Source organism: Peromyscus maniculatus, chromosome 4 (assembly GCF_049852395.1).
Source record: "Peromyscus maniculatus bairdii isolate BWxNUB_F1_BW_parent chromosome 4, HU_Pman_BW_mat_3.1, whole genome shotgun sequence".
Classification (NCBI taxonomy): Eukaryota; Metazoa; Chordata; class Mammalia; order Rodentia; family Cricetidae; genus Peromyscus; species Peromyscus maniculatus.
In genome coordinates, this window is record NC_134855.1 from 39,537,409 (window position 1) to 39,590,473 (window position 53,065).

General features: G+C 39.3%; 1 long non-coding RNA gene across 1 annotated transcript; it reads right to left on the reverse strand.

Moving 5' to 3' along the window:
- Nucleotides 1–912: 912 nt before the first annotated feature.
- LOC121829046 (uncharacterized) lies at nucleotides 913–52,533 on the reverse strand. Its single transcript, XR_006071824.2, has 4 exons — nucleotides 52,437–52,533; nucleotides 4,810–4,871; nucleotides 3,019–3,115; nucleotides 913–1,722 (listed from the first exon to the last, which is right to left on the reverse strand). It is a non-coding gene; the product is annotated as an uncharacterized LOC121829046 (long non-coding RNA).
- Between the last annotated feature and the right edge of the window lie 532 nt (nucleotides 52,534–53,065).

The window sequence follows — 53,065 nt, forward strand, 5'->3', positions numbered from 1 at the left end:
CAGGGGGAGGTCTCAGCCTTACATTATCTTCCCTCGGTGTTGGCGAATCAACTCTGAAAACAGATCTCATTAGACAAATAGTCTCTCCATTTGCAGTTGTTAAATAGCACTAAGTGTCAACGAGAAAGGGGCATCCTGTGTGGGTGTATTCATACAATTTCCAGCAATCGGCTTAAAAGGCAGGCTAGCTCACTGGGAATCCAAAGAAGCCAGAAGGGTGACAGAGCTTGCTTGAGAAAGCTCTCCCTAACCAGGGGCTGGGAAAGAAATGTAAGTAGCAGCGGGCTTCCCCTTCCTGCCTAAAGCAACACACACACACACACACACACACACACACAGCCTCACTGCTGTTTGGTATTCTTTTCCATGAGGATTTACTACAGGCATTTTGAAAGCCTTTCCTTGGGCATCTAGAAGACAGTAAATGAGATTTATTATTTCTGGATTAGAACCTTTGATAACTTTCAAAGCAGGTTTTCCTCTGCCCTTCATCTTTAAAGTTTCCAGGCCCCAACTTTGTTTCCTTTCACAATAAACACTAAGGGGTAATACTTCTCTATACAAAGGGTTAGAACATTACCTACAATGCTAACAAGGGTTCTGTTGTGATGGCCAGAGATGTGGCAAGAACCAGTGAACCGACAACCCCAAGGAAGGAATCCTAGTCCCTTTCTTTATAAAGAGGCAACGATGACTCCGCTTTCTCCAAGCTGTCCATCAGAGCTGCCCATCATCTTCTCTACCACACAGTGAACTTGAACAACTATCTCATAGAGGCAACTAATTTTTCAAGGAAAGAGCTGGTAAAAGCATACACGGTGTCAGGAGTGCATCAGAGAATAATCCTTGATGCCTATCAGTATAGCTTCTTCAATAAGGGAGTTGTGCAGATGTAACCAATAAAAACACAGGAAGCTCAATGAAATTTGAATTTTTCTTTTTTATTATTTTTTAGGATAAGTGTGACCCACACCAATTGACAACTCTATTTTTAACATCACATGGACTATAACCATTCCACTCTTAAGAGAGTCTTCCCCTAGGGTCTGGGGAAATAGGTGTGCAATCTGGAATTTTGATTTTGCCTCCCGTTCACCAGACAGCCCGGACCTCTCCGATACAGATGTGCTTAAACAAAGCTCTGTGTTGTTTCCGTAAGAGTTTAAATCATCTCCTACACAGGAAGGTGAGCTTTGAGAGCCTACCTCTCTCCTTCCTTTCAGAGTTCTGAGCATCTTTCTTGTCTCTTTCCTGCTGCCTCAGGTGGTTGGGAGGGACACACCGGAGGAGCCTTCTTGACTCTCACTTCTGACCCCCCCGCTGGAAAGCAAAGCTGAGGCCGAGGGACTGGGTCTGTGAAGAACAGAAAGCCAAGGAGAAGGCCCAAGGTCCTATCCAGTTTGTGAGTGCGGGCTTGAGGGCCGGGTAGGCCTTCCTGAGGCCTGAGCTGGAGGCCTTCTTTAGGCCGGCTGCCCTTCTTTGGGTGAAGCTCAGAGGCTAAGGACCTGGGCTGGAGCGGAGGTGCCCGGGGCCCTTGCAGCCTGGTCGCTGCCAGGCTTCTCTGCACGGCGATTCTTCCCTTCATTTGTTGCATTGTTTGCATTAATATGAATATCTTGTTCTGTTTGTTTTGTCTCCTGGGAGCCAATAAAGCTGTGAGTTTTTTCTTTACACCAAATGCAGCTCTACGGGCGATCAATCAATGGGTAGTCTTCGGATAATCTGTGAGAGTGAGAAATCTAATAAAGCTAGCGACTAAAAAAGGAAAAACCAGATCTATTTTTCTCTTGGGTTAACTACGTCAGGATCAGTGCGCTCCACTTCCGCTGCTTGAGGTGGGTTAAACTTTAAATGTCGAGGTGGGAGGGAGGAGAACAGAGGGGGACTAAGGAAAGAGGGCCTCGGGACTATCAGGGATTCTGAGGTTGGTGGGTTATTGCGGGAGGGAAAGTCCGTTCTTTCTAAAGTCACAGAAAATGAGAGAGATGTCGGGGTCTAATAAAATACACTCCTCCAGCGAGAGTCTCTGGCAGCTTCCCAAAGCGAAAGGAAATGTACATTGATAATGAAGTCAACTAAACAATGAGAAGTCAAGTGTCCCTGCCCCTCGCCCTGGTTCACCAAACTCAACACACCAGATCGTTCTCTGGGAGGTGCTCCGCTGTCCTTGGCAAGACAGGAAAGCTCAGAATCGGCCTGGGCCGCCACCGTGATCCTCACAGCACAATGCAACCCAAATCATTTATAAACAGACCAAAATAACTATTCGAATTATCTAATATTAACAGCTGAACGGATGAGCCCAAGATTATGTGACGAATTGTTAAATCGCAGAAGCATTGTTTTGGATTGCTAATTAAAAAAAAAAAATAAGCAAACCCCATGACTCTAGATATGACAACTGAAAATACCCACAAATTATTTAATAAATGAAGCATCTAACAACTTTAACACTTCCTGGTCGCCTTGTTAATAAATGTAATTTGAGGTAGATTTTAAAAATCTTCCATCTAAACAGTGAATTCATTATGCGCCATTCAGCTCTCTGGATGCCTATGGACTTCTTGGAATTAGGTGTTAAACAGACAAAGTGAACCAAACTGCCTTTAAAAGCACAGCATGACCATGTAATTCTTTTTCCAGTTTGTGGTAAAAAATGATGAAACTTCTTTCCAAGTAGCTATCACCCAGATTTAGTGTGAAAAGTAGTGTAATTGTAATTCACGCCATCAGGGTCTATCGCTGATAGACGATCAGCTGTTCTGTGGTGGGAGAGGCTTTCTTTTCAAATAGGAAAGCTGCCAAGTGCTCCGCGATACCTCCAGCTAGCTTATCGGATTGAGTTCAGAGCCAAAACAGCAGCTGCACACATATGCAAATTGGCAATTAATAGTATAACATTCTGCAAAAAAAAAAAAAAATGTTTAAAAAAATTTTAAAGAAAATAGAAAGAGCTACCTGCACATTAACCTTCCCTGTAACTGGGACTTCTAAGATGAATGACTAAGGATTAATTACCCTCTGGAGAGGGCTGGCTCTTTATTGCCTTCTCTTCTGTAGATCAAGTCTTTGTTGTCTCTCCGAGTTTTGCCTGCTTCGTGGAACACAATGGGCTCTGAAACAAGAAGTTTAAAAATAACTTTAAAAAAGACCTTATGCATTCGATTCCAGGAAAGACATGAAGTCGTTCCCACTGACCGTTCCTTCCATACGCAGCGATCACAAAGCAAGGGCTTTCGCATCCTTGTGAAGTGACATTTTGTTCCTGGTGTTAGCTCCTTCCACCCCAGCTTGCAGTGGGGACACACTTCACATCCCGGGGTGCTGCTTGCCTCCCTTGATTTCTGTCTGTCTCTTCCCCCCACTGACAGCAGTGCCATTCCTATGCTTCACACAGCAGTTTGCAGCAATCCAGCAAGGTTTATGGGTTATGTTGCCCAGCGTGTATAAACACAACACTCAATGTTTCTTAAAAAACCAATTTGTTAAATTTTGTATCGCCCCTGTTTCCACACCCCAATGCCTCTCTCTCTCTCTCTCTCTCTCTCTCTCTCTCTCTCTCTCTCTCACACACACACACACACACACACACACACACACACAACATTGTTTTTCCCTGAAAAAATGATACTGTAGTCGTGACTAGAATGAGGTCTGCAACCTAAGCCCCTTCAAAGGGCCTGCCATTCCTCACAGCAGGCTTTCCCCCTGAACACGGAAAGTCTTCCCTCCATGCTCCAATCTTCATTCTGAGTCTCTCTTCTAGGGTGAGAAAGGAGTGGCTAACCAGTGTATCTGTGAATTTCCCCCCACTACTAGCAGTTGAACCCAGGGGTTCAGTCACGTGAGTCAAGCACTGTACCCCAGAACCACATCCCCCACAGCTTGTGGATTCTAACACTTCTGTGGCTGAAGATCTCCTTGTTTGTGGGATGTTCTGGGTCCTTGGCATTTCCAAGTTCTAGGAGTTCAGAACTCGGGTCAAAATCCTGATTGCCCTTAGTATTAAAGGAGAGAAAGTTTTATCTCTCTTATTTCCCTGGCTGTTAAGAGGTGGGGCTGTGTCCTCCCCGACTGTAACATGCAGAGCAGACTTGAAATCATCCTTTCTCTGATGAGCACCTGTGCTTCTGCACACCGTTTTGTCGCAGATGAACGGTGTCTCTGCTCTACAAATACCTCTCTTCTTACATTCTATGGACACTTCTAGTCTGAGACAAATTTTGGGTTACTGATATTCCAATCAAAAGGATACCGCACACTTTCATTGCTAAGACAGACTTTGAGCTTAGATGTTAACATTTTTATAGGAAATACTCATGTAAAATGTCAATGTATCTGTTTACATTTTCTAGAAAAATATTTGGGATGCTGAGATATTAAGCACTGAAGGCAATGTGGGACATAGACCTGTTTTCCCCTCTGAAGAAACCATCTCTGAACCAGTCCAATGCAGTGTTTTAGATATGATTACCTTTCTCTGATCTCAGCAGAAGTATTCTATGTCCAGAAGACTAAAATGTATAGGAAGAAAATGATCTTACCGAGCTTAACTTCTAGCATAAGTATTGTTTTTCTTAACTTGTGATCCAATTTGAAGGCATTGTTAGGCTTTTCAGTTTTCTTATGATTAAATGAAGAAAGGTTTAAAAAGCGAGAAAGTCATTGAAAAGTTGCTTTTGAATAAAACAGAAAAATGGGATTGCCAACTTTCTCTATAACTTCATTAGCATGGCAGTATATACATTTGCATGTAAAATGTAGTTAACAAAAATTACACAGAGGTAAATTTAGTCCCCTTGTGCCTACCTCCATGGTGAAATCAGACCATTTGGCATAGTGTGAAGTCTTCCAAGAAGCCTGGTTTCCACCTGGAAAATAAATTACTAAATTTGAATGTGTTACTTATATTATGGTGAGTTGTCTATCTGTTACATTTTATTTTAGTTCATATACTAGAAGTTGTATTTAGAATGTTCTAAAATTGTCATCTGTCAAGGTAGAGAATTATAATAATATAATTATATACAGAAAAAGTGTCTGACTTTAGATTGTTTTGATGCTGTTGCAATTATCATATACTTTTTAAAATTCAGAATGTTTATCATAAATTCATAGGTTTAATTATCAGACTTTGGCAGTAATTTAGATTAGCCATAGCAAAGTTATTCCCTCCCGTCCTCTTCTGGGTGCTGAGGACTGAACTCAGGGCTTCGCACAGGCTGTGTGCTTACCATTGACCTATATCCCTCCCCAGTGTCCTTCACATTTACAGATATATAGAAAATACCTTTACATGCAGAGTGTAGCAGTATCTACCTGTATCCATTGCTTTGTTCTCAAATAATACTTAAAATATTTCAACTGAAATCATTCAGATCACTATTGCATTCTCAATTCACCAGTATATCTTGGTGTTGTAAATGATTTAAAAAAAAAAATTGACTCCAAGTTATAAAGACCTCTTTGAGGATGGATATGGTAGCACACATCCATGATGTCTGTACTGGAGAGACAAAGGCAAGAGGAACCAAAGTTCCAGGCCAGCCTGGGCTACATGGTGAGGCCCTGCCTCAAAAAAGTAGGTCATTTTGAGTAGTGAAAGTCTATGTTGTTTACCCTCAAGCATCATAATGACATTATTGGTGAGATGTCACAACTGGTGAAGACGACACTCAGTGAATTTCTCAAGAAAGAAAGATACCATCACTTTCCGATGACGAAGAGGGAGGAGGTATAGTGGGGGACCATGGCTTAGTAAACAGCCATTGCCACGGCTCACGGAAAGAAGATGTACAAGTTCTTCATCATCTCAAAGGATAGTGAGTTAATCTCCTGCTACAAGCCAGTTTCTCTTCTGAACTATATATTCTGCAAGTAGAATTAACCAGAACAGGTGTGGTGTTGGCATTCTGTACTCCTATGCAGAAACTATATAACCCACTACACTGTGCCAAATATGTTCAATTATTATACTACCTTCACAATAGTTATAATTCTTCTGTTTGTCATTTCAAAGCTTCTGACGGGCTCTGTGAATGCAGGTGAATATATCATGGATACGACCTTCTGTGTGAGTGAAAGGGAGAAAAAAAAATCCTGATTCCTATTTAAAGGTGCTACAGTTGAACAATATGGTGTTAAAAATATTTTCTTCTGCACAAGGCATTTGTTTTAAGGAATATATCTGCAGGATTCATGACACAACTAGACAGTAAAGTAAATGAAGATCCGTTACTTAATATGATAAAGGAGGATTAGCTTAGAAAATCACACCCCTAGGAAACTTAATAGTGGACTATTAGACTAAGAGGCAACAGTAGAAAAAAAATAATGTCTTAGTTAAACCCTTTTTCTGTGGTAGACACTTCCCCTACATTTCCTAATTCCATTTTAATAGCCACCTTAGGTTTAAATCACATGGCTATCGAGGAATGAGTCCCTGTGCCTCCAGGGACCATGGACAGCCTTATCACGTGCTGCAGTTCCACTGTGGTCACTGAAGTACAGAGATTGGAGGAGGTTTGAAAACTCTTTTCCTATTCCACAAATTTTACAGCACAGTCGAGGTCCATTTGATTAGGAAATATTCCCACGACTAGAAACAGCACTGCTTTGGCACATGCATGAAGACGAGCGATCTACACATCCATCCTCAAATTTAGCAATTCGAAGCAGTTAGCTATGCGGACAGTTTTGTATGCATTGCTAAATGCAGACACAAAAACTGCATTTGCAAAAAGAGGAAACCCAGTTAAACTAGGTTGCAAATTTGGCCCTAATTTAGCGTAGCATTTGTGATACATATAGGTTAGAGTGACATTTATATAATGGTGTGAAATATGAGAAAGCTCCAATGCTAGACACAAAGACTTTGACGATTGCTTTTGCCTACTTTGGTTAGTTTCAGAAACAGGAGGGAGAATTTGGTTTTTCAAGTGATGGGAAGCCTTTAAGGATGTTGGAACACTGTTCAGTCCCCTGGGGTTCTGCCTGCTGTACAATTTTAAATGTCTTTTAGTTAAAAAATTGGCCAACAAGGGAAACATCGAGATGAAATCTCTTCTTACTTAGCTGGAAAGTGAGAAACTATAGGGGGCTAGACAATCTAATTGTGATAGATATGTGGTCAGCTCCGGGGGTCAAAAAGCCTACAAGGCTTCTACGTAACAGTAGTTAATACATCTACCCAACTGGAGAAGCTACATGCATATTATAATTCATTTGGGAGAGTCTGTCCTTATGCTTGGTTGTAGACAAGATATATAGCCAGAAGTGAGACTAGATAAATACACCACATTTCACACAGACGCTGCCATCCCGGTACCTGACGCGCTCCATCTCCCCGCTGGAGGCCACTGGAGGGCAGTATTTTCTCCTCTGGGAACAGCACCTGGTCTTTGGACCAGCTCCCAAGAGATGGATGAGTGGGCCCTTGTCCTTAGACTGTTTGGGCTTTACCACTCCTGTTTACATGTCATGGAAGTTATTGCTGATACTACATCGCCAGCCAAACCACTTGTGTCTAAGACCAGACTCCAATAGAAGATCCTGTACAATAGTTACTATTTAAGAGACTTTTAAAGCTATTAATTAATCATCTGAGCACTATGTAAAATTGATTTTGTTAATTTAAGTGGGACATGAAAGAAGATGTCTAACCAAGAGTGAGTAATGTTTGCTAGAGGCTTGGCATTTGACAACTTCAATATTTCATTAAGTTTACAGAGTCAATCCTTGTATTATATTTAACATGTATATATGCTTTAAACTATTAAGTCGGCATTTTCTAGAAATAACATTATGAGAAATTTCCTCGAAGATATTCCTCATTCTTTATCATGCACTTTGCTTCCTATCCCTAGCATCATAATGTAGGAAAATATTTGGATTTTTTTTTTTTTATTTTAAAGAAAAAAAAATCCGGCACTTTAGCACATATCTGTAATCCCAGCACTTGGAAGTGGAAGCAGGAGGATCAGGAATTCAGGGTCATCCTTTCTACATAGCATGTTCAAGCCCAACCTGGACTACATGAGCCACTGCCTCAGAGATTAAATAAATAGGTAAATAATCTGTTGTTTGGGGTTAAATTATAAAATTGTACTTGTAGGTTTTGTTTAAAAATGAAACTAGAATTATGACTATAATCTGGTAGGTATGGGGTATAGGATAATTAATTTAACCTCTACTTAAAGGCATATAGTGATAACTGAATTGTTTTCATTTTCATTATAACAGCCATTTGTATAATTTCTTAATTGAAAATACCATTTATTTTGTATTTGTAGCTTTTTCCAAACCAAAGATTGCTAATTTTTTGTAAAATCAACATACAGTTTTTAATCTGATGTTTTATTTTGTTTCATTTTTTAAAATAAAGTGCCTAGATGCTTGGCTGGTACTTTGCCAACATACGGCAAAGCATCCAGTCACTTGAGGAAAAAACATACATCTCAATGTCTATGCCACATGGTTTAAATTTTTTAATTTTTAACATTTTTATTATAAAAGTAATACATATTCATTGTGGAAATTATAGAAATAATGACAGTTATAAAATATACCAAAACATTACCTGATACCTCATAAATATGTACAATATTTACATGTAAGTTAAAAATAAAGAAATAAAATAATAATCACACATTATCTTGTTTTAACTATGGTTAATAAAGTTCATCCATGTTGCACATTATCTTTCTTTCCATGGTGTGCTTGTGTGTGTGTTTTGAGGATCGACCTAGGACCCAAACAAGCTAGGCAAGTGGCCTGCCATCAGTACCATACACACACAGCCCACCTAATTTTCCTGTGCTGTAAACAGTGCCGTGATAAGCTGTTTTGTAAACAAATATTTAGATACATCTGTAATGTATCTCTTTTATATGATTTTTCTAAATTTAGAATTTCAAACATTAAATTGTCTATTTTACCTGCTTCAGTACATAAACTGAAGAGTCTTCCAAAAACAGAAGTGGATGTGAATGCCCGTGTATTCACATCTTCATCAGCACTAAATGTCATCAGGGTTAGCCTTCTGCAAACTGATAGCTGAAAAAAGGATGTTCCTTTGCATTTTGTTGCTTTATGTGGAAAAAAAACCCCAACAACAACAACAAAAAAAAACAGTGCCATATAGTCATTTGGTAATAATGATGTTTTAACAAATCCGGTGCAAATTTTGGTTTATTACATGAAGTGAGAGTTTGATTATCTTTTCAGTTGTTAGTTGATTGTTTCTGCGTGGTTTTTGAATGGCACATTTCTGTCCAACTGATTTAAAAAGACATCACAATCCAACCGAAAGCTTTTATGGTTCAGGGTCTGCTCCTGAGCTGAATTTCTGTTCCACCAAGTTCTCTTTCCTTCCGCCTCTGCCACAGTCTGAATTACCCACTTTTCCATCTAATGTTGACAGTCCTCCTTAAGCAGTTTTCCAAAATTTGTCACTCTTGACTCTTCTCTCATGCACTGCAGAATGACTTTACTAAGTTAAAAAGATTCACTTGAGAACATATGTTTGGGTATGGAAAAATGCCCAAGATATATTAAGTGAAGAACAGTATGTATAACATCATTTCTCATAATGTTAAAGAGGCAGAAAAAGGAGAGAGTGTTCGTGTCCCTGTGCGTGTGAGTATCTGCCTTACGGACGTTATGTGAGTATGTGCCTTATGGATGCCTACAGAAGTTTTTGGGAAATGACCAAAAATATCATTAGCAATGTTTATCATTAGCAATAATCAGTGGGAATGAATATTATACAGAGAAGAGGAACTTTTGCTTTTGACTATAAAGTCTCTTTACACACTTTAAGTTTTCTGCCATGATAAAGCATTCATTTTACAAGTTTTAACAGGTCTTTTAAAAGCCGGAGCTTGCTGGGCATTGTAGTATATGCCTTTAGTCCCAGCACCGGAGAAAGCAGGGCAGATCTCTGAGTTCCAGGCCAGCCAAGGCTTCACAAAGAAACCTTATCTCTAAAAATCAAAAAGAAAATTAGCTGGAGCTGAGGGTCAGGCATGGTGGAGCAAGCCTTTAATCCCAGCGGAGGCAGGGGCAGGAGCATGGCTTTCTGTTTGAGGTCACCCTGGTCTACATAACCAGTTCCAGCACAGTTGGGGCTACATAGTGAGACTCCGCCTCAAAAACACATAAATAAATGAATAAATCCCTGGTTGAGGATGTAGCTTTGTTGGTAAAATGTTTCCCTCTCTTACAAGAAGCCTTGGGCTCGATCCCCAGAACCCCGTAAAAGTAGCACAGAGGCTCACACAAGGAATCCCAGCGCTCCGCACACAGAGGCAGAAGGATCTGACATTTAAGTTTGCCCTTTACCACACAGAGAGCTTGAAGCCAGCCTGGGTCACGTGAGACACTGTCTCAAAAAAAAAAATTAAAAAGCCAATATACACAAAAGGATAAACACTGCACACTCTGACTCATACGAGTAATCTAGAATAAGCCAGTGTCTAGGGATGGGGAGTGGGGTGAGAGGAGAATTCACGACTTTGTCCAGTAGATGCCAAGTCTCAGCTGTACAAAACGAAAAAGTTCTGGAAATGCACAGTGGGAATACCACTGAACTGTATAACTAAAATGACTAAAGTAGTAAAGTCTACATCATTTTACCACAATGAATTACATTTCTCTCTGGGGAGGAGTTGGACTGAAGAGGAAGGATATAGGTTAGGATTATGTTTCTCATTTAATTTCTTTGTGGCCTGGATTTTTCATAAGAAAAAGTCTGTATTATCTTCATAATAAACCCATTCCATGTTTTGGGGATAGGAGAATGGCTCGGTGGGTAAGAAAGCCTACAGAACAGTCATGAGGAGCTGAAGTTGGATCTCAGTGGGTAAGAAAGCTTACAGAGCAGTCATGAGGACCTGAAGTTGGATCTCAGTGGGTAAGAAAGCCTACAGAGCAGTCATGAGGACCTGAAGTTGGATCTTGGTGGGTAAGAAAGCCTACAGAGCAGTCATGAGGAGCTGAAGTTGGATCTTGGTGGGTAAGAAAGCTTACAGAACAGTCATGAGGACCTGAAGTTGGATCTCGGTGGGTAAGAAAGCCTACAGAGCAGTCATGAGGAGCTGAAGTTGGATTTTGGTGGGTAAGAAAGCCTACAGAACAGTCATGAGGAGCTGAAGTTGGATCTCCATCACCCATGTAAAATCTGAACATGGCTGTGCATGCCTGTAAGCCCAGCACTAGTGAGGAAGAGACAGGTGGGTCCTGAGAACTCCCCAGCCAACAGCATCACCCAGAGAGTTTCCATTTCAACAAGAGACCTTGCCTTAAGGCAGTAAAGCAAAGAACAGGAGGGATATTTCTTATGTCCTCCTCTGGTCTCTGCATGTGCTGGCATGGGCATGTGCATTTGAGTACTTCAATGCAAGTATCACACAGCACAACAACAACTACACACACACAAACACACACACACACACACACACACACACACACACACACACACACACACACACAGTCTTGGGGGCTGGAGAGATGGCTCAGCAGTTAAAGACACTGGCTGCTCTTCCAGAGGAGCTGGATTCAATTCCCAGCACCACAGATGGCTCACAGCCATCTGGAACTCCAGTCCCTGGGTTTCAATGCACTCTTCTGGCCTTCATTGGGCACCACACAGAGCTGGTGCACAGACTTACGTGTAGACAAAACATCCACACACATAAACAAGCAAAATTGTTTTGAAAAAGATTTATTTTTTAAAAAATTATGGTCTTGTGAAGTCATGAAGCTTTCTTCATGTTGGTCCTCTACAAGTTCTGTAGTTTATTAGTTTATCTGAGCTCTGTATCTGCAGCTACAGTTTGATGTATAGAACTAGAAGACATATAATATATAATCCTTTGTGACTTAACTTGCTTAATGAAAAACAATTTTCTCATTTCTTAATCTCTAAATACTTTAAGTAAACTGTTTATGTTTAAATGTTTTGAAATTTAATTTTAAAACTAATCTGAAAGTAATCATTCAGTTCAAGTTTAGGGTAAAATAATTTATTATGGAAATATTCTAAGTTTAGTCAATATAACTTTTCCTCTGGAGGCAAACTTTTACTCATGGAAACATGGCTGGAGAAAATAGTTATTATAAGGAATATTCTGGGTGAAGAAATAATACCTGTTATTTTCTAAAAGGAGAAATGAACAAAAAATATTAGTATATATGTGGTTCCATGAATAATTTATGAGAACCTAGAAAAGAAAATAACAGATATGACCTATTTTGAAGCATGCAGGCTTTTCTCATATTTATGTATGATATTTCTTTTATATAATTATTTTTATTTTCAAAAGCAAGTATTTTATTGCTACTATCTCTAACTATAAATGTGTTCTAACCACAAAAAACATTCAAATATTTTTTTAACCTTTATCTTACGTGTACCGGTATTTTGCTGCACGTACATCTATGCACCACGTGTGTTCAGTCCCTGTGGAGGGTAGAAGAAGGTATCAGAGCCCGGGGGACTGGAGATACAGACAGTTATGAGCTTCTATGTGGGTACAGGGAATCAAACCTGGGTCTTCTGGAAGAGCAACCGCCAATGCTCCTAACTATCTCTCCAGCCAATCAAATAACTTTTTCTTTCTTTTCTTTTCTTAAGGAAATGCCTCCCTATGCGGTCTGGGCTGGCCTAGAACTTCTCACTGCTCTTCCTCAGCCTCCCACGTTCTAGATAACACCACTATGTGTTCTTATGTGAAGATCGATCATGTAAGTTTTCCTTTTTACTATAAATAGCAACAAACAACTACAGGTAACATGTGGCCTGTTCTTCAAGAATTAATTATAGGGGCTGGAGAAATGGTTCAGAGGGTAAATACACTGGCTCGTCCACCAGAGGACCTGTGTTCAATTCCCAGCATCCATATAGCAGTCCCAGGGGATCAGCAGGCACCAGCACACAAGTGGTGCACAGACATACATAGAGGCAAAGCACCCATACACATAAAATAAATTAACAAAACTCTTAGTACATGTTTCACATACTTGTAAAAATGAAACTACATAATACATAGTTTTGTAGATTCCTTTATCTCTTGACATACAATTACTCTTAATCTTCCAGTGTCTGTGAATATAGACCTTCATAATTCCTTTTTTCTAGCAGTGGATTTCATTATGGTATTTTCATAGGTGTATGAAATACATTTTGATCATATTCCTCTCCTCCTCCCACTGATCCTCTTCTTCCTACCTCTAATCCCTCTTCTACTCTTCCCTCTCTCCCTCCCTTCCTTTCTTCCTTCCTTTCCCTTTTCTTGTCTTTTATTTTTGATGATCCTGTGGATTTCATGAAGATTGATTGCAGGCTCCTGGGTGAGGAATTATTCACAGCAGCATTGGCTCCCTCTTTACCAGTGGGTACGTGGTTTGAAAGAAAATGGCCCCCAAAGGGAATGGCACTATTGGGAGGTGTGGCTTTGTTGGAGGAAGTGTGTCATTTGGCAGGGGGGGGGGCGGGTTTTGAGGTCTCTTTTGCTGAAGCTTCCCTCCGTGTGACACTGAGATGGTTTCCTGTTGCCGGCAAGATGCAGGACTTGCAGCTACTTTGCCAGCACTGTGTCTGCCTGCATGCTGCCATGCTCCCCGCCCTGATGATAATGGACTGAACCTCTGAACTGAACGTCAGCCGCAATTAAATGTTTTCCTTTATAAGAGTTGCTGTAGTCCTGATGTCTCTTCACAGAAATAGAAACCTTAACCTTACAACCCTGAAACAATGTCTCTCCCTCCCTTCAATGACCATTAGTTGCCTAGAGATATCATGGAGAGGCAAAGGCTCATGAACTTCTTCTACCTAGATACCATTATCTACCTATAATCTTTGGTGGAGGGTGGATGTATCTTGTCTCCTGTGAGATATTGACAGGTCCGCTTTTGCACAGGTCTCGGGCCAGCAATCACAACTGTGAGATTTAGAATGCAACAAGAATGTTGTGTCTCAAAGACAAAGTTTTAACCTTCCTCCTCCCTTCCTCCAGCTCTTACATTCTCTCCACCTGTCTTCTCTACTCTTCCTTGAGCCTTTGAGAGAGTGATAAAGAAGTTCCATTTATGGCTGAACATTCCATAGTTCTTTGTTTTCAGCACTTTAAGCAGTTATGGGTCTCTGCAGTTACTGCTGTCCACTGCCCAAGCAGCTTTTTCTGACCCAAACTGATTGTAGCATTACTGTATGGGTAGAAGCATAATTATTTAAATGGAAATTTGATGGGCATATCATGTCCACATAGCAAGGCAATCACGGTAGCTTTCCTACAAGGGACTGTGAGTGTCTCAGCCACAGGCTTTTGACCAGGTTTACAGTATCAGACATGGATTACCTCCTGTGGAGTGGGTCTCAAATCTGTTCAGAGTAGTTGGTTACCCCAATGGGCCCTTTTTCACTGGCCAGCAGGTAGAATAGCATGCAGGTACACAGCTGAGTAAGACTGGACAACAATTCTCCCTCTGCAGTCTTCATAGTATCCTCTGGCACTGCAAGAGCTAGCCAGCAAGTAGGGAGGGGGGTTCTATGTCAGTTCCAGCTTGACTTCATTAAGTCTAGTTACCATAGCATGTGTGTCTTCAGCAAGAGTCTCATTGTTTAGTTCTCATGGGCAACAGTCCTCGCAAATACCTTCTTGATTAGAGGGGTGTGGTTTGAATGAGAATGGCCCTGATAGGATCATATATTTTTTTAATTCTTCATCACCATTTGGTGAAACTGTTTGGGAAGGATTAGGAAGTGTGGCCTTGTTGAAAGAGGTGTGTCCATGGAAACAGGCTTTTGATGTTTCAAAAAGCCACAGCCTTTCCAGTCAGCTCACGCTGGTAGATCAAGATGTAAATGCTCAACTACTACTTCAGCACCATGTCTGCCTGACTGCTGCTGTACTCCCTAGGGTGATGGGTCATAGATTCTAACCCTCAGGAACTGTAAGCTTCAAATTAAATGCTTTCTTTTATAAATTGCCTTGGTCATGGCATCTGATCACAACAATAGAAATCCTAACTAAGTGGCTTCCCCTAACCAACTACTTGTGGGAAGGTAGCCTACTCCATTTCCTGTGAATCCATTAGGGTTTTTACTTAACAGCCCATAATCTTCATAATTCTTTATGGCTAGCACTAGGATGTGATTTTTGTTTTGTTTTATGGATGTTCTATAATTTATTAATTAATCTTCTGGTTTGATTTTTGTTGGTTTTTTTTTTTTTTTACCTTGGTTGTTGCCATTGTCTTGTTTTGAAACAAGATCTTGCTATAGCCCAAACTGGCCACTGTGTAGTCAAGGCTGCTCTCAAATTCTATGTCAGCCTCCCAAATACTGGAATTTCTAGTGTATGCCACCACACCAACTGATCAATCTCCTGTTGACTAACGCTTAAGTTATTTCCAATTTTTACAATGAATATTATATTTACAATGAATATTTTTGTATCTGGTACATTATTACTTCCTTAATAAATTGAATTGTTATGTAGTATGGTAGAGGATGTCTATAACCTCAATCGTGGGCTAGGAAGGTGCACATCTGTAATTCTAGCATTCAGAAGGCTAAAGCAGGAGGATCCGGAATTCAAGACAGTCCTGGACCATACAGCCAAACTGTTTTATAATACTCCCCACACACACACCCCAAAAAAAAGTATAGTAAAGAAAAAGAAAGGTAGGAAGGAGGAGAATGGGGGGGATAAGAATTAGAAGTGCTCCTTCAGTCTTAATGCATTATTTCCAAACTTTTATCAAAAAAGATCACAGTATCAGTGAAATGACTCAGCAGGTGTATCAAAGGTCCCTGCCACTAAGCCTTGAGACCTGAGTTTGGGGAAGAAGAGAACCAGTCACCACACTTCTCTTCACTCTTCTCACACATGCCATGGCACACATGTACCCACTGCCCCCACCCGTCAACACGCACCCTAAAACAAGTAAATGTAATAGGATTTTTGAAGATATTGTAATTTTACTCTCAATTGTTTCCTATAGTTGGTAACATATTTTAAAAGTCTTCTACAGTCTAACTGAGACATGGTATTTCATTACTCTTTTAATTTCTAGAAGTTGATGACTAGTAAAGTTTGCAAAGTCTTCATATTAAGGTCTACCATGGCTTTCTACATGTGGGAAGTAGCTATTCTTTCCTACTCTACTGATTCCTCTGGAGTACATATTTTGTTATTAGCCTACAAGTGCTCCTTAAAAGGGAAAAAAAGTCAGTTTTGTTTGTGACGTGTACCTTTCAGTATGTCATTAGCCTTTATACCTTGGTACGCCTGTTTTGTCAAACGAAGTTTTTAATGTAATCAAATTTATAAGAGATATCTATGTTTAATGGCCTTTATACCATCTTCAGAAAGGCATTTCTAAAGGGAGATTAGTCAGAAAAAAATCCTTCCTTTTATTCTAAGTATATTTATGCTGTTACATTTTCATCATACCTTTAATCTACTTAGATTTCTCTTTTAAAGTGTAAGTTAGAGATTCAATCATCTCCCCCCCCCCCACCTCCTCCAATTTGCTGGTTAGCATTCCCCCACCATTTCTGAGCACTCTATTTTTCTACTAAGTTCTTGGCTGTATTACACTCGGGTTCCTGGTTCTTATCTCCTGTCTCGTAGCTTTTTTCAGTCATGTGACTGGTGCTTTGCTCAAGTCTCACTGCAATGATAGTGCTAAACAGAAACTCCCAAGATTGCATCAGCCCGCAGCAGCAAACATGCATTCCTGTGGTATGCATTTCCGGGTCAGCGGGGAGCCGGCAGTGTTCTGGTAGAAAAACTGAACTTCCCTCTCAGCTCCAGTCAGTCTTAGGACTACTGTGCCTCTTTTCTCAGGCTGACAGCCACTCCCAATGTCTTCTGTTGGATGTCCATAAACTATAAGGATGGAAGAGACTTGATGAATCTTTCTATGCCCCTCCCCTCTCCTCCCCTCCCCCTTCCCCTCCTTTTTTTCCCCTCCCTCTTTCTCTTCTTTTAGTTTTTGGACATAAGGTCTCACACTGTAGCCCAGGCTAGTCAGGAACTCATGGCAACCTTCCTACTGCCCCAAAGTATGTTCATCAAAGTTCTTCATCACTCTTCCTCCCTTCCTTAAGTGCACTTAAGCCTCAACTGAACACATCTCCCTGCTTCCATTATTGGTCTGAGAAAATCAAGTGACCAACCCTAAATGAATGAGAATGAAAAATATATTTCCCCCTATACTGACTGGGTTTTGTGTCAACTTGACATAAGCTAGAGTTATCTGAAAAGCAGGAACCTTAGTGGAGAAAATGCCTCCATAAGATCCAGCTGTAAGGCATTTTCTTAATTAGATGTTGGTGGGGGGAGGAGAGGTTGGTGGGGGGAGGGCCCAGCCCATTGTGAATTGGGCCACCCCTGGGCTGGTAGTCTTGGGTTCTGTAAGAAAGCAGGCTGAGCAAGCCATGGGAAGCAAATCACCCCTCCATGCCTCTGCATCAGCTCCTGCCTCCAGGTTCCAGCCATGCTGGAGTTCTTGTCCTGACTTCCATCCTATGATCTAGAAGTGTGAGCCAAAGAAATCCCTTCCTCCTCAACTTCAGTTTTGGTCATGGTGTTTCATTGCAGCAAAAGAAACCCTAACACACACACACACACACACACACACACACACACACACACACACACACACACACACCACAGAAGACATGATGTCGAGGAATTAGAACACAGAACTAAACAGATGCCTACCACACCGAGCTAGTAGTTTTCCAAACCTCAGCATCCTATGTGTCAAAATGAGATGGCTGTGGAATTTTAGTACCACGGATAACAAATGTCAAATGCATTGCACTTGGCCTTTAGTAGTTGAAAAATGTATTTCTGCTCCCTAACAAAGCCACAATACTATAGTTTGCGAGGTATTGCTATGTGAAAAGGCAGATTTACTCCTGCCCCTTTCCTGTGTAAACAACTTCCCTAAGTATTAGCTACCATTTCTCTCTAGATGACTTTTGAATATGTCATAAGTCTGGTTTTATTATATAACACGTATACACCTCTTTATTAACTGAGGAAAATACCATCTAGTCATACTTTCAGACTGACGAGTAACTTGGTCCACAGCCTTCTGTTGGAAGCCTGAAGAGTGGTTCTTAGAAACCATAATAAACAATCAACGTGTGTTCTGAGAATTCACAACAGTTAAAGCTATAATATATTAATTTTCAAATTGTATAAACTTAGTTGCCATGGTTAATGTCCTAGAAATATACTAATATTACGTAAAAACAACATTTGCCTGAGTGGAAGCTGCATGTGTTGTTACCCAGTGAAATACGATGGCCCCCAGTTCATAGTGGATTCACCTGCATTTTTGATTTACACGTTCAGTAGAAACTACTTTGAATTTTGAATTTTAATGCTTTTTCTGGCTAGCAATATATAGCATAATTGTTGCTTACAGCATTGGCCAGCAGCGGCAAGGGGTAGTGCCCGCTAGTCACATGATCACAAAGAGAGAGAACTGAAATTCTAGTGTGCTGTGTCTGGAAGGCCAGATGCATTGATGTACTTTCAGCTCACTGTATCATCATCTCGCAGTGGGTGAACTGAGACATAACCCCATTGTAACCTAGGGAACATCTGGGTGGGACGCAAAAGAATGGGGAAGTCAAAAGAACAAAAGAAAATGGCTTGAGGCGGGGCGGGTGACCATAGTGGCCTTTAATCCCAGCACTCGGGAGGCAGATGCGGGTGGGGCTCTGTGAGTTTGAGGCAGGACAGCCAGGGCTACACACAGAAAACCCTGTCTTGAAAAACAAAAACAAACCAAATCCAACAGCAGAAGGCTTGAGGAAGGAAGGCAGAATGGCATGTGCCTGTATTCTCAGTGACAAAGAAGGAATATGAGTTCAAGTCCAGAAAGACCTAGAAGGAGGAGGAGAGGAACTGGGGGCCAGGGGCACTTGAGGGTCTATCAAGCAGTCAATGTATTCTTAAAACAAATAATTTTTATTATTTTGTGAGTAACCTTAAATAAGCAAAGAGTGGTTTCTTCTTTTTCCGTGTTTCTTTTACATATCATTTGAAAATTATTTCTTGTTTACATTTTTAAAGGATAAGGAAAATTGGTGATAGTTCAAAGAATTTAAAAAAAAAAGTAACTAAAAATATCTAATTTAGGCCCCTGCAGCAAGTTAATCAAATTTGGCATTATTCAATTTTAAAAGCTAAGGTGTGTTGGGGGTGGTTGGGTTAAGAGATAATGTCTGTTTTCAAAGATATAATGTGTCAATAAAATTGACTACTTCGTACTGTTTTGGTAGAAACAAAGAATAATGTAATGCAGCTTTGTTTTTATTTATTCACCTGCCTCTGGTTCAGTAAAATGTATGTATATGTGGCAAGCTCACCAAAATTAGCCTTTTCCTAACCCCTAGTCTACCAGGTAACGTCTGTGTAAGAAAGTGGTGCATTTGTAGATTAGTAACAGATCAATTAATCCTGTCAAGATTCTTTTATTTTATTTATTTATTTATTTATTTTGGTTTTTCGAGACAGGGTTTCTCTGTGTAGCTTTGCGCCTTTCCTGGAACTCACTCTGTAGACCAGGCTGGCCTTGAACTCACAGAGATCCGCCTGCCTCTGGGATTAAAGGCATGCGCCACCACCGCCCCTCAAGATTCTTTTAAAGTAACTTTCCTAAGCTCCACATGCTATTTGCTCTGGTTCCACATCTGCTCAAGAGAAAGCCAGCTGTGGCTTTCCTCTGCTTTACCCATCTCTACCTGACTAAGTGGCCTTCATGGCTTTAAAGACTTCAGTAGGTTCCACCTTTGAATTTTTATTGTGTTATTGTAACTACTGGCAATTTCATTATCACAAGAATATTATAATTACTAAGCTTCCAGATGTACCTGACCAGGTCTGCCAAAAAGATAAGCTGGAGTAGTTCTCAGCCAGGCAGTGGTAGTCCATGCCTTTAATCCCAGCACTCAGGAGGCAGAGGCAGGCGGTTCTCTTGAGTTTGAGGCCAGCATGATTTACAGAAATAGTTCTAGGACAGCTAGGGCTACACAGAGACATCTTGTCTCAAAACAACAACACAATAACAAAAACGTAGTTCTTGAATGTTTTTGAACTAATAGCCGCATCTCATGTTAGTATTTTTGTCTAATTGTTTTATATTGAAAAATATTCAACTGAATTAATATTTTTCTTTATGTACACACAAATCTCAGGAGATATTAATAAATGTAGGTTCCAACTCCTCCTAGTCTCCTTTTCCTTCCTCCTCCTTCTCTTCCCCACTCAATGTTGGGGATCATACCTAGGGCCTCGTGCATGCTGGGTGAGCACTCTATCACTAAACTAGACACTCAGCCCTATCACACCCCCTCCAGAGTCCCACCATGTAGATCCAGCTGACCTGAAGCTCAGTATATAAACCAGACTGTCCTTGAACTCACAGAGATCCACCTACTGCCTCCTCATTGCGGAAATCAGAGGATGCACCGCCATACCTGGCCCTAGTTCTCATTTGTTATCTGCTTACTTCACAGAAGATATTTATTACTGAGACTAGATCTCGTTCATACTTTTAATTCAAGTATGAGAACTACAAGTGGCATCACTTACCTCTTCCCACGCTCTTCCTTCATGTATACTTGTCTACAAAATACAACTTAGCTGTATTATTTCTTACATGTATTTTATCATGAGAAATACTTTAAATTATGAAGAAGAAATAACAGTATGTCAAGAGAAATTGCCTTCCAAACCAAGAAAACCATTACAGGGTTGTACAGCCTTAAAGTGGCTCATTCCTTGTAAACCCTCACTGGATTTCAGGGATGGTTTTGGTCTCCGTGACAGTCATTCTGATGACCTAAGACAAAGTCCACTATGGTTTTCTCTCCAGTTCAACTTACTCTTCACAGAGATCTTCCTTGAAAAGAGGGATATTCTGTTCTTGGTAAGTATTCTATATGACTGAGTGAGGGGCTTTATTTAAGGCTGTTTCAAAAGATTTGAAAACAAGGGGGAGACAATTTGGCCCTTAGGGGATCACCAGTTGGGGGACTAGGGCGATCCATGGGTGGTTGAGTGTGATTGGAGTATATTATGTACTTGTACAAAGTAATGTATCTTCTGTACAAATAATGTACACTTTTTTGAGGCCAGCAAAGTGGCTGAGAGTAAAAGTGATTGCTACCAGACATAAGGACCTGTGGAAGCCACATTGGGGAAGGAAAGAACTGGTAAGTCATCCTCAGATAACCATACTTGTGCCCTGACTCTTGCATGCATGAGCATGTGCATGTGGCACGACCCCCCCATTATATATATATATATATATATATATATATATATAATTTATTATAATAATATATAATATATACATGTAGATATGTAATAAATTTAGTATATGTTCTAAAGACCATTTTAAGCTGACTCCTATTTTTTTGTTTTTTTGAGGGGGGAGGTCTGAGGACGGAACCCAGGGCACTGGGCTCCACCCTTCCACTGAGCTCAATCTCCAACTCCCTTAGCTGACTTCTAATGAAGACCACAAAGAAGAGAAGCAAGGCACCGCCTCTACCGTATAGCTGCCACCCAATCTGATGTCCTCAACAGAAGAAATGCAATTAATCAATTCCTAATGCAAATTTCTATGTTCTAAATTAAAAAGTGTAGCCAGTAATGTGGACCTAATGACAGCTCTAATAATTCAAATTCAGAAATAGCCGTTCATTTTCCCCACAGAGACGTTCTGTTCGGTGGTTGAGGGTACTTCTTGATAATGCAGAGGACCGTAGTTCATGTCCCACCACCCGCATCAGGTGGCTCACAACGGCCAGTAGCTCGTGCTCCCCGTCTGGTCTTCACAAGCACCTGCTCTCGTCTCGTCTAGTCTCCTCTCCTCTCCTCTCCTCTCCTCTCCTCTCCTCTCCTCTCCTCTCCTCTCCTCTCCTCTCGTCTCGTCTTGTCTCCTCTCCTCTCCTCTCCCCTCCCCTTCCCTCTCCTTTCCTCTCTCTGATCTCAGAGGGTCTTTCTACACAGCCCTGACTGTCCTGCAACTCAATACGTAGACCAGGCTGGCCTCAGACTCATAGAGATCCGCCTGAATCTGCCTCCCAAGTGCTGGGATTAAAGTGCACACCACCACACCAGGCTCAAATATTCTTTTATTTTAAAGATGTTTTTAAATTTCCCTCTCTCTCTCTCTCTCTCTCTCTCTCTCTCTCTCTCTCTCTCTCTCGTGTGTGTGTGTGTGTGTGTGTGTGTGTGTGTGTGTGTGTGTAAGCAGAAGAAAGCATCGAATCTCTTGGAGCTGGAGTGAGAGTACTTGTGAGCTGCTGGTGGTGGGTACTGGGAGAGGAACTGGAATCCTCTGAAAGAACAGCAGGGCTATTAACTGCTGAGCTCTCTCTCCAGACCAAATATTCTTTATAAAAAAGACACTTGGGGACCTTGGAGAAATAGCTCAGTGGCTAAGAGCCCTGGCTGCTCCTACAGAGGACCTAGGTTTGAGTTGAGACACTCACCTGGTGGCTCAGAACTGTCCTTAATTCCTGTCCCAGGGGATCTGCTGCCCTCTTCTGGCCTCCTCAGGCAATTCACACACATGATGCACAGACACACATGCAGGCAAAACACCCATACACATCCTTACATTTTTTTTATTTAAAAAGATATTTTGTAATTTAAAAAAAACACGTAGAAAATAAAACCAGACTTCACACATTTATGTATAAAAGCATTCCAAGTAAAATACTAGGTAGATAAAAATCTCAAAGCAGAAAAACACTAGAATCATGTAAGGAGTTTTTAAAGATTTTTGAATTTAATTGTTTGCATGTAAGTGTTTGCCTGCATGTATGTACATGCACAATGTTCATGCCTGGTGCTGGCGGAGCTCAGAAGACACCAGAATCAATGCAACTGGAGATAGGGATGGTTATGAGGGAAAGGAACTGGGGTCCTCTGCGAGTGGGTGGGGGGATGGGGGATCTGAACTGCTGAGTCATCCCTCCAGCCCCAGGTTGGTTTGGTTTTACTCATTCATTATTTTCTTTATTCTTTAAACTTAAGTCCCTTTTTATTCTAAGAAAAAAGAAAAGAGTTACATTTCAGTAGTCAGTGGAAAACAGAGACATTTTTGCAGACCAAGTGGTTAAAAACTTCAATATATAAAAGTTTGAAAACTCTGACTTTGGTCTTAATAATCATTTGGAACACAGTCCTCTCCTTACTTTTCATTTTCTTATCTCTTACCACCTGTATGTTGTCAGGCTGCCATCTTCATTGAGTACCAACAAGGAAGCGATACAATACTTTCATTTAAATGGAGTCAAGAATCATAAACGTTTGATGGTCTCATTTGAAAGACAAGATAGCTTTGAAATGACTTCCCTTAAAGGAATATGGATTATTTAGCTACCTTGGTATTTATTTGTATGGATGAGTGGATATGGATGAATATTTATCATCACTCACTGTATGGATGGATATTTATCTGTTATGACCTAAGAACTTGTGTACATGATTGGGAGGAATTTGTCAGCTGTTGATCCTAACTTGTTCAGTAGAGATGACTAATGAAAGGAAGCATGTGGCTGGAAATTCCATACTTATAGATAATAAGCTTTAGGATTAGAACGGACTAAAAGGCCACCTGAACTTTTTAGTACACCTGGACTTCTGGAAATCGTGGTGTTGTCACGAGAGGCATGGGTGGTCTCTATGAGACAAATACAGTAATGTACCCCCATTTCTGATACCTCCATTTGTCTTTCTAAAGCTGACGATTTAAAAAAAAATAGTATACCTTTTAAAAGCTAAAAGAATAAAGAATTATATTTATTAGCACTTATCTGGATGGGGAGCTGAAACAATGAAATCAGTTATCTATATTTGATATCAGTCCTTTGTTTTTGTAGGAACTGATCTCCAATACATCTATCTGTACCGGTGATTCACTGCTTCTGTTTGGTAGATGGGTTGTGGCACCATTTCTGACACTGTTTCCACTAAGGATGCTCCCCATTGTGCTTCAAAATTCAAGTTACATCCCTTGAAGACTTCATCTAGCACAACTTGGTTAAGGATATGTTACCTACCTCTGATTATAAGATGCAGACTATGATTTTTTAAACAGCCAAGGAGGAGACATATTCCATGTTCTATCTGGACCTTGGCCTGCTTTTCTTTCTTTGGGGTCTGATGGTCAATTTTCTTGGTTAAGTGGACTTTTAGTAATATAACAAGCCACCAAAGTGGGTTTCCCTCAAGATGAGATGTCCTTTAAAGACTGTTTTATGATGACCAACTCATGGCTATGTTCTAAACTAGTATGCCTCCTGTCTCTCATGACCTAATTTTTAAGGTTGTGAGGGCAGGTCCTTCTACTTCATTCCAGAAAGACGATTCTCCACTGTAGCCCTTCTAATTATTTAAGATGGGTCTTCATTTCTTTAAAATAGCTGTTATTCAAGTTTGAAAAGCAGCTACTGTGGAAGCAGCCTGACTTAAACTGACAAAAGCAAGGAAATTCTGGATCCATAATTCACCTTCCACCCCTTGACCTCACAAACCGCCATATTAGCGTGATCACACCAAAATACCAGCTTGTGTTTACAGTTGCAATCCTCCTGATGGCGGACGGGCGCGTGTACACGAGCACTCGCTCTGTGTGCACTCAATAGGATCACGATCCGGAGAGCTGAAAATGTAAACACAAGCTGGTATTATGGTGTGACTGGCGGTTTGTGGTTCTTTGTTTGAATACTTAAAAAATGGGCACCCTGGCAAGAACAAAAGAGGCAGAAAGCAGAACCGCCCTCAAATGGCTCCTCTCATCTTTGTCCCTCCTCAGGTAGACCCAATGTAACATATCCATTTCACGGGGTCTCGGGAACCATGTGTTTTTGACTAGTTGGCTACACTTCAACGCAACAGTTTTGTTTTCAAATGCAGGGCGTTAGGACTGTGAGGTTGGTAGCTTTAAGTGATGTTCTGAGTACCCTCCAGCACTGTACCTCTCTGATTATTATTTACATCAAAATCTTCCATGTTGTAAATTCATCCTGATGTTGGATGTTTAATCAAGAACTCAAACACCTTATTTTTTTTTTAATTCTTGCTAGTTACCAATAGTTGGTTCTTTTTGCCCCCAAAGAGTGTTGACACCAACATAACCACACATCTACCCATCATAGTCCTTGCTTATGCTGTTTCAGTGTTGATTTTGAAGTGCAGAAGTTGATCACAAGAGAAATGCAAAGGATTAAAAAATTAAACCATAAGCTTTATTTTACCACAGTATGTAGTTGCCTAGTTGGCCCATCTGTTTCCTGAGTAGTTTTTGCTATTTCTCAATCTTAACACTAAATAAGCTTGATCATTGGCCTCACCACGGTGAACTTTGATTCTGAAATTGATTTAATGCTATGCTGAAGTGATGACCAAATCATTTCAGGGAAAAATTAAGGCATGAAGAAGTTTAAAGAAATATTTTCTGAAAAATGTCAACACAACACAATATGTTTGACTTGGTGGTAAATGACATTGTCATGCTTTTTTAAGAACAAAAATTTCTCCTTGGAATTAAGTATGCCATTGATTCCAAAAGTCAGTAACTAAAGGAACAGTGGGTAGTTTGGCAGATCTCTTTTCTTAAATAAAAGTTACAAATTGCTTTTACACCTATTGAAACAAGCATTCGCCACTGTAAACCTATTTCTGACAACTGTTTCTCTTAGAATTGAATAAGTAATTGAAAAATAAAAGTGATTTTCTCAATACAGTTGAAAAGTAGTTAATGTAAAGGCAAAAATACAACAAGTTGTGGTCATGGTCATAGACAGTTTTATGTAAACTTAATAAAAGAATAAGAGATCTTAGCTTGGAATGTTTTAATGAAATGCCACTCAGCCTGAAACAAGTGATTCAGAAGTGTTGTCAGTCACATTTGACTGAAAAGAAATAACAAGAAATAGCTTTTAAGATACCAGATAATTTGCACTAAAATGCTACACTTGAGGCCCTCACCTCTGACTAGGCTGACGATTTCCTTTGTTTATTTAAAATGCACTATACTTGATCACTTCACGAACCCGGACAACCTAGTGGCCTCGGCCATCTTGTGTCTTGATTCTCTCTTCCCGTGTGAGATCTCTTGCCAAGACGGCTCATGAGCACTTCACAAATTATAATAAGGGAGCCCTACGTGTACATCAATACTGACAGTGCCAGGTCTTCTCATTTTCACCTGAGATATGCTCAGGCGCAATTGAAAAGTAAATTAAGGAACGAATCAATTTCCTGAAAGAAAAGTTTGGCTTTATTTTACACATAAGATATGAGAACAGACATATGAAAGCTGTTTTAGAAACTCAGTATCTTTGGTAATGTTTGGCTATACAAATAATTAATTTACAAAGAATTGACATTTTCACAAGTTTTAGCCCCGATATCATCTAAACTCATCTTCCATGTTCTATTTCATCTTCTTCAGAACAGTTTTGAGGTTGCAGGAATCCATAGCTGTAAGCACTAGTGTCTAGTGTCAGGGGCTCTCTTTCAAAATCTTTGTCAGTACACAATTGTAACTTTACAAATGCTTTGGAATACCCATGAATCTACAGACATCCTAGTCAACCTTAGAATTTTCTTTGCTTATCTATTTCCTAATTTCATCATTTTTCTTAACTATTTCTTCCCTTTGTTGTTGTTGTTGGTTGAAAATAAATACAAAGTTGGCCTTTTAAAACTCAAAGGCCTTTGGCAGGTTTTTTTTTTTTTCCTGGAAAGCACCTAAGAAAAGTACAGTAGAAATATTATTATTATTATTTTTTAAACAGGGTCTTACGATGTAGTTCTAGCTGACCTGGAACTTGCTATGTGGACCAGGATGGCCTTGAACTCACCAGAGATCAGCCTGCCTCTGCCTCCTGAGTACTAGGACTAAAGGTGTGTGGAAGTTTTAAAAGCTGCAGCAATGGCCCAATTCTGCATCTAACAATGAGGGATGTTTTAAAAGTTCTACAGTTGGAGGGGTTGGGGATTTAGCTCAGTGGTAGAGCACTTGCCTACCAAGCGCAAGGCCCTGGGTTCGGTCCTCAGCTCTGAAAAAAAAAGTTCTACAATTGGATGGTTATGGAGAATGGGCAACAGTAAAAACAGCTAAAATAATAAATCATGCAAGCAGTTATATTTTACCACAATAAAAATAAAGATTGGTTTAAATAAGAAATCTGGGACTTGATCTAAGAAGCTGTTTAACCTCACAGAGAAAGCATGCTTAGCACAGAAAGATTGCAAGTATGTATGGTTGAACAAGCAAGAAAACCAAGCATTCTTCCCTATTCATTGGAGCAAATGCTAAGATTGTTCCATGCTATTGGAATTCATTCAAGCACCAATAATGAAAGGAAGTCACAAAAGACAATGTTAAAGTTAGATATAATCAATTAACTGTTCTTCTTTCTAATTTTCTCTCTCTCTCTCTCTCTCTCTCTCTCTCTCTCTCTCTCTCTCTCTCTCTCTCTCTCTCTCTCTCTCTCTCTCTCCCCCTAACCAAGCATCTTTTTCTCCAGGTTGCATTTTTTTCTAAGTACATACGCATGAGTACGTAATTTATCCGTATGAGTCTTGGTAAAAATGGGAATGAAAAAGAAGCGAAAATAACACTGCCTTAAAGACTAATGAATTTTAAGCAGTTGGATTTTTAAAAGTAAACTCTAAGTCATACTTTGGGGCCTACTTTCCCACTTTTTAATAGCTTTCTAAAAAAACTCCAACCTTGAAACGCATGCAATTAGAAACATGCACCAGTGAGGCTAGGCTTAGTCACAGGACTATTTCAATGCAAGCTGCTTCTATTTTTGGTGTCCTACAGAGAAATAGAATCAGAATGTTCTAACCTCTGCTCATTCTGTAGGTGAGAATATTAAACTGACTGTTTGAAAAACAAAAAAACTGGGAAAGTCAGCTCTTTATCGTGTTTTAGTTACTAGGTGATTATCCTACTATGATGCAGACATTGTAGAACAGTAAGGATACACAATTAATTTTGCACTCGTAATTGCATCCACATCTGGCTCTACAGAGTGCCACGGACGTGGCCTACCTGAATCATCAGGACATGGCTTCCTCACATCGTCATCTCAGCTTACAGTACTGGCTTTGTGTCCTATCTTCATGAGTCTTAAGGCTTTCCATGATCTGTTACAGCAGTGTTGCGTGAAGTTAAGAAATATCAGACCTAAATGAGTTTAGAGTTCAAGCACCCATCTGATGCCTCAACTCCTTTAAGAATATATGCATCCTCAAAGTCAATAATCATTGTGGTTATTGCTAGATCATATATAGTTAGAAGTGTGAAAACTAATAAGCCAGGAATAAATTACTACTTCTTTATCTGTGAAAGACTTATAAAACTGGGGATTAAATGAAGCAACCTATAAAAGCATGCCCAGCAGGGTGCTAGGAAAATAACGAGCATTCAAAATTATTGTATTCAAATCCACTTGCCTCATATTCCTGTTCAAGTATCTAGTCCTATTTTATGGCACAGGATTTTTGGTTCTTCGTTGTCATTATGTTAAAGTTGGGGTTGCTGAAGTGTCATTAGGTCTTATAATCATGTAGAACCAATTCACAACTTCTTAAACGAAGGAAAAACGATGATACTTCTGTCATATGCTAGGTTCCTGTGGTGCTAGGGCTAGGTCAAAATGAATTTGCATAAATATTTACCTGTTCATTTCATTCCCACTCACTCTGTTGCTTAGTGCTCAGTCCCTATCTACAAATGTAACAAGAAATTCTAGAATCTTATGATAGTCTCAATAAGTTACCTTTACAAATGCAAGTTTCTGTACCTCCATTCATGCCTTTTGACTGACTAGATACTGTGGGGAAGGAAAAACTATAAACACTGATATCTAAATTATCCCAAGTGTCTATTTCATAATTTCATATATAGATAGAAAAACTCCACTCTTCTCTGGTAAAGTTGCAGTCTACTAGCTATTACAATCTTTGGGGCTATGTTTTCAAAGGTTCTTAAAGATTTCTAATTCTATGGTTATGATTATCATTAAAAAGCAATCTGTCTATAAGCAGTTTTGCTGAAGATGAATTAATTCAGTTTATGAATACATGCCCTAAAAATTTTTTAAAGTAATTAGCAGCTCCGGTTTACCTGAAAGATACAGTTATCAGGAGCGGGTAACTTGATATCAGCACATTTCTAATATCGATGTTATTTAAAGCCATATATTAAGAGTCATAAGCATCTGTAGTGACAGAAGAGCATGCAGCAAAGTACTGAAAAACTGGAATAGAATTAATTGGTTTTGGTCTACCCACTTCAAATTAGAAATAGCAACAGAAGAAAAAAATTAAACACTAAATGTATTCGTTAGGCAGGATCAGCAATCATGCTGCCCACACATGATCTGCAAGTAATTTGTAAATAAGAAAATTCATCACCTGGAGAATAATAAACTCTAGTTTTATGGCCCCAAAGACTAGACAAGTAAAAACCACTAATGAACACACCGTGTAAACACAGGGGCAAAAATGTACATTGGTGAGCAAGTGAGGATAACAAGGAGGCCCTTTTTTGTTATTATTAACGGAGAGTAAAAGATGCATAGCCACCTCGGCAGATTTTCCTGAAGTGTTAGCACTGCTCAAAACAGGGTCACTTAAAAGGTGTGGAAAAGTGTTACTACTGGGTACAGGGGAGGCAAAAGTCGATGTTTAGAAAGAGCTAGCATTTTACCGAAGGATCAGTATTAAAAAAAATAAATAAAAACTGCCTACGATAGCTACCTTGATTTTAATTACATTTTCTAATTGTATATTAGAAAAACCTTACTAATAAATGATAACCTGATGCAACTTTAGTTTATCATCCTCAGATGATGTGACTTGGTCTGTGAAGAGATTCCCCAACACATTATTTATTGAGAAAATAAATATTAAATGGTACTTTAAGTATTGCTCTACTTTGGAAGGATCTTGGATGTGGAACACTACATTCTCTCTTGTAAACTGTGGTTATGTAACGCACTTTAATTCTGAATTCAAGCTAATGCATTCAACTCTACTCCATTCAATTGAGAACTGCTTTTTCCGTGCCTGCTAAGAATTCAGAAGTAAAAGGTTAAGTTCTGTTGGACTCTTTATTTAAAATACAGAGGCTCATTTGCTTGGTTTAAGAAGGGGAAATTATATAGCCCATTTTACAAAGAGTTTAAAGAACTAGTAACTCTTTAACTTTTTATATTTGATTGTGTGTATGGAGATGGGGTGTATGTGCACTTGTGAGTGCAGGTGCCTGAGGAGTTCAGAAGAAGGCATCAGAGACTCTGGAGCTGCAGTTACAGGGAGTGAGCTTCCAGGTGTGGGTTCTGGAGACAAATCCCAGGCCTCTGAAAAAGCAGCATGCACTCTTAACTGTTGAGCCATGTTGCCAGCCCCTGTTCTTACTTTTAAGAGAAACTCCAGTCAGGTTTACCTCGAAGGAAGACAAGGATTTTCTCATATAGCTTAACTCAAGAATGGATTAGGTTGGTTAAATACAGGAAGCATATACTGGTTCCCAGGTAATTGTTTTATCATCTAGACTAGGATGGTAAGAAACTGGGCTAAATCCAAATGTGCTGCTAAAAGCTTCAACTGCACAGACTACGGTGAAGATCGTTCACTTAAGTTGAAAATACAGAATAAGGGAGATGATGAGGAAGCTGAAATGGTAAAGGTACTGTCAACACAGTCATAATGTAAGACATGGCAAAAATACCAGCCTAGTTTAAGAAAAAGCTTAACTGAATGCTTATTATAAATATATTGTTTATTAAATATACATATTTTATGGGGACCAACTTTTTAAATTTTATTACTTTTCTTTACATTGTATTAATATGGGATGGAATTATCTGGTAAGGGTGATTAGATTACATGAGGCATTATTGGATTTGTGTGTGTGCCTGTTTGTCTGTGTGTCTGTGTCTGTGTCTGTGTGTTTGTGTGTGTGTGTATGTGTGTTCAAACTAAGGCCTCACACATGCTAGGCTCTACTACTGAGTGGAATTTCCAGCCTTTTTTTTTTTTTTTTTTTTGATAAGGTCCTTCACTGAAGCTTAGACTGGCCTGAAGTTCAATAGGTAGCCCACACTGGCTTCAAACTTGATAAGCGGCCAAGGCCTTGACCTTGAACTTCTGATCCCCCTGCTCTCATAACCCAAGTGTTGGGCATCCATCTCCAGTCCTAGCTCATGAGACACTACATATCCAAAAGTTAGTCCTTCATGGGGCAAAATGATTTTTCTGATGAATTACAGTTAACTGAAAGTATTTGTTAAGTACATGTTCCAGGAAATTATTGGGTTGAAAGGAAAAAAAATCATCTTTGTTTATATTCGAAGTGATTTGTTACAACAAACAACATTTCGTTTCCAAGTAGGAAAAGTAACAATTTAAAAGGCACTCTACACCTATAGCCACTATTTCATCAAAACTCAAGAAAGGTTTCCTGGGTTGTTGTGTTTTTTGTTTTTTGTTTTTTGTGGTGCTTTGTGCCATCTTACTAAAAACCAAACATCTTAAAAGTCTGTAGAATACTCATATATTTCTACAACTGGCACATAGTTGTTCAGTTTCTGACACTGCTGACTCGAACATAAATACTTCTTTTTTTCCCCTGAGTTAAACAGGAATTCTTCTTGCATCAGCATCATTGTGGATGAAGAGCAGGACATGAGTCAGGGAGTACTCAGGTGAGCTTTGGGTTGAAGCCTAGTTTTGCCAACTTTCAGTTTTGAGGGTCCCTGCAAACTCTCTGGGCCACAACCTTGTGTATTATAAAGAACACACGATGTCGACTGTGTGAAACCATACACGGCACTGCATGGCTGTAGTCGGTGTTGGCTTAGCTTTAGTTCCTTCATCCTTTGGCCCCTCCACCAGCTCAAATAAAAAAAGGCTAGTTAAAAAAAAATCACCACTGGGCTGGGCGGTGGTGGTGCACACCTTTAATCCCAGCACTCAGAAGGCAGAGCCAGGTATGGGATGTCTGTGAGTTTGAGGCCAGCCTGGTCTACAGAGTGAGATCCAAAACTACTATATAGAGAAACTCTGTCTTCAAAAACTGAAAAAAAAAAAAAATCACCACTGGAGGCAAATATCTTAGACGGGATGTGATTAGACAACGGAGGATTTAAGATGTTTCGAGCAAGATCGAAAAGGAGAATGACAGATATAAAATGACAAAGAGAAAGCAAGGAGGCATCCCAGCTGGGAGCACCACACTGGAATTCACATGCAATATTGATGTAGAAGTCAAGGTAGAGAGAAAGAAAAAAGTAACATGAGAATGGCATTAAGGTTATGTAAGAAATCATCTCTAAAAAATGTATTTTATATGATAGACAATAGAAAACCACAGAATTTTCCTGGGGAAAAAAGGACTCCCCAGGAAAGCTAGTTTCCTACCTTATTTTGTCATCAAACTGACTCTGTAAATGCAGTACATGAATCTTTCCAAGGAAGAAAATAAAAGTTACAGGCTTATTTTCTTCGTGTCTGTACATGACCAGAGAGCCTGAAGGAAAATCTAAAGTTTTTTTTTCTAGACACATGGTTCAGTATGTGTCCACAGTGTTTTCCTTCACTCCACTCATTCCTTCTAATTAAAATTTCGATATAAAAGGATACCCATCTACAAATTCATTAGTCATTTTACCTGAATATGGACCTAGACATAGAAAAATAACAAAACAGAAAACCTTATTTTTGTATAAGATTTTTGTAACTTGAAGACTTCCTGTTAGCAGCGGGTGTTTCTTATCTTGCTGAATTCCCTTAAGCTTGCCCACACATCTTAACAAAGTCATCATTAAACTGTCTTCTAATGGCATCTTTTGAATATGTGTGTTTCCTGCTAGGATTCCAATTGATACAAGGCCCCTAGTCAGAGTTCTAGAAATTTTTTAAAAAAGGAAGCTGTCCTAAACAAATGACAATAGGTATGGTATTTATACAAAATTACAGGTTATATATTTTACTTTCCACAACTTTGATTTGAAATTCCTGTGTTTAAAATGAAAATAAATTTATTTAAAGCTTTTCTTTTTCTTTCTTTTTCGAGACAGGGTTTTGCTGTGTAGCTTTGCGCCTTTCCTGGAACTCACTCTGTAGCCCAGGCTAGCCTCGAACTCACAGAGATCCGCCTGGCTCTGCCTCCCGAGTGCTGGGATTAAAGGCGTTCGCCACCACTGCTTGGCTACCTTTTATTTTCTTGAAACAAGATTTCCCCATGTTGATCAAGATGGTCTCAAACTTCTGCACTCAAGTGATCCTCTTACTTCAACTCCCTCAGAGCTGGGGCTCTAGTCCTGTTTATAGCTGTTTTTATTATAGTTTCTTATAAAACTATTAATGCTGATGACATGCTGTTAAAATGAAAACAAACCCTCCCTTTGCCTCTCTCCTCACCTCTAATGTAAAACCATAAACATTTCTAATTAAAAATTAGATTGACTACAAAGCTGTGCTTGAAGGAAAAGATGGAGAAAATCTTGAGATGCTAGAAGAAAAGAGGGAATTCAATGAATTCAGGAGAATGCCATTCGACAAAGGAGCACATGCGAGTGATACAGTCACAGCCAAAAAGGGCAGCCACCTCAGGAGATAAAGCAGTTGAGGAACAGAATGTCTCTTGGGGCAGACAGAGGAAATTAATCCTTCAAAGAACTCATTTTGAATGTTATTCAGGAAGCAGAGACAGGTCAATCCTTATGTTGGAAGCTAGCCTGGTCTATAGAGTGAGTTCTAGGACAGCCAGAACTACACAGAGAAATCCTGACTCAAAAACAAAATAAAATTCATGCAAATATGCATGTTTCGTTTTGAGTTGTATGTTAACACTATTTTTAAATATTTTAGTTAGAATGATAAACAACGTAATTACTCTCATTAAGCATTAATAACCTAATTACGTTTTAAAACATAAAATAAAAAAGGTTAGCAGTAAGAAAAAGTGATCTTTCCTTCATTAAGTTTGTTTTTGTAGTCTCAGAATTACTACTTTCTAACTTTTTCAGTGAACTGCTGGCTTTTATAGTAAGAGTTATCATTGATCTGCAATGGATTTTTGTCATTTCTGTGAGCAAACATTAACTTCTCTACAGAAACGAGCACATGCATGTTCACCCAACTCTTAGGCCATCTATATATGACACTAATATTTTAAAATGTTAAGTGTTGTGGAATATTTGCACATTGTGTGAAGATGTGTTGCTGTGATTGATTCAATAAAAAGCTGAATGGCCAAGTGCTAGGCAGGAGAGATATGTGGGACTTCCAGGTAGAGAGAGGAAGAGATGGAGGAATCTAGGTGCTTGAGTTATAACAGTGAGACACCAAGGAGACATGGAGGGAGTCCTACATACAGAATGAAAGAAAAGTAAAAAGTCACATGATAAAGCATAGACTAATAGAAACAGGTTAATTTAAGTTATAAGAGCTAGTGGGACAAGCCTAAGCTAAGGCTGAGCTTTCATAATTAATAAGAAGTCTCCATGTTACTTTTGGGAGCTGGCTGGCAGGACAGAGAAAGACTTGTTACAGTTAAGTTTACTGCTTTGTTTATTAAATTCACAACAATTATATTTGAAAACACAAATAGAGGAAAACTAATGTAAAGATTAGAAAAGATTTATCAAAGAAGTAGTAGCAACTGTACTCTCATTTTTAGACCCAATTAATATCACCTAACAGACACTTTTGTTTAAAATACCTCGTTAAAGGCTAAGAATGCTTTTGGAGTTTTGCTAGAGCACTGTTTTTGGACACTTAGCACATTGTTTTTTAACCTTCATGCTAATAAGTTATAATCGGACTTTCCTTTGTGGGACTGCCAGCCAACAAATAATGACACGGAGACTTATTATTAATTATGAAAGCTTAGCTTTAGTTCAGGCTTTTTCCCAACTAGCTCTTATAACTTAAATTAACATGTTTTTATTAATCTACATTCTGCCATGTGGTGACCTCTCCTCTGTACTGTATGTCTGACTTCTTCAGTGTCTTACTGGAGTCTCTCATCTCAAGTTCCTCCCTCTGTCCAGAAGTCCTGCCTGTTCTCTTCTGCCCAGAGATTGGCCATTTAGCTGGTTATTAAACCAATCACAGTGACACATCTTCACACAGTGTAAACAATTATTCCACACAATAAGTAGATCGAGGTTGTCTTATAAAAGTTCTGAAGCTTTATAGAAGCCCCGCCCAGTGAACCATTAATGGTTTTTCTTCTTCAGCTAGGGACTAAATTTCAGTTTGAAGATTTTGTAAAATTAGGTGGTGGTGCACACCTTTAATCCCAGCACTCGGGAGGCAGAGGCAGGCAAATCTCTGTGAGTTTCAGGCCAGCCTGGGCTACAGAGTGAGTTCCAGGACAGGCTCCAAAGCTACACAGAGAAACCCTGTCTTGAAAAACCAAAAAAAAAAAAAAAGGTATTTATCTACATAGGCCAGCGTCATGCTAAATGCTTCCTACATGACTTCATTTAGTCACATATACCTATGTTGTTAGTTTTATTATTTCAATTTCAGACATAAGACAACACTTTTTTTTCCCTTTGTGATGGTATGAATGAGAATGATCCCCATAGGTTCATATATCTGAATGCTTGGTCCCCAGCTGGTGGAACTGTTTAGGAAGGATTAGTAGGTGTGGCCTTGTTGGAGGAGGTATGTCACTGGGGGTGAACTCTGAGGTTTCAAAAGCCTCCCAACATTTCCAGTGTGCCCTCTCTGCTTTGTGCTTGCAGATGAGGAGCTCTCAGCTCAGCCTGCCACCATGCTTTTGCTTGGCCATCATGGACTCTAACTTTCTGAAACCAGAAGCCCAATTAAATGTTTTCTTCTATAAGTTACCTTGGTCATGGTATTTTGTACCCCAAATAGAGAAGTGACTAAGACATGCCCCAAAGGTGAGAGACAGATTGGGATTGGTTTCAGGAACTGTCCAGTACCAAAGTGTGGTGATAATCTAATTGTACTGAATTATTATTTTGATTGTATGTTAATAAATAAAGTTGTCTGGGAGTCAGAGCTATTAGAGCCATAGCAAGAGTGTGGCGGTGGTGGCACACGCCTTTAATCCCATAAGATCTCTGTGTGTTCAGGGATACAGCCAGCATTGGAGACATATGCCTTTAAGACCTAGGGGGCTGTACATTCAGACAGTGACGAGGCAGTCATGTGTTTGGGTTTACAACCAATGAGAAGGCAGAACAACATACTTTAAAAATACGAACCGACAGGAGGTAGGTCTTTTTTCGCGAAGCTGGGACAGCAGGAGGAAGGGTGAGATTTTAGCTCTGAGCTCTGACTTCTCGGCTTTCTCTTTTACATTGTTTCTGTGTTTCTTATTTAATAAGACGGTTGGTTACATCTACATCTGGCGCCCAACGTGACAAGAATCCATTAAAAACCGCTTGGCTTGACGGCAGGTCTGCTTTCCCGCAAGGGCGGCAGGCGGTGGCAGGCGGCGGAGGAAGCGGCAGGAAGCGGCCGGCGTCTTAGTCCGAGCTGCCGGCGTCCTAGTCCGAGCTGCCAGCTTCCTAGTCTGAGCTGCCGGCTTCCTAGTCCGGGTAGCAACTTCTAGCCCGGGCCTAGGTCTGTGAGCAGCTTGCCTAAAGCCGGTGCTACAAACAACTCAGACCTGCCCTGCCGAACAGGGCCCTGCCTGTAAAGCCAACGCACGTGGTCAGAGCTTAAGGAAGCCAGACCCAAGCCTTGACTCGGCACAAGAGGGAACACGTGGCTGCATTTAAGCTTTAGCCGGCTACGCTTTCTTGTGCGTTCTCTCTTTCCTCTCTCTTTCTCTCTCTCTCTCTCTCTCTCTCTCTCTCTGGATTTACACCTGGGACACTAGGTGGCTGCTTTGAAAATCCCCTCGGATTTCTACTGTTCTACGCAGATTTGGTAAGTCATAATATATCAGATATTTTAAAGGAAACTATCTAAAAGAGAATTTTTTTCCACATTAAAAAACAAATGGGTTTTATGTGTACATTGGAAGAAAATTGGTTTTTGTTCGAAATTTTAGGCAGTCTGGCAATGGAACAACTATATAATATTAGTATTGGTGGAATTATGCACCTCATCACTATAATAATCCACATTTTAATATTTAAAAAGATAGTCAATTTAAGTGCCAGGATAACAGCGTTAGAAGAACTTGTTAAACCTGTAAAAATTCAGACAGAAGAAATTAACAGTGAAGTTGTTTCAAGTCGGGATCATAAGGTTGCAGAAAGAAAGCCTGTTTTCACACAGTCACCCTTAATTTATCCTGTAACAGTACAGCAGATGCCTGATCAAATGGCTACACAAAATACTTGGGCTCCAATTGAAATGTTGGATTTAAAAAGGTTTAAGGAGGCAATAGTATCTTATGGCATGCATTCCCCATATGTAAAGCAAATGTTAAACACTTGGTCAACATATAATAGGATAGTACCACAGGACTGGCGGGACCTCGCACAAGGTGTTCTGGAACCCAGCCAGAGACTTCAATTTCTGACTTGGTTTAAGGAGGAGGCTAAAAACATAGAAAAACAATGGAGGGATAAAGGAGTACAAGTTTGCCAGGATCAGCTTATGGGCGAAGGCCAATATGCTTCAGCACAAGCACAATGTTTATATGATGTCCAAACCCTAATTTTATGTCGAACGGCAGCCTTGAATGCATGGGACAGAGTTGAGGAACCAGGAAAAAAATCTGAGTCATTTACAAAGGTGAAGCAAGGCCCAAAAGAGTCTTTTACAGATTTTTTACAAAGACTGGCTTCAGCAGTAAAGAGAACGGTCTCGGATTCAGAAGCTGGTAAGGCAATAATTGAATCTTTGGCCTTTGAGAATGCGAATGCAGCATGCAAAAGAATAATCAGGCCATTAAGGGCAAGATCTGCACCTATGGAAGATTGGATTAGAGAAACAATTAATGTTGAAGCTGATGAGCATGATGATACATGGGTAGGAGAAGTAATTTCAAAAGGTTTGAGGAGTGTTAGATGTTTTGGATGTGGAAAGCAAGGACATTTGAAAAGGGACTGTAGACAGGTCATTTCCAGAAACAATGTTTCTTCAAGGAACAATGGCAACAGAATGCCCCTTCCTTCTGGAGTATGCAGAAGGTGTGGTAAGGGAAAACACTGGACCAACGAATGTAGATCAACAAAGGACAGACAGGGTAATCCTTTGCCTCAGTCTTCGGGAAACTCCCAGAGGGGCCTCAGGCAGGCCCCCAGTGCAAATCCAGTTCAAACCTTTCCGGCAGCCATAGAGGAAATGCCTGCTCTGGAGAGCGATTAAATAACCAAATGCCTATTGGAATAAATCATGCTGGTCAGAATGATGAAACAGAGAGAATAGAAAATTCAGGAGAAAACATAAAGAAAATTTTTTGGCAAACCTCTATTAATGAACAAAGACCAAAATTAACGATAAAAATAAATGGTGTTTTGTTGTCTGGTCTGGTAGACACAGGTGCGGACGTTACCATAATTGCACCAGAATTTTGGCATCCAACTTGGCCTCTTCAGGAGGTAAATGTTCAACTGTTAGGAATTGGGACATTATCTCAGGTGAAACAGAGTGCAAGATGGCTCGAATGTATAGGTCCAGAAGGACAGAGAGGAAAATTAAAACCATATGTGGCTAACATAACTATGAACCTGTGGGGTCGAGACTTGTTGCAACAATGGAATACTCAGATTAACATCCCTCCAATCTCAGAAACAAATCATAAATTAGCACATGTTACTGAGAGAAATATTAGAAGATATTGTTCTAATGAGTGGTCACCAGCCATCCATATTATACAAGAACAGGGCACAATAACTGATGATCTTCCAAAGACACCAACAGCTCTACCTTTAAAATGGTTAACAGACAAGCCTGTATGGGTCCAGCAATGGCCTTTAACAACAGAGAAACTCCAGGCTTTAGAAGAGCTGGTAGAAGAACAGTTAAATGCTCAGCATATTGAAGAATCAACCAGCCCTTGGAATTCTCCTGTATTTGTTATTAAAAAGAAATCTGGTAAATGGAGAATGGTAACAGACCTTAGGGCAATTAACAAAGTAATTCAGCCAATGGGTTCTCTACAATCTGGGATGCCTTTGCCTACTCTGTTACCAAAAGGATGGCCTCTCATAGTTATTGATTTAAAAGACTGTTTCTTTTCAATACCCTTAAAAGAAAAAGACAGAGAAAGATTTGCTTTTACAGTGCCTACTTATAATAATTCTCAACCGGTTAAAAGATTTCAATGGAGGGTCCTCCCACAGGGAATGTTGAATAGCCCAACTCTGTGCCAATATTTTGTACAACAGCCATTGGAAGTGATACGTAAAAAATTTCCTAAATCTATAATTTATCATTATATGGACGATATTTTACTAGCTGACTCAAATGCAGATACTTTAGAAATAATGTTTGAAGAAGTAAAGAAAATTTTGCCTCGCTGGGGATTACAAATTGCTCCTGAAAAGATACAAAGAGGAGATTCAATTAATTATTTAGGATATAAAATAGAGCTACAAAAAATTAGACCCCAAAAGGTGCAAATTCGGAGAGATAGACTACAGACTCTTAATGACTTTCAAAGATTATTTGGAGATATTTCTCATCTACGAACTATTGTTGGGGTAAAAAATGATGAACTGACTAATTTGTTCAAAACCTTAGAAGGTGACAAGGACTTAAATAGTCCAAGAGAATTATCACCTGAAGCTGAGAAAGAATTAGCCTTGGTAGAAAAGAAAGTGCATGAAGGACACGTGAATCGTATTGATCCAAAGCTGGATTGCATTTTGGTTATCTTACCTTCTAGGCGTTCTCCTACTGGAATATTAATGCAGAGGGAAGATATTATATTGGAATGGATATTTTTACCAAATAAACCAAATAAAAAATTAAAAACTTATGTGGAAAAAATCTCTGACTTGATTTACAAAGGAAAAATGAGACTTCGTCAATTAGCAGGCATAGACCCAGCAGAAATTGTCGTACCATTAACTAAGGAGGACATTGAAAAATTATGGACAGAAAGTGAACCTTGGCAAAGAGCTTGCAGTAATTTTTTGGGAGAAATTAACAGCAAATATCCCAAAAGCAATAGAATTGATCTTATAAAGAGAGCTGATTGGATCTTGCCTCGAATTGTACAGCAAAAACCCATATCTGGAGTTCGTACATTTTATACAGATGCCAACAAAGAAGGAAAGGCAGGTTACAAATCAGAAAATTTAAGTAAAGTGGTTCAAAGTCCGTATAATTCAGTTCAAAAATCAGAATTGTATGCTATTCTGTTGGTATTAATGGATTTTTCAGAACCTCTCAACATAGTAACTGACTCTCAGTATGCTGAAAGAGTGGTGTTACATATTGAGACTGCAGAATTTATCCCTGATGCTTCAGAATTAACTTCACTATTTATTCAATTACAAGATACAATCAGGAAAAGGAATCATCCTTTATATATAACTCACATTCGATCCCATACTGGTCTGCCAGGCCCTCTAGCACAAGGCAATGATGAGATTGATAAATTATTGATAGGAAATGTGCTGGAGGCCTCAGAATTTCATAAAAAACATCACGTCAATAGTAAAGGTTTAAAAAAGGATTTTTCCATAACCTGGCAACAAGCCAAAGAAATAGTAAAGAAATGTCCTACTTGTTCCTTCTACAATCAAACGCCATTACCAGCAGGATGTAACCCAAAGGGTACTCAGAGAAATGAAATCTGGCAGATGGACGTGTTTCACTTTGCAGAATTTGGAAAATTGAAATATGTACACCACACTATCGATACTTATTCAGGATTTCAATGGGCAACTGCTTTGAGTTCTGAAAAAGCTGATTCTGTAATCACTCATTTGCTAGAAGTTATGGCCATCATAGGTATACCTGCACAAATCAAAACTGACAATGCTCCATCATATGTCTCTGTTAAAATGAAACAGTTTTTTGCTTATTACAATATAAAGCATATTACAGGCATACCACATAATCCTACAGGTCAAGCAGTTATAGAAAGATCAAACAGAACTCTAAAGGATATGCTAAATAAACAGAAATGGGTAACAAAAACCCCCAGAAATAGACTGCATAATGCTCTTCTAACTTTGAATTTTCTGAATGCCAATGAGAAAGGAACAACAGCTGCAGAGAGACATTGGATAATAGAAAAAACTACAGAATTAAATCAGCCTATATACTTTAAGGATGTGCTGACCTCAGAATGGAAACCAGGGTATGTATTACATTGGGGACGTGGTTTTGCTTTTGTTTCTACAGGAGAAGATAAGCTGTGGGTACCATCAAAATTGATAAAGGTTCGATTTGAACAAGAGAGACCTCTTAATTAGAGGAGGTGATAGTTCATCAACCAGCATGAACATCCAATTTAAACTAACTTGTATCAATAAAACATGCCTTTTCATTTCATCAGATAATAACTTGCCAAAAAGGAACATCCCCAAAATTAGTCTTGGGGAAAGGTTTTTGTTTTTGTCTTTTAGGAGAATGAAGGTTAAGGAATCTGAAGAACACTGGACAAATGAGACAACTGAAGAAAAGGGACAAATCATCTATCCCAAGAAACAGAGTGAAACGGTGTATGGGTATATATTATCTAAAAAAAAATTTTATGTCTTCCTAAATGTTTGTTTCTGCTTTTCTCTAAAGATTTAACACTATTGGTCTTCTAACAGTCCCAGTTCAATTAAAATTTAAAGCTGACTTTGGAGTTGGAGAATGGCTCTCTCCTTCTTTAAAATCAAGCATGTTGTTAAAAGGTAAATGCAAACTCCCTGTATCATGCCAGAATAAGAGCCATCTTCTGCTATGGTACAGGACAAAAGCAAAATTAATTAAGGGACTATTCTATTACTAATCTCAACTCTTTGATTCTATTCTGATTCTTTAAACTTTTCTCAAAGTATAAATTTTATATCAAAATTTACAAGATTAATATATATATATACATTTTAAACTTTGTTAAGATATGAATGGTCACATAGAGTACTAACTAATTCTAGAAAAAAGGCTAGCTGCATATATATGTTTTTGTGTTCGAGTCTCTTATCAGTTTTCTGCAGGAAATCACGGCCTGGCCTAACATCAACTGAAGTCTCCAGAAAGAAGATGGGGCCCCACAACAACAACAATTCCACGTGGACAATAATAATATCATTAAGCTGACAAACATCATCCACAGATCAGCTTTGAACTACAAGGTGCTCAGAGCAAATTTGAGATGACTAGCTGAGATGATCCAGTCTCAAAGACTACTTGAATAAGGACTTGAGATAAACCCTCAACTTTGGCATTATACACAGACTGGATAATGAAGGATATAGTTACCTCTCCTAGAATTTGACAATTAACCTAAAATTTTTCTTTCAGGATAAAGAAAACTTCGCCCATACCCAGCAGGAAGCAATTTTAAGAATACGACGCCCACATTCCCAAAGAGGTGGTGTGGGGCGGGTGGTTTTTTGGTCTTTTTAATGGGTTTTGGGTCTGGGATAATTTTCAGTATTTAGGGGGGTTGGTTACAAGTTATTGTCAAGGGTTAGGAAAAAGGCTAAGCAAAGGAGATTAGATTTAAAGTTCTTGTTTAAAAAAAAAAAGAGAAAGAAAGAAAAGAAAAAGACAATTACTAGTTTTAAATACTTTACATTGGATTGAATTGTTTTATATTGTACACAAATTTGAAACTGATATTGTTAGAAAATGCTATATGTATATTTCTAATTGTATTTATTCCATCCATTTAACAATGTAATGCAAATTTCTGATCCTTGAATGTTATTATTATCAACTATTAGGATATAAAGAAATGAAAGCTAGTAGTTAGACATTATCATAGAACTTGTAGTCATATTAGATATGTTTTAAAAATTGAGCAGAGATGTTTTAGACAGGTCATCTTCAAACCCTTCAGAGATCTACAGAATATGGCATTTAAAATGTTTTAATAACTTAGAAAATTTTTCTTTTTTGAGACATGTCGGCTCCTGGCAGTACCAATCTACTTTAGAGAAAATATGGGCATTGAAGAAACTGCATATGGAGTCAACTTTCATTCTGGCAAAAGTTAGCCACTGGACAACAAAGTATCCTCGAATCAACAGGAAAAAATGGACAGACAGATCACGAAACAAGGGACTACTGATTCTTGCCAAAACAAGTGTGGTTATGGCTTTATCAAAAGGCATCTTCTGAGGCCAGGACAATATGGCCCCATCCCTGAAGTGGCCTTCGCATCCGGAAAAGGTACGGTGCCCTTTTCTTCGAAGGCAGCTTAACAGGCAGAGGGCCGATGGATTCTGTTGTACAATGGAACAGCAGCTGAAAGCTCATGCCTCTCAAAAGTAGACTGGCATTTAATAGAGGGATGTGGAGAAGAAGGGGATGCTGAGATGAAGCCATATATACACAGCCAAGAAGAATGGACAGCTGAATTAAAAAACTGTCAACAATTTCCAGAATTTAAAATCCTGAATCATGACAGGACACTAGTGGAATTCAGGTGTTTCTGGTACGTGGACTGCTCTCACCCAATGTGAGGTTGAACTGTTGACCTTGTGTACATCCTACTTCACAAATGAGTCTGTCAGATACACTAAGCCTATAGGCTGAAGATGATGCCCCAACACTGCGGAGAAACCTCAGATGACTGCCCAGGCAGCTGGCTGTTTCTGTCAACTCACAAAATTTTTTGGAAGTTGCTTGCATGCACTTCCTGTTTTTATTTTTGTTAGCTACTATTATTCCCTTCTTGGGTCTCTGAGGGAGTTGAAGATTAGTTAGTTATGGTTGAAGATTAGTTAGTTATAGTTGAAAATTAATTAGGATAGAAAGTGCATTAGATACATCTTGGATTTACCAAAATAGGATAGATAATGGAATTATTTTCTCTGATTTGTCAAATACCTGTTTAGGTATTTATTACTTGTATATATTGTATATAGTTATTGTACTTTTGTATATAGTTTTTCTTTTGTTAGTTATAACCTTTTGCTTTCTTTTTCTTTTTATTAAAATAGAAAAGGGGAAATGTGGTGATAATCTAATTGTACTGAATTATTATTTTGATTGTATGTTAATAAATAAAGTTGTCTGGGAGTCAGAGCTATTAGAGCCATAGCAAGAGTGTGGCGGTGGTGGCACACGCCTTTAATCCCATAAGATCTCTGTGTGTTCAGGGATACAGCCAGCATTGGAGACATATGCCTTTAAGACCTAGGGGGCTGTACATTCAGACAGTGACGAGGCAGTCATGTGTTTGGGTTTACAACCAATGAGAAGGCAGAACAACATACTTTAAAAATACGAACCGACAGGAGGTAGGTCTTTTTTCGCGAAGCTGGGACAGCAGGAGGAAGGGTGAGATTTTAGCTCTGAGCTCTGACTTCTCGGCTTTCTCTTTTACATTGTTTCTGTGTTTCTTATTTAATAAGACGGTTGGTTACATCTACACCAAAGTCCTAGTCATTGTTTTATGAAGTTTGAAGTCAGGTAGTATAAATGTACTTTTACGGTTGACTAAGTTATTCTAAGTCCTTTGTGTTTCCATTGGATCCAGCTTGCGGGGAACTGGTATCCTAGCACTGAGGCTGGCTCAGCTTCTTGGAAACTAATCCATGCAAATCTTTTTTCTGAGCTTATTAAGCAGGGCAGACTTGTGTTTAATCTAGTGCTAATTATTCCTCACTCTTGAAGCATATACACTCGTTGGTGTTCTACCTGATGCTACCCATATGAGTTTTAACCCAAGCTTATGTAGGGGTGTCCTTCCCTCCCCGAAGCCTTTCACAGGTTTCTTCCTCTTAGCCACACCCTTGCACTGTTGATCGTTTATCTGAATAGTGGACGGATCTCTCTGCGCATCCTAAAGTATCTTCTGTGAAGCTCTCTTCTTCCTGTGCAAAAATGCCCTGTATAACTCTACCCTGCAACCTTGTCTACCCCAGGTTCCTACCTGTCTCTTCAACTCAGGTAGAACTCTGATTTCCTCCTCCTCATGCTGAAGCAGGGAAACTATTTCTAGACAGTAAGCTGGGACAATACAAGTATTGGTGGATATTCGATCACACTGTGAAAACCAAGTTAGCATTTGCGTTCATTTAAGCAAAATCAACCTCGGGTCGGGAGGCTGAGTTAGTAACTAGTTGATAGAAAGTAATCACAGAGCATCAGAGGGCATCTGGAAGAGATAGAGGGACACACTGGAAGTAGTAGGGAGAGATTTTGAGTGGCACGGCTTTTTTCGTTTTGGTGGAGCAAAAGGATATGTTTTTCTGGGTGATGCCAGCAAGGAGAGAAGGTTAGCTAATTATTACTCAACTTCTCTGAGCTCGCAAGTTTTCACCCCAGCTTTTAAATCTTGGGTCTTATTTATAAATAGAATGATAGAGATTTAGTTAAAGCTACCTTTAGCAGCAGCGACACCAGAGTCGATACCTGCGGGAACAGAACTCCCGACAGCCTGTGGCCTGAGCAGCCGGGCCATTTCAAGAGAATCAGGCCAGTAACTGTGGAGTCCCAGTTGCTGGCTGAAATAGCAGTAGATTAAGGTGGAGCCACTGTGCCGAAGATAAAGAAACAAGCAAGGAACAGTAGGACTCTGGCAATTTGTTTCCCACTTCCCGGGGACCTTTGTTGTTTGATTGTTGTCCAGTGTCTTGACTTCTTATTTTATTCCTTCCTATTAGAGATGGCAATTTATTTTGCAATTAGCCACTAAAATGCAAATGGAAATGATGTGTGTAAGGCCTAGATTACTCTTTAATACATCATCTGGGCTGGGTGGTGGTGGAGCACACCTTTAATCCCAGAGGCAGGCGGATCTCTGTGAGTTCGAGGCCAGCCTGGTCTACAAAGCAAGTTCCAGGAAAGGCGCAAAGCTACACAGAGAAACCCTGTCTCGAAAAAACAAACAAACAAAAAAATACATCATCTGTCTCCCCTTTTCACATTCTATAGTGTTAGAAGATGAAAGAATTATGTCACCTTGATCCTTACCACCTTGAACTATTTCAGACTTTCATATGTGAAAGGTGGAAATGTTAGTCTTTGTTTAAGCCATTACCATTTTGGTCTTTGCTAACACAAAGTCTAATAAAGCAACTAATGTGTAAATCAGTTCAGCCAAGCAAGTAACTTGCTCAAATTCACAGGAATTGGCAGTGATGGAGTCCATTTATGAAATCTGATTTGCCCACACTCAAAATCATTGTTTAGTATTTCCTAAATTTTGGTTATGTATGGACCACTACCACATTTTCTTTTTAACATTTTTAACTCCCTGTATCATTGCTTACTTTAAAGTTTTTAAAGTAAAAAACTAAAAAAGCACTGCCTTTGATAATGGCCATGAAATCATAGGTCTGATATGTTATTTACATATTTTTCTAATATATACATAAATAAATATACTCAGTATACATTTGATATATCTACTAAAATACATATTATTATGTATTAGTAATATGTAATAGTATATTAATATTATCTTAGTTAGGGTTTCTATTGCTGTGAAGAGACACTATGACCATGGCAGCTCTTATAAAGGACAACATTTAATTGGGGCCGGCTTACAGTTTCAGAAGTTGAGCTCATTATCATCATGATGGGAAGCATGGAAGAGCAAACGCAGACATGGTGCTGGAGAAGAAGCTGAGAGTTCTGCCTCTTGATCCACAGGCAGCAGGAAGAGAAATTGAGCCACTAGGCCTGGTTTGAGCTTCTGAGACTTCAAAACCCGCCTTCCAAGGACATATTTCCTCCAATAAGGCCACACCTACCCCAACAAGACCACACCTCCTAATGGGCCTCGGGGGCCATTTTCATTCAAGCCACCACAAATATATATAATACTATAACATACATTACGATCTACCAGTTTTACTTGTAGGTATATTCATGAGATCTTTTGGTGAGATACAACAGAGGATGCTTAGAATATTCAGAAAAGCTCATAGTAGCAAGTAATAGAAAAGTACTCAAATATCCATCAACTGAAAAATATAATGATTGAGCCATAAAGCAATGAAAATTCCTGACAACAGAAACTTGCATGTGCATGATAACTAAGACCCTGTTCCCCAGAGAAACGTTCCATAGAGCCCTATAGGATGAGAGGAGACAGGAAGAGAGGATGGTAGGGGAAGAAGACCCATCAATTCCTTTTTGGAAAAGGCAGAGGAAATAAAGGCCCAGAGAATGTTTGCTTTAATAATTACCTCATGCCAGGTGCCCAATACTGCACCATATAGGTTAAGTGATATTTTCTGTGCCACTCATAATGTCTTTTTCATTAAAAACCTTTTTATAAACTGAAAAATTGTTTTGTAATATAATCACTACTTTAAAAAATGATCTTTAGACTATCCTGGGTTCCTCCATGTAAGGCAAGTGAATATGAATCATTTTAGTTACTCTGTCCATCCTGCTTGTTTTCTAGAACACAAGAAATAAAGTTCTAGAGGCTCTTGCAAGCAGAAATATTCTTACCCACTAGTAATTTGAATATATACTGTAGATTCAGAATTGTACTCTATAGAATGTCTTTTTTTCTTAGAAGATGTTAAGACAATTCTTCATTGAATTATTTGCTCAAACAGTTGAAGGAAACTAAAAAAAATTACTTTGAAAGATTAAATTTAATTGACATCAAGAATACTTATACCACATCATCAAAAAATTATGGCAATATCAGTAAGTGCCTTTTAAATTAAATGACAAATTGGAAGTGTTTAACAACATATGGTTGCTTTTCCTTGACATATATGATTAAGAATATATCTTTTTATCAAAATGTAAAATACCATCTGGCAAAAGTAACAATTATTCTATTGGCTTTATACATTAAATTAATTCACTGTACTTTAAAATGTAAATATTTTCCTATTTTTTTCTTTTCCTTGTGCTGGATCTATATTTATTTATAATACAAACTGCATAACTCAAAAAACTATAATTAGGTATAACAATTAAAACCAATTTTGAATTTTGAACAGAAAGTATTCCTTAAATTATTCCCAAGCATTTCTTAAAAATTAAATGGCAACAGTCCCTTTTTAAACATTCATAATTGTGAAGCTGGGTTAATGAAAATTTACTATTGTAACTTATTAGGCACACCATCAGACCTTGTATTTGATAGCAGGTGGCTGTCAAGCTCTTTAGAAACAGGAAGGGCTTTTATTATAAAGGCAATGTGTGGGTGCATTTTAAGGCTTTGAATGTGCATGTAGTGATGGGAATAGCTCAGCCTTGCATTCATCCAATAAACAGGCCGAGTTCAGAGAACAGCAAATGGGCAGAAAAGTTCCTCTCCGACAAAACACAGAGTGCACTACACACTTAGCGATGTGAACTTTCGGCAATTTACAAGTTTTAAGAAGCATATTAAATATAATTCTTTATATGACAGTGTTCTTAAAACCACATTGGGCCTAACCTAAAAGATGTATGTGTTAACCTTAGTGTGTAATATTCCTATCAGATATGTAGCAATATAGGTTTTGTTGTTTACTTTTAAAGAATTTATTATCTCAAGAGGAATTTTTTCTTGGTCTTAAGTGTTCTCAGTCTTTTCAAGTCTTCTTTGCAGTAGGATATGCTGTGGATATCTGTATGCTATGAATTTGGTGCTCTTATTGGTTAATAAATAAAGTGCTGATTGGCCAGTAGCCAGGCAGGAAGTATAGGTGGGACAAAGAGAGAAGAGAATTCCCGGAAGAGGAAGGCTGGGTCAGGAGATGCTGCCAGACGCCGCTGCTGCCATAAGAAGTAAGATGTAAAGCCACAAGCCACGTGGCAACTTATAGATTAATAGAAATGGGTTAATTTAAGATATAAGAACTAGATAGCAAGAAGCCTGCCACGGCCATACAGTTTATAAGTAATGTAAGTCTCTGTGTGTTTACTTGGGGGACGCTAGTGAGAGAGATTTGTCCTGAATGCCAGCAGGTCAGGACACAGGAATACTTAAGCTACAAGGACAGAGTAGTTGGATAAATATATTTAGCGTTTGATGTTAATTTTAGTAGCTACTGTGGTCGGGGTATCTTTTCTGCTTTTAAAAAACTTTAGATGCAATGTAGATAAGTAAATCAAGGCTCATCAATAGGGTTATGCATTAGGATTATCCAAGTTGGTATTGACTGATCACTCCCCACTCCGATATGCAGGATGCAGTATGAGGGTAGAAATGCAGTATGAGGGCAGAAATGAGAGGAAGAACAAGAGATAAGAAGAGTTATGAGTTTGAAGATCCTAAGAGCATAAAAAAAGGATTTAAATTTCAATGTACAGTCCGATGAATCTTGACAAACCACTATGACAATAAATACATAGAACACTAATAACAACTCAAAAAAATTCTATTATGCTCTTACCCAGTGAATTCTTCCTTAATTCACTGTGTACCCCAAGGCAACTAATTTTCTGTCAATATAATAGAAGTGTACATGTATGCGTGCATGTGTGTGTTTTTTTTTTTTTATGGTTTTTAGAGACAGGGTTTCTCTGTGTAGCTTTGGAGCCTATCCTAGAACTCTCATTTGTAAACCAGGCTGGCCTCAAACTCACAGAAATTGGCTTGCCTCTGCCTCCTAAGTGCTGGGATTAAAGGCATGCGCCACCATGCCCAGCGTGCATGTGTGGTTTGTTTTAGAGTTTAAAGTGATGTTTTATAGTATGTACTCCTCACTACAATGTTTTAGAAATTTATCCATCTTGTTGCATATAATTTTCTTTTCACTAGCCTTGAACTCATGATTCTTTTGTCTCGGCCTCCTGAGTATTAGGATTATAGGTACGCTTGCTATCCTGGCAAAGTAATTATCTTTTAAGTTAATTTTTTAATACTAACACAAGCCAAAAGTAATCAATATACTTGCAATCTCAGTGCTCAGGAGCTGAAGCAGGAAGATTCTAAGCTTGAGGCCAGTCTGAACTATACAGCAAGTTAAAGGCCAGCCTAGACTACATGGTGAGACCCTTTCTAATTAAGAAAAAGAAAGATATAAAATAAGAGCTAAAAAAATTGTTGTGCCTTTTAAATTACTGTTTGCTTAACACATTTTCCATCCTTTTTGTCTTTCAATATAAAATTTATCTCTGATAGATGGAATATATTTGGAAATCTTTTTTTGTGTTTTATCTATCATCTATCTATCTATCTATCTATCTATCTATCTATCTATCTATCTATCTATCTATCTATTTATTTGAGATAGGGTTTCTCTATGTAGCTTTAGAGCCTGTCCTGGAACTCGCTCTGTAGGCCAGGCCAGCCTTGAACTCACAGAGATCCACCTACCTCTACCTCCCAAGTGCAGGGCTTAAAGGTGCTCGACACTGGTGCTCTGCTATAGGGCTTCCTTCCTAATTTTTAATAAACCCTTAATACACACATTTTTGCCAACAGACAAGAAACTTTAAAGAGAGTTATTAATATTTTTAAAGTTTTAAGGTCTTTTTTTAATGTGTATAAGTGTTTCAACTACATACATGTCTGTGCCCCACATGTATGCCTAGTGCCCAAGGAGACTAGAAGAGAACATCAGATGATTGGGGGCAATCATATGGGTGCTGGGTCCTTTGAAAAGGCAGCCAGTGCTCTTAATCACTGAGCCATTAAAGAGAACATTCTTTAAATATCCCATTATGATTTTTTGTTGTTGTTGTTTTTCGAGACAGGGTTTCTCTGTGTAGCTTTGTGCCTTTCCTGGATCTCCTCTGTAGACCAGGCTGGCCTTGAACTCACAGAGATCCGCCTGGCTCTGCCTCCCAAGTGCTGGGATTAAAGGCATGCGCCACTACTGCCCGGCTTCCATTATGATTTATGCAACAAATCCAGTGACTATCTATTGAAAAATTCTCCTGGCTTGGGTGCTACTTAAAAGGATGATGATGATGAAGACAAACATGGACCTATTTGTAGTGGGTAGCTGTTTGAACTGCCCCTAGTGAGGTAGAAGGTAGCTGTTACACCAGCCTATGACCTTGGGGTACATGCCCCTGGGGCGTAGCCACTGGGGGACCCTTAAGACCTGGGATGCATGTTCTCTCTCTGTCTCTGTCTCTGTCTCTGTCTCTGTCTCTGTCTCTCTCTCTCTCTCTCTCTCTCTCTCTCTCTCTCTCTCTCTCTCTCTCTCTCCACTACCTTGTGGTTTTGGATGCTGGTACGGACCAGGGTAGAGAACTGAGTTGGACCATGCCTCACCCTTCCAAGATCCTGCAACAAATTCCTTTATTCTGTCTTGTGAGTTAACCACCAAATAAATTCCTTTGATCGTTAAGCAGGCTCCATGGATTGTTAGTGATATAATCCCATTACCTATTCTCATGAAGTTTCCCAGTACAAAGAAGACAAGCATCCATCAAACAGCAGAAACCATGGGTGTGGGACTTGGGAAGAGCACAGTAGGAAGAACCGTCCTGCTGAACTTTTCAGACCTGAGATTAGCTAAGTGAAAAGTTAGTGGGGTGGGGAGTGGGGGTGGGGGGTGGGGGGAGGAAACAGCGGAGTGCTCTAGTTAGAGGGAAGAGAATATACCAAAGCTCTAAAGCTGTCATGGGAGTGAACAAAGGAAGAGCACTAGCGAAGAGAAGGCAATAACGTAACCAGGGAGAGGGCAGATCCAAAGGGACTTGTAAGCCTAAAAGTATAGATTCCATCCCCAGCCTCCCAAGGCCAGCTGCTTGTTTCATTACAGTCTTTGTTTGTTTCTGTATTCCTTCATTGCTGTTAGCTTTAGTATTATTCCCCTGCTTCTGCTTTTCCCTCTCCACTTTTGAAAAAATATCTTATGCTATAGCCCTGGCTGGTCTAGAACTTGGTATGTAGACTAGGTTGACCACAAAATCATGGCAGTCCTCCAGTCTCCATCTCCATCCACAGTGCTGGGATTACAGGATTACAGTGATGTTTAATCTTTATTGTGAGCTTGGCTATATTTAAAAATCACTATGGAAACACACCTCTGGAAACATGCGTGTGTGTGTGTGTGTGTGTGTGTGTGTGTGTGTGTGTGTCTCCAGAGAAGTTTAACTGGGCAGGGAAGGCCCAACCTAAATGTAGATGGCATCATTCTATGAGCTGTGATCTGAGACTAAATAAAAAGGAGAAAATGAGCTGAACACCTACATTTCTCTCTCTCTCTCTGTGTGTCTCTCTCTCTCTTTGTCTCTCTCTCTGTCTCTCTCTTCTTCCTCATTGTTAATGGAATTGTGGGAAAGTTATGACAGTGGGTGTCTTAGTTAGGGTTTCTATTGCTGTGAAGAAACACTATGACCATAGCAACTCTTACAAAGGAAAACACTTAATTGGGGCTGACTTACAGTTTCAGTAGTTTAGTCCATTATCATCATAGGGAGACATGGCAGCATGCAGACAGACATGGTGCTGGAGAAGGAGCTGAGAGTTCTACATCTTGATCTGCAGGCAACAGGAAGTGAAATGTGACACTGGGCATAGCTTGAGCCTAGGAGACCTCAAAGCCCACCCTCACCGTGACACACTTCCTCCAACAAAGCCACACCTACTCCAACAAGGCCACACCTCCTAATAGTGTCACTCCCTATGAACTTATGGGGGCCAATTACATTCAAATTACCACAGTGGGCGTGACCAAAACAAACCCTTTCTCCCATATGTTGATTCTTGTCAGGTATTTATTTACAGCAATGATAAAAGTAATAATACATCCACCATACCTTGCCTTAAGTATACATTAATTTAACAATCTTGTCCTTTGATTATAAATACACACACATATATTTGAGAATTTTTTTAAATTTTATTTATTAATTTATTGTGTGTGTTTATACGTGTGTCTGTGCGCGCGCGCGCCTCAGGAATCTTCTTATACTCACCCTGCTTGGAGCAGCAGTTGCAGGGGGGCGTAAGGAATGTCTGATGGGTTGGTAGGCAAGTGCTGAGGTCTCCAGTTCTCATGGTCACTGAGCAA